This window comes from Ylistrum balloti, unplaced genomic scaffold (assembly GCF_031769215.1).
Source record: "Ylistrum balloti isolate Yb309-2 unplaced genomic scaffold, AGI_CSIRO_Ybal_v1 Utg370590, whole genome shotgun sequence".
In the NCBI taxonomy this organism is placed as follows: domain Eukaryota; kingdom Metazoa; phylum Mollusca; class Bivalvia; order Pectinida; family Pectinidae; genus Ylistrum; species Ylistrum balloti.
The window spans coordinates 1270337-1342425 of record NW_026782366.1 but is presented as its reverse complement, the minus strand read 5'-3'; the positions used below and the strand labels follow the sequence as shown (position 1 = coordinate 1342425).

Sequence of the window (72089 nt, the reverse complement as noted above, 5' to 3'; positions counted from 1 at the left end):
GATTACTAATATATAAGCTGTGATATAAGAAGAAATATTAATTTTACTGACAATTTCTATATAAAAATGTACTGTTTAATTAATTGTGATGTATTGGATATTCCTTGAAGAATTATTGTTGATTTTAGGTGTTCATTAATGAATACAGAGAGATCATATTAGAATACGAGAATTTTGTTTAATGTATTAGAGTCTTCTAAGAATGTAGTGTAAGAAGTTTAATGCTTGTGCAGTGTTAATTTGGATGTTTTCGAGCTACTGATGTTTGCATTACCAGTATGTTGATTTATGAATAGATATATACTTCCAAGATATGGTAAAGAGTTGAAAAAGATTTATCAATATTTCTTTGAATTAAATTATTCTGAATGGATACAGATTGGAGGTACTTCATAAACAAAACCATCACATGTATTTTTGTTTCCTGTAGGTGATCCCTTGGCGGATGCATTTGCCATTTGTGCGCGCAAGAACAGCTGTGTTATGTTGATTGCTGATGGTGTTAACTGGGGGGAAAAACCAAGGTTAGCTGCGAGATGTGCTCTCTATGGCAGCATGAACTACATCAACAAAAAGATTTTCCAGGATGGTGAACAGCCCTGTAATACTCAGGTAATGATTGTTTGTTTAGTTTATCACCGTGTGAACAGGCAGGGACATTTTCAGGTAGTCAGCTGGTAATACCTGGTGACTACCTCACTGAACAACATGTTGGAGACCCATCATATGACGTCCAGAGCAATCACAGTAAAGTGTCTACTAGAGGAAATGAAATGAATTTAAGGCTAAGTGCTATATTATGTTAATCTTGTCTCTATCATGTACTTAGTTTTGCATCCATGTACACCCATTCTAGTGCTGCCCATGATATCATTACAACATTTTCTGAAAATTTTCAAGAAAAGAAGAGTTAAAGTTTAATCATATTAAAACTTTTACTGTTAAGTGTTCAGTGTATTTGTTAAATGTGGAATGTTTAGTTGTCAATTTGAATTCAGTCTACGTTAATATTATACATCAGTTTATGTCTTGTTGAATTCAATTTCTAGTTCATGGAGGATACATTTAGACTGCACATATGGTTAAGGGCACGCTATTTCCATGGAGTGTTATTTTTGCAATTTTATGGGGCAGTAACATGATCAGATAAATTAGATCTGTAAAATAATAAAACACGTTGCCTTAAGGCTGTTGTCTTCTTGGTAACATCACCAGCCAAATTACTAATATTCCAATATTATTTCCACAATTACAGTTGATTGAAAAGATGAAATGATTCATAATTCAAGTTATTTGTTACACAGAACAGAATACCTGCATTCAAATAATAGATCATTTCATTATTATGAATAATGCTGGTGTTTGCTTGATGAATCTGCATTTATGTATTTTGAACTTGACATCACAATCAATATTTGTAGAATTAGATTTCATCTCATATGCAGGTCACAAAATTTCAATGATTTTAATTTAATTTTCTCATTTGAAATGAAGAGTGCAGACATTTTGACCTGCCTAAATAACCAGCTATATGGTAATTTGTATGAAGGGAATGGGTTGAATGTTTTCCATTCTACTAATTAACAATATCATGTTTTCATTTTTTTCCATTCTTTTGTCTTTGTAATTACAGGACGTCATAGAACTGCTGAGGCACTCATTCGATGAAGCCCATCGCTGTATTTTAGCCAAAGATGGAGGACTCACTACAATGTGTGCTTGTATGGTTGTACCGGTGAAAAATTCTGAACATTTTGCTGTATGTTGTGTCAATGTTGGTGACAGCTATGCATATGTTATAAGTCATAATCAAGGCATACGAGAGGTCACAGTGGGGTCCCATGACATCAGCTCAGAGAGAGACATACGGGATGCTGGAGGTGCACTTGGTCCTGTTAATGGAAGAAATCCAGAACTCAGAAATTTGACTTGTTCTATTACCTTTGCTAATCAGGGTGATGTTGTGTTCTTGGCAACAGATGGCATATCTGATAACTTTGATCCAGTGGTGACGAAACTTGCTTTGCCCAGAAGGGAGAGTGATTCAAACTTTAACAATCTATCACCCACATCTCCTACATCAAGTCCAATCATCAGACCAGAGATGGATCCGAAGGAAAGACACATATACGCAATGAAGGAGATGGAGCGTATTATACATGAGTATGAGTTGGTGACAGAGGAACCTTGTTCTGCCCAAGAACTCTGTGGTGCATTAGTACAACATGTTCTTTCTCTTACAGACTCTAAAAGAAAAATATTAGAAAATCCAGCTTTATATGTCAGACGAAAGATGACATTGAAGGACAAGGAACGCAGGGATTCAGAAATTGTTGATAAGATGGGGAAGGCCCCAGGGAAGTTAGACCATGCCTCTGTGGTCGCATACGAGGTTGGAATAATGAAACCAGACGAGGAGGAGATGGAGAACATACCTCTAGGGACATGGAATGGAGATGATACTTTATCACTACCAAGCTCCACTGACACATCTCCATCTCCAACTTCCCCCATATCACCAGTCTCAAAAAAATCACGCCCTAAAAAACTGTTTGCTCGAATACGTAGTCTTAGTGTTAACACAACTAATAACTCATCACCAAGTCATCATCATCATCATGCCTCACCAGGCTTGTTCCCTATTTCACCAAAGAGGTTCTCCTTCAAAAGGTCAAGATCAAAGTCGGAATCTGAACCAGTCACACCTATAAGTCCCACCAACCACAGCCACAAGGCAGTTATATCACCTTCCCCCATGACCCCACCAGCTCTCACACCAGAGGACTTTCCGATGCCCCTTCCTGCTCAACATCCCTCACGCAGGAGTATTTCATATGAATCATCAGTATAACAAAAAGATCAGTTTAGGAACATGTTTTAGAAGTTGGAAAGGGCTTTTGACAAAATATCAAATGATAATTTTTTTGTTTTAAGAAGTTATACCAATTTTGTCGAAGCGTTCAATCTTGGATTGTTTCTCTGACAGTTTTTGTATTGTTTTACTTTTTGGATACAATTGTATATTGTTTTTGCATATAATTGCTGAAATTTAAAGTGTTCAGTTCTTTATTGAGATGATTTTTTATTCAAGCAATCATAAGATGAATGTTACCAGCTTGAAATAATGTCTCCTATTTTCCCAGACATGCAAGGGGTTTAATGCTGTAATCAACAAGAGTAATTGAAAAACAAAAAAAAAACCATTAAGGTTGGTCAATTAATATGTAACCTTAACATGTCTGATCAGACAATTCATAGTAGTATGATCGCATAGAAAAGAGATGGTAGTAACCTTCCTGTTGCTGAACTTAGATTAACTTTAAGCAAAATACTAATACTGTAATAAAAAAGATAGGCTTAACTTTCATGTTCCTTCTCATGGCCTTGATATTGGTGTAATTAATATTCAGTGAAGTTTAAAAGTTAAACAATGTCTCTAGTAATTCTACAATCTTAAGATATAAACAGTAAAATATGGAAAGAAAAATGATACACTGGACAACCAGAAATGTTCTCCCTTTCTTCAACCTTAAATTGATAGGAGAAATTCAGTATTATGTGATATATGAATTTTTACCAGTTGTATGTAACAAACGTTCAAGATTTAGTGGGTTCAATACCCCAAAGGGTAAATTCTGTTTTCAAATGAGATAACTTGAAATCATAAGGTTTTTTAGTTTGAAAACAGATAAAAATATTCTGAAAGTGGTTTCAATATTTAGAATTCAAGACTGTATTTCTAATACTAGGTCATCATAGAGCTATACCTATTGCATTTTTAAACTGATGATATATTAGGATTTATAAGGCTTAATATGCAGATTAGCCATCATATGTCAAAGGAGGTTCAGTTTTATGTGAAATGGTTTCCTGATAACCTTGGAAAGAATATGTCATTGGTAGTTGTGAAGAAATCATGATTTCTATATAACCCGATAGAAATTCTGTGGTTTAGATTAGTAACTGTGCCTCATTTTAATTTTCGAAGACAGTTTTTTATGGAAGGATAATTGAGTAACACATATATGGGTACCAAGGTACTGTTGGAAATGGGCTCCAGTTTTTAATTTCTGCTATTAAAAATATATGTTCTTTAATGTGTGTCTGACTCCTTTCTGTGTCCAGGCTACATTTTCTAATAATTATCAAATTTCTTAGAAATACTATCCAGAAGTGACTGAATTTTGATTATTTTGCAATTCATGTTGTTTGTTTTTCACAAATATATGTATTGATTTTATTTCAAACCATTATATGTATTGCTTGAATATTTTGTATCAAATATATGTTAACTTTGATTTACTTTTGATGTACAGTTTAATTGAATTTAAAAATCTTAATGTATTAGTTATATATCTAATTTATTATGAAAATAAATACGCATGACATAAATAGAGCACTGCCATGTCGACAGAAATCCATCCTATATTGATATATGTTATTATGGCTTTCATGATCATTAGACTAAGTTCATTACTCATTTTAGTTAACTGTCTGCTATCACTTTGTATAGTCACTACATGTTGTAAAGCAGTCTTGGAATATCTGAAATAGATGATTTCAAAGTGTGGGAAGTCTTAAAGAAAAGCTTTTTTGCCATTTTATTATACATTATACCATGAAATTTTTCAATAGATTGTTAGAGATACCATTAAGGCCAAGTAAAATGTTTTTGGTATTTATGCTATGGTTGGACATGCAGTTCAACCACAAAAATTCTCATGAAGTCCATATGAGGTGTTATCATGAACAGGGATTAATTATATATGAAAGACATAACTTATTTTTTTTACTTTGTTTCCAGGCGGGATATGTTATGGTAAATTTTGTGTTTTAACTTACCTAAGGTAGTCTGTGTTAGATTAGTGACAAACATAATTCTTTGTGTTGCTCTAATCTGTTGGTATCCATAGGTTTTGTTCTTTATATGAATATATAGTCACTTTACTTTTGAATATTTCATGGCAAAACATAAGACTTTGAATTTGCTGGCTTGCAAATAATTTTGGAATCCTGGCTACATGTCACTGTGTTATCTTTGATACAAGGTGAAATGAATCTCACAGCAATACAGAAGTGAAATTGGCTGAATTTTATTGGCTGTTGTTCTTTTCTTATTTTCAATGGTCAGATATATGTACGACAGCTTTGCCAGGTTTGTATCTTAAAGCAGGTGTATGAATAACTATGTCATATACTTTAACAAGACATATATCGTAGGATGCCAGCAAGAAATGTTGATCATTAACTACTCAATTTCAAATATACTTTTTCTTGGCCTTTGTCTACATTTTGGTTTTTTGGTTTGTTCTCATTATAAAAACAGCTGTTATTATTTAATAAGAGAAGTTAATTCAGAAAAATATTTTTTTTATTTTTTATTTTTTTTTTATGATTTTTCTGAGAGTTATGTCCCTTATATATTTTTTCCTGTCTCACATCCCATTTATTCTTAATTATGTAGGTTATGCCTCTTTAAGAAAACTCTTGCTTAAATATTTTTGGATTAAATTGAATAGTATCAGATAACTCTGTGGTTGAAGATTCCGGTTGATTTTGATATTTTCTTCACATTTTAAAAATAATTTAAGTGCTAGCTATTAATTGTTTGTAAGAAAGGGCAATACCATGAAAAATGTTGTGAGTAAATTAAAAGTACTCTTATTACTTGCTTCTTTTAAAGAGATATGTTCTGAATAGTACTGTAATTACATTAAAAGTTCCAGGTAAAGAGAAGCAGGAAAGGCTGTATATGGTGACTGATAATAACTTTTACTTTTGTTGGGATTTATTGTTGTTAAGAAAAATATGAGATACCTGTATATCTGCATTAAGATCATCAACCACCTGTCAGTATTCTGTAGATCTTCAGTAGCTTAGCGGCAAAATTCTAATCAAATGAAACTTTGTAAAATTATTATCATTTTGCAAACCATAAAATCTTAGTCTACAAGTAATTGTTATGCTCATGCACTGCCATATCTATTATTTTAGATGAAGAAAAAAAAAGAGATAATATTTTTATTTGTTTTCTAGCGTTAAGACTCATGAAAAGTGAATGACAGAGGAAAAAAAGAATAAAATTATTTTCATAATTTAAAAAAAAAAATATTGTGATAATTTCAAAACTATCGATCATACAACAGCCATGGTAACAATATCCTGATGCAATACATGTGTACATTGTATATATATATTTATTTAGGAGATATTGGCTAAGCCAAAGATTATGAATTGTAAGTTAGATCAGTTAAGCTGAAATAAAGGTTTACCCTGTAATACTTTACTGTTGTTTGAAGGGATGACAATAAGCTCTCTAGTCAATGATAGATGATCTCTGTTTTGTTTACCTATCTGTAACATGATTTGTTTTCATCATCATCTGATATGTTTTTTTTTTCAATTTGTGAATAATAGGGAAAAATAATGAATAAATGAAAAAACAAACATTTTGTCAAAGTTTATTATTTCAATCTTTTAATGGGAGTTCTTTTTTTATAATATTGTAATGTTGAGGTTGTTTTGATAGGAAGAATAATTTTTTGAAAAAAGGTTTTTGTGATTTGTTGAAACAAAGTAAAAGAAATTCTGACAGTTAAACAATTCATAGTGAAGGTTATGTTATACTTTTACTGCATATATTTATTTTTTATTTTAGATATTAACAAAGTAACACAATACTATGAGTAATTTGTGTTTGTTATATTTAATCACAAGTGAATTTTTCTCATTTGAAGACATAAATTTCCAAGAGCATTGCTCTTTCAATTTGAAGGTTCATCAATAATAAAGCAAATTAATGATATATTTTGATATGTATGTATTATTGTAAACATACAGGCATATTCAATTGGTTGGTCAGATGACATATAATAACTTGTGATAGTTAAATAGGTTCTAATTGATAATCTTATTACTTCTCAATCCAGTCAATGATTTTCCTAGTCTTGAGTAGGAATATTTTTATAACGACTTCATTTGAAGCATATTTGCCATATCTGCCATTATTCTAGCTCCAGAAGTTTGAATAAAAAATGAAATATACTTTTGATTAAATTGGTTATGCAAGTTTTGCCAAGTAACAAATTTATTTTTCTGTTAATCACGGGTAAATGACTGATGTATTCTAGATACCAACTGGAAATGGAAGATAGGATGATTGAAGATATATGGATAGTAGATATAAAGATGAAAGGATTTTGCTAGAGCTTTTCAGTGGGCCCAGAGTGTAGAGTCAGACAAAGAATGCAGATGTTCCATATGTTTGCTTCTTGAATAGCTTTGATCATTAATGAACATGTCTTCACTAGTCTTTTGTTTAATTCATAAATGTATGTTCTTTCTCTTGCTGTAATGATGAATCAGTCTAATTAATGACATAAACTCTACATAATTATGTGATTTAAAAGAATCGCAGGAAGCAGATTCATTAAAATGTTCTATATATTTTCGCCAAATTTCTTACTTTACAATGTGATGTTTATACATACCTCACCTGCTTGCTTAATATATCAATTATTTCATTATTTGAATTTCTGACCTGGTGCTTCTTTAAGGTGACACATAATTACTGATATATAATATACAACCCAGAATAGATTGGATACATGCTATCCCTATATTATATCAGGATACGGTTTCCCAAACTTCTGTTTGAGGAAATCATTAGGGCAATTTTGTCATCAGTGATCGCTTTTTAACTAGATTTATCTGGTAATATTTTCTGTATGCTGATCTCCTTTTAAGGAGAAAAGAATGCTATTTTAAAAAATCAGATGTTAGAAGTATATTTCTTTAACCTGCAACATACCTTTGATGCTTTTGATATTTTTAACACATGTGTTAAAACTTAAGGCCATATATATACATACATATATATATAGCTGGTTGTACGATACAGTAAATTGTTTTATTTCATTATTTGCATTTTTTTGATAATCAATTTTGTATACTGATAAAACCTTGTAATAACGTTTTACTTAATGCATGGTTTTCATTTTAGACATTTATTCCTGCAGCAACTATATAAACATATAAATCAAAATATATTGAAACAAATTAAGCTGTCCATCTATCTTAGTATGCCTATTTCAGATGATGTTAAATCGTAGATACAGACAATTAAGGACATGGTAATGAATTGCTCGATTCTGTATTAATACCACAGATGAATGTGGACTGAATGTACATCTAGTACAATAATGTTTGATAAGTATTGTAGTTGGAACAAAAAAAGCACATCAGTGTGGTGTTTCTTGATCCTAATCTCTACCAAGATATTGATGTCTCCAATATCTTGATCGTCATGACCAGTATTTTCACAGTCCCATTTTTTGTATATTTGTGAGTAAAATTCACAAAGAGTGGGTTAAACAATATGATATAAATCAAGATGTACTTGTGTTGTTATAAATTTCTTTTTTTGTTCTTGAACTCCAAACTTGTTTCTTTAAGTTATATATTATCATGAGGACCAACAAAACGAGTTATATAAAATAATATTTTTCACTTAAAATACCACAGCGTTAATATAGTTAAATTGGTAGCTTTGTTGTTTTTATTTTTGTAATTCACGTTTAGATGATAAATTTGTTACTTTTAATAGTTTAACATCTGATGCACCATAGTTATAATACATGTATAAAGCATTGTACTAGATTGTTAATCTTTTGAAATTAATTGTAAATGACAACTGATTAAAATCAACCCTTACTTGTATTGTTCCGGCATTTGTTTACAACATAAAAACATGTGCTTGACATCCGTTACGAGTCTTATATGTATTTGAGGACTTTGTTATTTCAAAATAATAATCTACTGTTTTTATTGAGATGGTAGTTAAAGAATGCATTTTCATAGTTATCATTGTTAGGTATCATACAATGTGCAGGTTGTGACAAATAGTCTAACATGTAAATAAGATATATTGTTGACTTTACGATTTCAAAAACAATTTAGTTTTTATTTTATGTAGATCGCAAAAATAAATGGTTGGTTACGATACTCTTTATTTGAAATACTCTTCTTAAAGTGTACAATTAGAAAAAAGAGCCGTTGTTAAAATGTCACTAAATCATTACACAAAACAGAAGACTTTTGGACTGTGAAATGAGTGTATCTATGATGCCAGTTTTAATAAAACGTTTGCTTTTATCAATTTATAAGGTATGTTATTAAAACAAGTATATTCTAAATTTCGGTTTTAATCATATAGATGCACAAATTATAAAGTCAAAACGTTGTATGATGATATATGTATATACCATTTACATATGATTATGCATATTTGTTTAGTATAAAAGTGTATGTATGTTATTTGAAAACTGAAAGTGCTATCTATATATCTAGTTTTCCCAAAATATTTTGTTTTAACATTGTTTGAGTTGTTTCAACCAAATTTACATTGCAAACTTTCTAAGTAAAAACACTCGTGTTTCAAAATACTGCTTTTAGTAGATAAAGTCAGACAATATTTATGAAATATAATGATTATGAAATATTTTTTATTATTATTTTTTGTTTTTTTTAATATGTGATGTTTGGTATTTAAGTCAAATCCATATATCTCCTTGAACCTATAAGAAGTATCACTCCTTCAGTTTGTGAGATTCATTTATCTGAGATTATATTTTTATCTCAAATGGAAACAATTTTTTCTGAATTCTTTGTAATGTAACAAAGAATATAGAAAATATTGATAACGGTTTTCATTATAAGGATGATATGCTTACATATTATTTCAGTTTTTGTGATTGTACGAAAAGGTCGTATTTATTAATCATTTGATGCCAATAAATAAAGTCAGTATATAAACGTCTCTTAGATTTATTTAGAAATAAGAGGAAGATTATGAAGAGTCTACTTGAAAGCCTCGTGTACATGCAGTCACTCTAACTACATGGTATTGACAGCTTTTCTTCCATTGGTCTAAGAAAAGTGATTTCTTTATTCTTCCCTTGCTTCTAGAGTACTGACTCCTTCCTATGGATTTCATTGCCTATAAAAATGGATGGGAATTAGTCAACAGTTCAACAAAAACAAGAAAAAAACCCGACAAGTCAAAAACATCACAGTAATTATGCAAATTTGCAAATAAGTTATAGAGGAAAAATTATGGTTTGTATGTCATTTCTGTACGTAGCAAATCGGAGAGGCATATTTCTGAATTTCTCAACACCAAATTAGAAACTTCGTGTCATTTGAAAATAATCCAGGCCTTAAGCAATCGAAATATGGTAACTGGAAAAGGTTTTGCAACAACCCCGGGAAAGTATTAATATTCAGGTTACTTGAGACAAAGTATGAAGTAATCCGAGTATCGCTTTGTTTGTCGTCGCTCGTGGTGCGTCCGTGAACAATACAAGTTTTTGATTCTCCAAAAACCCTGATCCAATTTTTATTGAAGTTTGCAGAAACCTTCACTGGCCCATCTTGATTTATAACTGCAAATTATATGTCCCCAACCATGGGCCGGAGCAGGGGCAAAAGTGAGTTAAATTGGCACAAATTTCATAAATCGACAGATCAAGATATACAGGAATCAAATACTCTTGATGAATGGAAGGGATTTAAGGAAATTTTATTTACGTATTTCATGATATCAAGGTCTTACATTTTCCAAAGGGGAGAGAGTAAACTTTACTATTGTTTATACACGTTAAAGCCTAAGTTATTTTCCCTGGGAAAGAGTACAAATTTTTTAACTATACATGTAAGTGTAGCGTGAAGTTAAATGATTTGCATCAAAAGAAGCTGATGAATGGAACCAAACGGGTCAAACTGACGCGAACTTAACAGAATCTTCTCAAGGCTCAAATATGATAGCATCAAATATGTATGGAAGGGTCTCGCATTTCCCCAAGGGGATGAGGTAAAGTTTGATATAGTTTACATCGGTGGGCATAATTTAATTTCAGTTGGAATCCATTTAAACGTGTTATATTTTACTGCATGCACATGTTAACCTCGACTGACCACCAGCAATTAATGAACGGTCAAATGGGATCAAATTGACTCAAATTTAAAAAGCAATATTTTAAACACCCACATTGTTTGGCATGTATATCGTTAGGCGTTGTACGCCATTAAGAATGTTTCTAATGTATCACGATGTAATTTTTGTAAAGTCAATTTCATCTGGTTAGTTTATTTGTCAATCCGATAGAACACTGCCGTTCGAAATAGGTTGATATCTACTGTTTTATTAGCGATATTGAACTAAAGGAGGGGTTTGATATGTCTGGGCACATTCCTGGTAAGTTGTCTATACTGTAACTGTTTCGATTACTGTTATTTCTGATATGATCGTATCAGGATATAAGCGTTCTGGTCTGACTCATGCTACATTTTTCCTTTTAGACACGATAGAGGACATATGCGAATGGATTTAATACCAGGAGGGAATGTGTTTTAGGAAACATCATAAGAGGAATTGCTAATACAATACAATACAATACAATACAATTTATTTTATTCACATATCAATATTACACAAAGTAAAAACAAAATCCTATGTTAATGACCCACAGACACCGATATCTAGCTAAAACTAACTTATTTTATGACCAGTATAAGATCTGTTCAAGCATGTGCTTTATGAATGATAGATATAGTGCTTTCTTAATGGTGGGGACCACATGCTTGTTTCATTTTCATTAAATCTATTCTACATCTTGTAATTCGCTGATCATACATGTACTAATAGACCGCAAGGCCTACATTTAATGTCAATAGAAATGAATTGAATTGATAAAGTACCAAAGTTCATACACATTGTTCTAATATTCCTCGATTATTACTCACACTCTATAAACAGGATGCCATCCTTCCTGAAGATCTACGTTATGTTGATATAGAACACGCATCTTCGGAGTGCTACAGTTCCAATATCCTATCCACATATCAGCAATGTATTTAAATGTGTTCTGGTATTTACACCTGTAAGAGGTGGTGAAGTACGAATTGTCAGATAACTGACGTCGGAATATGGAAATGATGCACTTACCCAAACTATTGGTAAACATCATACATCTGGGATATCTTTTCTACTTAGTCGGTAAGTTATTTTTCATGAATACTCGAATCATATGTTATACGTGTCTTCTTCCTTCCGTATTGGTACAAAGGTAATCAGTACATGGAAAGAATATATCCTTCAAAAATGAATGTATATTATTCTACCTTTTTAAATGTATAAGAATTGTACCGATATTGAAGAAATTTTTGAAGTTGCTTATAAGTTTCTTTGAATAATTAGTATATTTGTTTGTATCTCAATATACACCTGAAGAGAAACAAATTGTCTTAGTTGTTTACTATGTAAGTGTTTAGTTATCTATATGTTCACACGAGGGATAATATTGAGTCGAGCGGATGTGTTTACTTAAAACGTCATCATTCGATAAATCACGAGGAGATTTATAAATGTATTAAGCCGATATCTATCTAATGACCAACGATTGCCTTACTTATTTGGATTGATCATAGTTACATGACGAATGTGGTCGATGAAGCAGAAGACGCTACCCATTCCAGAACACATGACCTTAATTCTTGTACCTTTTCAAGTTTCCCTGTAAAAATCTTTCTTTTGTTCATATTTTTCTCATTCGAGTTTAAACTAAGATTCTGTTGACATGTCGGTATAGTCTTTGTTGTTTTGATACAGTCCATATCTTTTGTTTCTGTTTTACAACAATTTTCATTTATATGAAACTGAAATATCCTGCAAGTCATATCAAAGTATTGAAACCTGTATTCAATATAATTATCACCGTGACCTGTTTGATGTATCCACTGGGTACTAGGTAAAACGGAAGTTGCATAGACTGCTAACAGTCTCTACAACTATCATGTGATTTTTTGCATTTGCGTTGAAGAATTAAAGGCGATTTTCCGTTTTATTTATCAATGTCGAGCTTTTTTCTGAAACAAAAGTTTTCGAAGAGATGTCCTATCTATTTTATGGGAAAGTTTATGGTTGTCAACAGGATCTTATTTACTCCCTATTGTGATTTGTCCATTTCTGGATAACAATATGAACACCACAGGTTTGAGATGCAGGGATCCGATGTAGATATTTTGGACATATGTTGCCCTAGTTTTATTGAATTTGAGTTTGGATTATGGTTATCTTTACATGTCGGTTGTTTAAAAAATATTAAACTTTATATGTACAATCTGCTTTCCACCCTCGCTGGTATGGCTTGTAGTGTTGTGTTTGATACTCTTGTTCTCATTTGAGAAATCTATTTACTTCTTTGATCGACTTAATACTGTGAGTGTCAGAGATGATGTAGGATAAGTGATATTATTCTCAGTTCTTCAAAACTATTAGTGTAAATCTTTATGTTATTCATATTTAGTCCTCCTGTCATCGACATCTAATTTGAATCGCGATTTGGTTAACATGTTGTTATTGTCTTGCTTGATGTATCGATCTATTTACCTATTGTCAGTAAAACGATATCAAGTTGAACATATTAGTATATGAATCTGATATCGTTTTATAACGTTTGACACGCTGTGTACTTTTGCGAATTCAATGTGTCCAAGAACCACGATAGGATATGAAATGTGTTATCATTTCCTGTTAACTCCTCCACGTCTTGTTCGGACAGTCTTGTATAGACAACGCTTCCTGTAACATTTATCAATGGACTATAAACGGGACATCATTCCAAGACACATATTAAAATTCATAAAAATACATAAAATGATCTGACAGTCAAATAAAAATCATGAACGTGTCACTCAGATAAACATTAAACAAATCAATTTTTCTCCGTTATTGGTACATTTCGCCAATGTGTATATCTACAGCCAAACTATACTTATAACAACAATACTAGTACATAACAATCTTTGTAACCAAGTCATATACATAAAATGGTCAATAGGACTTGAATTGAACAAAGACTTTCATTCCATGATGTTAAAAAAAACATTAGCTAAAAGAAAGCAGACAGGTTTAGCGTGAAGATCGATAGTAAACATGCTAGTAGCAGGACGTATTTTCAGCGTATAAATAATTCAGATATAATACAGAGTGGGTAACACATACTACCACTCAAAAGATGAACGGCCATGATAGGTTTAAAGAAGTAAAACATTAAAACGTTGTGGTGTCCAACATTAAAACGTTGTGGTGTCCAACATCAAAATGTTGTGATGCCCAATATCAAAACATTGTTGTTTCCATCGTAGGAGTGTTGTGGTGTCCAGCATTAGGACGTTGTATGTGCCCAACATTAAAACGTTGTGGTGTAAAAGGTTAAAACGTTGTGGTGTCCAACATTAAAACGTTGTGGTGTAAAAGGTTAAAACGTTGTGGTGTAAAAGGTTAAAACGTTGTGGTGTCCAACATTAAAACGTTGTGGTGTCCAACATTAGAACGTTGTGGTGTAAAAGGTTAAAACGTTGTGGTGTTGTGGTGTAAATGGTTGAAACGTTGTGGTGTAAAAGGTTAAAACGTTGTGGTGTAAAAGGTTAAAACGTTGTGATGTAAAAGGTTAAACGTTGTGGTGTCCAACATTAAAACGTTGTGGTGTAAAAGGATAAAACGTTGTGGTGTCCAACATTAAAACGTTGTGGTGTAAAAGGTTAAAACGTTGTTGTGTAAAAGGTTAAAACGTTGTGGTGTAAAAGGTTAAAACGTTGTGGTGTAAAGGTTAAAACGTTGTGGTGTAAAAGGTTAAAACGTTGTGGTGTAAAAGGTTAAAACGTTGTTGTGTAAAAGGTTAAAACGTTGTGGTGTAAAAGGTCAAAACGTTGTTGTGTAAAAATTAAAACGTTGTGGTGTAAAAGGTTAAAACGTTGTGGTGTCCAACATTAAAACGTTGTTTTGTAAAAGGTTAAAACGTTGTGGTGTCCAACATTAAAACGTTGTGATGTAAAAGGTTAAAACGTTGTGGTGTAAAAGGTTAAAACGTTGTGGTCTCCAACATTAACACGTTGTGGTGTAAATGGTTGAAACGTTGTGGTGTAAAAGGTTAAAACGTTGTGGTGTAAAAGGTTAAAACGTTGTGATGTAAAAGGTTAAAACGTTGTGGTGTCCAACATTAAAACGTTGTTTTGTAAAAGGTTAAAACGTTGTGGTGTCCAACATTAAAACGTTGTGATGTAAAAGGTTAAAATGTTGTGGTGTAAAAGGTTAAAACGTTGTGGTCTCCAACATTAACACGTTGTGGTGTAAATGGTTGAAACGTTGTGGTGTAAAAGGTTAAAACGTTGTGGTGTAAAAGGTTAAAACGTTGTGATGTAAAAGGTTAAAACGTTGTGGTGTCCAACATTAAAACGTTGTGGTGTAAAAGGATAAAACGTTGTGGTGTCCAACATTAAAACGTTGTGGTGTAAAAGGTTAAAACGTTGTTGTGTAAAAGGTTAAAACGTTGTGGTGTAAAAGGTTAAAACGTTGTGGTGTAAAGGTTAAAACGTTGTGGTGTAAAAGGTTAAAACGTTGTGGTGTAAAAGGTTAAAACGTTGTTGTGTAAAAGGTTAAAACGTTGTGGTGTAAAAGGTCAAAACGTTGTTGTGTAAAAGGTTAAAACGTTGTGGTGTAAAAGGTTAAAACGTTGTGGTGTCCAACATTAAAACGTTGTGGTGTAAAAGGTTAAAACGTTGTGGTGTCCAACTTTAAAACGTTGTGGTGTAAAAGGTTAAAACGTTGTGGTGTAAAAGGTTAAAACGTTGTTGTGTAAAAGGTTAAAACGTTGTGGTGTAAAAGGTCAAAACGTTGTTGTGTAAAAGGTTAAAACGTTGTGGTGTAAAAGGTTAAAACGTTGTGGTGTCCAACATTAAAACGTTGTGGTGTAAAAGGTTAAAACGTTGTGGTGTAAAAGGTTAAAATATTGTGGTGTAAAAGGTTAAATCGTTGTGGTGTAAAAAAGGTTAAAACGTTGTGGTGTCCAACATTAAAACGTTGTGGTGTAAAAGGTTAAAACGTTGTTGTGTAAAAGGTTAAAACGTTGTGGTGTAAAAGGTTAAAACGTTGTGGTGTAAAGGTTAAAACGTTGTGGTGTAAAAGGTTAAAACGTTGTGGTGTAAAAGGTTAAAACGTTGTTGTGTAAAAGGTTAAAACGTTGTGGTGTAAAAGGTCAAAACGTTGTTGTGTAAAAGGTTAAAACGTTGTGGTGTAAAAGGTTAAAACGTTGTGGTGTCCAACATTAAAACGTTGTTTTGTAAAAGGTTAAAACGTTGTGGTGTCCAACATTAAAACGTTGTGATGTAAAAGGTTAAAACGTTGTGGTGTAAAAGGTTAAAACGTTGTGGTGTAAAAGGTTAAAACGTTGTTGTGTAAAAGGTTAAAACGTTGTGGTGTAAAAGGTCAAAACGTTGTTGTGTAAAAGGTTAAAACGTTGTGGTGTAAAAGGTTAAAACGTTGTGGTGTCCAACATTAAAACGTTGTGGTGTAAAAGGTTAAAACGTTGTGGTGTAAAAGGTTAAAATATTGTGGTGTAAAAGGTTAAATCGTTGTGGTGTAAAAAAGGTTAAAACGTTGTGGTGTCCAACATTAAAACGTTGTTGTGTAAAAGGTTAAAACGTTGTTGTGTAAAAGGTTAAAACGTTGTGATGTAAAAGATTAAAACGTTGTGGTGTCCAACATTAAAACGTTGTGGTGTAAAAGGTTAAAACGTTGTGGTGTAAAAGGTTAAAACGTTGTGGTGTAAAAGGTTAAAACGTTGTGGTGTAAAAGTTTAAAACATGACGAACATAATGCCCAATTTTAAAATGTTAGTGTTTCTTAAGTTCCCCATCATTTCGGGTTATTCTGTCATATTGTGATATTTTGCCATAATATTCTAGTATATCAGAATTATATTCCTATAAACACTGGTTTTTAGTACATATCTGGTAACATTTCCCAACTTTTTTAACATTTATACGCAAACATCATACTTACTTAAGTGGGTATCTAAACTTAATGATAAATTTTATCCTTAAACCAGCAATTAGTGGAACGCTATTTCATCCATGATGTTTATATAATATGTTATATTTTGTCCTTCCAGTCACGTGATGCTTGTGTTAATAAATGTAACTTTAATGTTACCGTATCATATCGTGTTGACGTTACAGATTACCTTCGTGTTTGTGCTATGACAGTTTTATAGTTCTTTGTGTTAGCGACATAACATATTTGTTAATGTGAGACAAAGATAATGTATTTGTAGGTATCATGAGACATAACATATTTGTTAATGTGATACAAAGATCATGTATTTGTAGGTATCATGAGACTGTGATTGATATATTTTGTTCAGTTGGAGAAGACTTGCGACTAGTTGGTAACCTTGAACCATATGAAGGTCGATTAGAAGTGTACCGTGCCGGAGAATGGGGATCGATCTGTATCGACGGTTGGAATAGTAATACGGAAAACGCAGCTGTAGCCTGCAAACAGCTCGGATTCTCGTAACTATTTTATAGTATTATGTTCATGCCACCAAACAATTTCTGAAATAATTCCTATGCTATAATTATAAAGCAAATCTGTGTTAATCATATCTTTTAAAAAATGCGAAGATAGTGGAACTGTTTTACTTTTCTGGTCAACAACTTTTGGCTTTTTCACTGGCCGCGGGTTTTCTTATTAACAATTTTGATAAAGCATCATACGGAAATTTAGATGAAACCAACTACACTCTTTGTTCAATCTTCTGTTAAAATTCTATAGCATATGTTCTAAATGAAAGGGCATTTCATAGAGAGTTAAGTACTATCTGTGTTTTACTTGAGAAATGCATGCATATTCTCGATTCAGATTACCAAATACATGTAACAGATAACGGTGTCTGGTTATAACTTACAAGAAATTACTTCGTAAGTACACGTGTGAACCTGGAAATTGATTAAAACAGTAAGTTCAGTACATATAATAAAATATTACTGCTTAGAGGGGGTTCTGCACGGCCTGTCACTGATGGCGAGGTGGGCCCTGGGAGGTTCTGGATGGATGACGTTATTTGTCAAGGACTTGAGGATCAACTATCAGATTGTGCATTTAATGGATGGGACATACATGATTGTGACCATGCCTTATATCAGGATATTTACCTGGTATGCGAACCAGGTACGTTATATACAACGAAAATTTATATTGTATCTAGCATTTAACCGTGTCGATTTCTCGCTGTTTACGAAAATGCAACGCTTTATTTGTACCGTTAGTGTTTTTGGCAATATACACATATGTATTGAAAATCAAAAGGTAACTTATGCTGCTATAGATTTTAATGGAAATAACGCGCAACATCTATTCAAGCCAAATCAATACTATAAAAATTGAGTACATGTTGTATTAGGAACTCGTAATTATATTTTTTACGAAGCGGTACTTCGATAATTATAGCTATTGAGTGAAAGACATTAACTGTATTATTTGGAGCAGAAAGCCAACCGTGAAAATATGGTCATGTATTGTATCTGTAATAATATGAACGCTGTTCTTATCGTTAATATGTTTATGGAATAAATGTTGTGTGTAATATTTTTTTCGAAAATTGTTAATGGTACTGTAACTCACATTTGTAAAAAAAAGTTATTCTTGATTAGTGTAAATGCACAGTAAATAAATCTGTACGTTTCGTTTTTTGTGTTACATATATCTATTGGGACTAGTTCTATTTTATTAGCACCTGTTCTACGATTGATTGGCGGAGATAACCTTTATGAAGGGCGTCTGGAGATTTCTATCGATAACTCTGTGTGGCTATCTGTTTGTAATGATGGCTGGACAAAACGTAACTCGGAGGTTGCATGCAGACAGATTGGCCTCAGGTACGATGCTGTCCTGGTGGACTTAACATATATAAATAGCACGGTTCAGGTATACTTTATCGTTCTTTGCAATTATGAACAATGTAGAATTATTGGGTTGGTGTACCTCCCAATCTTCACTAACAATTTGTCACAATTAATTTCTATTTTTATCAGATAACTTATTGATTTCAACCACTAGGTGATTATCATCACTGAACAGACTACAAGCTTTATACATATATCAGCATATAATAGAATTTAATTCATTTTAAGCTTTATTTTTTATTGTAAGCTATTCCCCTTAACTGTCTCTAGGAATCCGAAGATGTCTGCTGGTCGTTCAAAATTCGATTTTAATAACAGATTAGATTTGTTTGCTCTGTGGGTTTATTTGCACTGTAATTCTCCCTTCAAGAGCGTAACATTAGTTAACTTAATCTAGATTAAATGACGAAAAACCTCGATGATGACGTTTGACTTCCGAATGTCATTTCTTCTGAGTTCTTTTTCAAAGATATTCGTGTAATGTGATTTGTATTCCTTGCGATTTTCCCCCAAATTTTCTACATTTTTCATGTAGATATATCATACTCCTGTTGTTGATTAATTTGGTGGTATATCGAAGCTTCGTTTACATGAAAAACATGAATACCAAAATTTTAAGTGAATGGCGTAAAATGGGAAATTTTGATGATTTTATAACCTTGAAACTTCAAATAGATCACACAACTGTCCCAATTCGGTCCTTATTCTGGACAACTCACGTGGTAGTTAAAACAAATTAAAAAGTACTAATTTTTAATTAATTACATGTAATCGGTTTTTTTTCTTATTCGTAAGGTAGTGATACCGTATTCCAGTCCACTAGTTACCGCCCATAATGACATCTTTTCTTTTATAACTGCAGTGGTGGCTCGGCTAAAAGAGCAACAGAAAGGCAAAGTGGAACTGGTGAATTCTGGGATATTGGTGCGGAATGTGTTGGGAATGAGAGTCGGATAGACGATTGTGTTTTCAATCGCTGGGACGATTCCATCTGTTCCCATACATCTCCTAAGGGCGATGTTTACCTGACATGTCTTCCGGAAATAGGTATGTGGAAACGGGATGTATATCTGTTAAGGTCGATACTTTTGTTTATCTTGCTACTTTTCCAGTTGATTCATACGAATTATACGAATAAATTCACATATTCATTTGTTAAGTTTTCAAATCTATTCCACGTGTAATGGAGTAGACTCTGTTCCATCGAGATGATATCACATAGGGTTAAAGCCAACCTCATAACTTCTGATTAATATGTCATATTTTCTCTTCGTATATATTGAGTGAAATATCAATCAAAAGTGCCCGGCTAATAGCTTATCACAGTAATGTTACAGTAACATTGTCAGTAAAATGGATACTAGGAACTATAAGTGTATTATATATATCACAGATTTTTCAATAAAAACATGAATAGCACATGTATAATAAAAACTAGATCGTATTCATTTATTGTATCAGAAAAAACGTGTTCATGTTTTACTGATGTTATGTCTTTTTTAAGATGGCGTTCTGAGACTTGAAAGAGGAAGGAGTCAGTTTTCAGGGAGACTTGAGGTGTGGTATGAAGAGGAATGGGGAACGGTGTGTAGGAACTTTTGGAAGAATTTTCCGCAAAATGCCGAAGTAGCTTGCAAGCAGCTTGGGTATAGGTATATTTTTCTTGCTTGTAAATGGAAACAAAACTGTTATTTTCGATAAATAGTTTTAATGTAGATAGACATGTAAGAAATGTTTCAAGTATCATATATTGAAAAGACATTATTCAACACCTAATGAAATATTGTTATTCAACACAGTGGCGGTAATCACAGACGCGTTGCGCGGATGGTCAACCTCATGGTCAAGTTCTGGATAGATGGACTGCGATGTCGATACAACGAACCTCGAATATCCGACTGTATGTTTAACGGCTGGGGAAATGAGAATTGCTACCATTCATTATTTGACGACGTGTTTCTCATTTGTGAACCAAAGCGAGGTTTGTTTTTGATAGTTACTAAAACCTTACTTTAAGGTGAAATGTAAATATAGTGCTGACTAGGTAAAATGTATTAATTGAACTAAAATTAGCGTAAAAAATTGTCTCATGCACTGGAAAACCAAGATATCAAGACATCCGTGATACATGAGACGGAGTGCTATAAATTGTTCCCACGTGACTGACCTTGACATCTGTTCATTGTCACAAAGATGAAAAACTATTGATATTTAAAAAAATGAAGAGCGTCAATTGTTTGTAATATCATCTAGAAAAACCGTAATTTCTTAAATAAACATCGGTAAGTTGGAAATAAAAAAAATACACATATGATGATATCAAAACTCCATTTTCACTAACTGTATTCCACCTTTGTTACTTTAATATCCGTGTGACAAAAGCATGTACGCTAGACCTCTTGTTATAATGATATGTTAACTTCGTCGGAGAACAGACATGTTAATTGTCATATTTATTATTCAGTTTATTATTTGAGAAACATAAAGTACAAATGTGCCTAAGGAATGCTTATTTCATACACGGACCAGAATTTCCTTTTTTGATATAATGTGTTTTGATAGATGTCAAATAATTAGTAATTTTTGCTAGCCCCTGTCAACATCGTATGCGTCTTTGTACACAATTATTTAGTAATGGAATTTAAGTCGTTGTGGATATCCTTTCCTCAACGACATATTCATATAATCCTCTATCTTAATAAATGCATGTTCGTCTTTTTCCTTTTGAGGCAAACATATACCAAATTAAAATGGTATTTATTTATTAGATGGTGCTATCCGACTAATTGGAGGTTCGAACCAATATGAGGGCAAACTAGAGGTTTATGTCGCTGGAGAATGGGGAGGAGTCTGCATCAACAGATGGGACGAGCATATACTGAATGCACATGTGGCTTGTAGACAACTTGGCTTGACGTGAGTGTAATGTACCTTACTTATTACTCCTATTATCAGGTAAATTTTAAAGGAAGTAAAGAATCGGTAATTGTTTGTAGAGACTAAGGTTAAAACTCTCTGTTTAATAAAAGATATCCGTGATATATTTTTACCTATCGTGATTATATTTTTGATTGACAGTGGTGGTGTATTTAGACATTTAAACATTTCCGAGAGAGGGAAAGAGATATTCTGGATGGACAATGTTGAATGCAGAGGTGATGAAATTAACCTCGGAGAGTGCTCTTTCACTGGGTGGGGCGTACAAAGTTGCGCTCATTACTCAAATGGGGTATATCTTACCTGTAATCCGAACAAAGGTAATTCCATTAATTATTAACTAAAACATATATCATACAAGACAAACTTTTTGTCTGTCGTTGTGCAAAGTTTTAACTTGTTTATATATTAAAAATATATGATTAGCAAATCTCTCTCCAATGTTTTTGACAACTTTAAAAATGCATCCGCGTTGAACGAAGAGGTTGATTTTAAATGTAAAAATGGAACTAGATTGACGTGGAAAATGGAACCTAATGGAAAATTATTTTCACAAACCGTTGAATGTGGAGCCTGCTGAGAAGTGAACCAAATGTATGTCTGCTTGTCTTCAATAATATTACTAGTCGAATTACATAAATTGCTTTTCATTGCTGGCGTCACAGACTGATCCAGGTTTCCTACCTGACCGCTATGGTTTTAACCCGGAGAAAAGTCTTAGCCCTTGGAGTCTTAGCCTGAGGGACAAAGCGTGAAATCCCTATTATACATTTGTTGGGAATGGAATAAGTTTCTTGACCTGAGATCATAGCCCGTGGGTGAAATAATTGTGATCCGCACTCTATAACTAGATAGAGACATAGCTATACATATATGCTGGAAATGGAAAGAAGAATACTAACATGCTTGAAGGACAGATCTGAAAAATATCCATAACCAAATTTTTGTCTTGGAAACATATTCCCACAATATAATTACATTTGTTTGAACTGGAAAAACGGATATACACATAACTCCAGGTTTGGCTAGTGGACATTATCGGCCTGAGTAGTCTTACCCCGGTTGTTATTAGAAGTAACCTCGCTTTATAATTACATTGTAACCATGGAGTAAATTTTGTCTTGCTTTTTAAAGCGTGGTAATAGTCGAGGTACTAATAACCGGTAAGTTATGATTGAAATACATCATGATTTTTTTGTACAATGTGGAGAAAAGATTCCAGAATATCAAATGCATATTCCTTGCTATTTTATACAAAATTGACCCCGGTTCCATATTCAACGCTGAAAAGAGATCCCAGAATACAAGGAAACATAATACTTGCTGCGCTATTGTAACTGGCACCGATATTGTATTCAAGTGGAAGGACGAGGTATACGTCACCAAAAGTTACATGTCATATAAGTTATCAATATCAATCAATATTGTATAATTTAAATTTACACGTTATTGCAATGCAAAGTTATATCAAAGGTCAATCTGCAGATCACCAGAGGTCAAATAAGCCAACAATATCAATCAATATGGTATTTACAAGGCACAGTTATGACAAAGGTCAATGACTAGGTCACCAAGGTCACAGGTCAAATATGTCATCAACATTTGTCACATTGTATCCTTTTCATTTGCACATTTTACTTCAATGTAAAATGATCTCAAAGATCAATATCTAAATTAAGAATGGTCTTGGGTTAGACTGTAACCTTTCAGAAAGAATCTCCAGACGGTGAAGCGATCTTCCTCGATGCAATGTTTGCTTTGCAATGCAGGCGATCTCAACAGAGGTGTCTGAAAGGGGTCATTTTCCACGGTCACTTTCCAATGAGTGAAACGAACGCTTTTTCTAGGGTCTATTTTCGACGGCAATGACAGTTTTCCGGTTGGTTCCATTTCAACACGGGTTCATTTTCAGCGTTACACCGGACGCATTGCAGTTTATACCACTGAGCAGTTAAGAGTACCTAAGTAGAGTTGTGTTACATAACATTACTGTGAGGATGTTCATGATTCGAAATGCTAGATATGTGTTTTCGTGTCTTAATTAGTTATTTGACTATATTTATTTGTACTGAAAAGTGCCATTCATCGGTTTTAATTCATATGAATAGCAGCACGGTTCAGAATACACGTTAGATTTTATATCTTACACACATCCAATATCGAAAATTACCGTAATAATTGAATTATGGGGCGAAGTGCATATCCTGTCTATATTTTATCGTTCATTTGTATTGAAACGTATTACTCACTTTTTTTGTCACAAATGTAGCATATGGCCGATACCAACCAAAAAATCAATGCTGTGACATTGATTATGTTAATGGTATTGTACATATGTAATGTTCTTTTTCTTCAGGTGACATCCAACTGGTAGGAGGCAATTATACGTATGGAGGGAAAGTTAGCTTATTTCTAGGCGGTAGTTGGAAATATATTTGTGGTGATTCTTGGACCGACGCAAATGCTGTAATAACGTGTCGGCAACTTGGACTCAAGTGCGTTAGAATATAATGTTTACTGAGTTTATGATTACATGCGTACATTGGCTTGTATTGTTGTAGTCTTACAGAAATGTTAGAATATAAATGATTCAATGATATAACATTACGTCAGTTGTGTTTTTAATTCAGCGAGTTTCAGTGACAACTGATAAGGCTGACAGTTGTTCAATTTAAAATTATTATGAATATTTTACTTTTGTTTTAAATGAAATGTTATAATTAAACTTTTGCAAAATCATATGTATGCACCAGAAATGAAACAAAACATATACAGGTATCTCAATATTATCTTAAAGTGGCGGAATAGCTTCGACTGTGCGGTTGAATGCAGATGAGTACGTTTGGGACGTGCACTTCAACTGCGGTTCAAGACAGAAACTACTTGTAACATGTCCTAGCACAACCTCAACATGTATGTCATATACAGCTGCATCTGTCGTATGTGATCCTCCAGGTAGAGTATACTCGCTTTCAATCAAACACACACGGCTTACTTTGAGATTGCAGATGGTACATACTGCTTGTAGACTTGAAGTCCCTGAGAAACTTCCAACTGAAATAACAGATATTTGGAAATTAAAACATCATTGAGACTAGTGAATCTCTCTTCTATACTTTTGTATTTCTTTCAGTCACTTTGGAATCTCCCAGGTCACCTCCTAGGTTTCAAAATTAATGTTCCTAGCATATCTGACAAGTCCAAGTAGGACGAAACAGCTGTATGCAGTTCAATTTATTCTGCCTTATTCTACATTTGTATTATCTGGTATATGATTTTATTCACTTGTTCCTCCTTTTGTGCAGTCTTAAACATCGCTGATAATAACAGATATATTCAGTAGTAAATAAAATGTGTGTGTTCTTGTGCAATCTAAACGTTGATGCTATAGAATCTTAAAACGGAGCAACAACTGCGCGCAAACTTTAATTCTCCGAATATTAAATTGTCTGCTTTGAGAATGACGAAGGTGGTCGGTGAATGAAGTAGCAGAATAGACATGATGAGTAGGACTTTATACTATTATATATGTTTAAAGTACCGTGACGAGTATGTAATTATTTTTCTCTAACGTTTATGCATTATAGTTACATATGGTACACAATGCCAGAAAAATGAACGATGTGAAGGAAATGCTATTTGTGTGTTGTCGAATGGTGTTCAGAAATGCCTTTGCGAGGACAACGGAAGAACATATTGGGACAAGAACTTACATTTTTGTATACAAAGTACGTAACTACTAAAACCTAGTATGTTCCAAAAGGCGCCGAGGTTTATCAGACCATCAATTAAAGACATATTTTTACAATTAAAATTATTCATCAATATTTAATCTAAAATATATTGAATATGCTTTGAAAATAACATTTCAAGCCGCGATAACTGCGAAAATATTTTACTGAAATGATGTAATAACAAAATGAAATACTATAACTAACACGATATTCATAAATATTCACTAGAATATATACAATAACTATATAAATCTATATACCGGCATTTTCTCATTCCCCGCTGTCAATTGGTTGGCATTGCCAATTACTATGTTTTATTTCAGAATCTGTATACGGGCAAGTCTGTGCACTAAATATGTCCAGTTGTGAAAGCAATCTGAGATGCATGGAAACCACAGACATAAGTCGTTGTGCATGTGAAATGGATAGTGTCTGGATCTTTTCTTTAAATATCTGCGTCAATAGTAAGTAATCGGACAACATCACAATGAGAGTTTACATATTAACAACCCTTCATTGGGCGGAATTTAAATGTAAAGGAAAGAATTGTCCATTTAAATATATCATCAACTGGACACTGTTTCTGTTTAGATGCTTTAGAATGATGTCTTTGATTTCTTTTAATTTGAAAACTGAATTAGTCATATCCTGTAGAGTCTCATAATAACCCCGTTATCTCTATTTAACATCGGAATTTATGGAACGAAACTTGCTGGGGTGATTAGCAAATATTTTTCATTTATTCAGAGGTTGGTTATAACGAGAATTGTGTGACCGGGGGTTGCAATGATAACCTTATTTGTCTCCAATTTAACAACACAAGACGATGTGCCTGTAATGAAGACCAGTTCTGGAACAGAGCAAATGCCACTTGTGACACAAGTATGTTGTGAAGACTAATTGATTAAGTGTTTCAACTAAAGACATAACAACCTTCTTCCTATCAAATTCGATGTTGAATTGAAATGATAAACACATGTTAAGTTGGATAAAAAGGATGATACACCAAATTTAGTACTTTAATAACATGTCTGTTTTAACACTTTTAAAACTGTATATCTATAGCATTATATGTAACCATGTAATAATTTTTTTCAGGGGTGGGTTATAATGAGACTTGCCTTTCTGGAGGTTGCAAAAGTAATCTGATGTGTCTGGAATCCGGCAATGCAACACAATTACAATGTGCTTGTAATGGGGACGAAGATCAGTTCTGGAACAGCATTGCTAATGCTTGTAACATAAGTACGTTGCTTTATCTATTCGAGAAATAAACTCAGATATTCAGTGAGCATACAAATATATACATCCTCCGTTTTTCTTTAAAAGATTCTTGTAGGTATTGAAGAAATTAAATGTAGAAATGTTCACCACTGTGGAATGGAGGCAGATGTATCCATCAAGTACTACAGAAACTGTGGGGTGATAAACTTCGAAGGTCCAATTTGGCGAACTGAATCCAAATTATATGATTTTTTTTCTCTCTCTCATATCTATCATTGATTAGATACACGAAAAAGCACAAAATTATCGTGAGCAACAAGGGCATAAAACTGTAAAAATGACATTAATCATGATGCACAGCTGCAATGCCAAATAATTTTACCAATCTCATTTGATGGTCTTTTGAATTCAGGAATAGGTTTACATGCTGTTTGTAATACTGCTTTACTGGACCAGTGTACAGGCAACCTGGAGTGTCGGCGTAACACAACAGATATGACATACAGGTGTCAGTGTGCTTTGGACAATTCATTCTGGGACGTCAGCACACTTGCGTGTCAAAGTAGTAAGTATCTTATGAGACATTACCGACATCATTCAAAAACATTAATTCATACTACGCCAACAATGAAACAATCACTTGATCGTAGATTACGGTCTATTTCAATTGCATTTACCTAATCCATTTTACCTTTGTTGCTAGCAATATTTAATTAAACACTTCCAATAGTATTACCAGGTTCCATTGCCATCTGCATTGCAGCATATACAATGGTCTATTGCTACCAAACAAAATGTATGCTTCAGCTTGTGATTGTTAGCAATATCTTATTTGATCTGATATCGACGTCCTACCCACTACAAGACTATCTTTATTATGTTTCAGAACGTTTCTTCAATGAATCATGTTCGACTCCTGGCACAAGTATGTGTGACAGTAATTTGGTCTGTCTGGAATCTGTTAATTCTTCTCGTTGTCTTTGTGAGAATGGCTCGTTTTGGGACAAAGGGAATAATTCCTGTAATACCAGTAAGTATACCGTATTCTGGGCGTCACGTAACCAAAATGCTTTTATTCCTATAATGTTGTGATCTGTAATATTTGGTTACTCCCGAACTGGTCTGTACGTCCCTGTGCAAGACACATAATGGCAAGCGAAGGAAGTTGTCACGATCTCAAATAGGAACAGAATTGAAAACAAGGAAATAGAATTATGGTTAATCCCAATATGAGTATCCAACACGTCATCTCATTGTCTCGAAACCCTGTATTGTGGCTTAATCAGTCAGTTGCCGATATTTTGAATGGAAATCGTAAAAAAATGGCAACACACTGTTGGATATAGAATTAAGTGCTAGATGTAAATACCACAGGTCTGGGAAGTTGGTATGTTACTATAAATGAAAATTCAGATAGAGAACCCCAAAACGTCATGCTTATCACACAGCCTGTAATATTCTCGATTTTTAAAGCATATCTAAAGCGTATCCCTTCGACTGACTGAAACACGAAGACTCCCTAAAATTAATGATAAGTCTGATTCAATTGATTCGTCATAACAATCATCCTAATAAGGACGGTTTAGTTTTGTAATTATCCATAATTTGTATTCACCGATCGCTAAACTGCAGAAGTGCCCGATTATTTGTTGGACACTGCTACGATTTTGTGTCCACTGGAGTGTTTTTAATTTTGTAGTGATCCTTCACATTTCATATTCGTTAAAAGGATCTTCAATACTTCAATTTTCAATATATATTTTTCTGGATAATTATTATTTCAGCAGTATACCCACCACATCTGGTATTCGTGAAACAGAGTTTTAAGAAAATGTTTGCAATATGGATACTCTGCATTAAAGATAAAGCTCCACAATTTAATGCCAAAACCCCATCATTGTCAAGCTATGTGCATATCTAACTGTATACTTCCGTGGAATGAAATAAAAAAAATACGTTATCTCACACAGGATTGGGCTATAATACCACATGCTACCCCAATATATCGGATCAATGTGTACCTGGACTAGTGTGTCGAGGACAGGCACTGATGTACTCCTGTCTGTGTTCAAATAACACACTCTGGGACGCCAAACTGCAAACGTGCACACAACGTAGGTGATCAAGTATCAAACTATTAAATATGGCAACTATATATATAACAAGTGGAAAGGCAGAAACAAATGAAATCATTTCATCACAATATACATATATTTTCTATATTCTGAATTTAACGTCGACATACTGCTGCAGTCAGTATCAACATTATTCTACGACATGATAACAAGAATACATTGTATAATAAATTGAACTTCAAACAAATCGAGAAGGCAACACAATAAACTTGGGAGAATATTTCCCATCGTACAATATTTCATATGTCTGTGCAATGCAGGAAAATAACGTGGTGTTCATATTATGTCAAATATTTTGTCTAATTATGTTGCTTAATTGTAATATTTTTAATGTGTTATGTTGTAATCTTAAGCTCATTATGTTCATTATAATGTAAACTTATATCTTATTCAATGTACATGCGTGTATTTTGTTTTCATTTAACTGTTTCACATAATATCTGGATAAATCTAATTTGTACATTCCAGGCCCTGGCTATAACGAAACATGTGATTCGAATGACCCGGATATTTGTCACAGTAATCTACTTTGCCAGAATACTACAGAGTCCAGCCGATGTCTTTGCAGTCCCCATTCCGACTTATTCTGGGAACCTAGAAACAGTTACTGTACGATGAGTATGTAATGATATACATTACACATTATGTAATATAAGTGTTGCTTATAATATTAACAATTATGGTGGATAGGTACATCATATCTAAGCTATAATTAAATGTTGCCAAGAACTTTATAAGGATCACTAACTCTATGTGATGTGAATACATTTTGTGTCATGAAACCTAGTATGGAAGAAAATCCATGTTATGTCAAAGTAAACAATCTAAATTTATCCTTGTCTACTATTCGTTATTATCTTTAGGTACATGTAATAGTAATTCTTACCAATCAATCAAAATTATGCATGACCTCTTCCCGTCATCACATAGTGAAATATAAATCCTGTTGGTGAGGACAGCTAACAGGAATTCTTGTCATAGTATCTTGGTGGTATTTATTGGCAACCATCTATCTGAATGGTGTTAAATTCAAGTGTTCTATCACCGACATTTCATTCCACTTTTTTCATCTTTATGACAAAACTATAGAGGAGATATCAATACTCTCTTAGATAGAAGATATTTAACAGTGTCTTGAGTAACAACAAATATATTTGACAAGTATGTCTAATATTTCAGTATATTTCAAGAGTGAGCGGCACCGGCCTTTATGATTGGTCAATTTTATCTTTATGATTTGTGTTCTCTTTCTTCATTGGCGTAAATCTGCAATAGTGTTGAATAATAACAAAAAAGTTGTTATTTTCACTAGTGCAAATAACACTTTTATCAATGAGATAGCTCTATTTACTTCACTGGCAAAAATGTATTGTTGTATTTAGGACTGCCTTACGATGCATTTTGTGTGCCGCTCCTGACTGAATGTATGGGTGAGCTTACATGTCTACGTAAGGATGGAGAATTCGTTTACAGGTGTGCTTGTGCCGATTACATTAACCAGTTCTGGAACACAACCACTAACCAGTGTCAAAGAAGTTAGTATCTTTTAATAAAGAGTCGATTTATCATGTAAATTTAAAACATTCCTTTAATGTCGATCTTTTGTTAGTCGGAAAGGCAATTGGATATAATTCAGACCTCGTTTAGTTTCCGTATGAACTTCGTTTTATTCATTTTACTATCATTCGTCTTATTGATATTTCTTTTTTGAAAAATTCTCCAAATCATTTGACACGAAAGTTTAACAGATACAGCAACCATGAGAATAAATCTGTATATTTTGCCATATATATATTACTAATATAAATTGTATTATTTCATTAAATAATGCCAATATCTGTTATATATCCATTATTTTCTTTGATCATAAACTAATATTTTAATCTGTCATATTCACAGATGATACATTGCTTGCAATATACGTCCCAGATGATCTTAGAATCACGGATGCTATTGAGTTTTGTGACGTAGAATATTCAGGAAGGCTGGCTTCCCAAGATGACTTCAAAATTTTGTTTTTTGATTGCGTTGAGTTTCTGGATGACATTTGGCTAGGATACAATACTTCATCAGGTATTACGTTTGTTAATGAATAGAAAAATACCATTAATTGTTTATTTTTCAGTGAATGGGAGTAAAAATGTTTCTTTATGATTTCTATACTTTTTATCAACACTTCATAACACCACATGTATCATATTTAGTGACATATACATGTATATATCAGTGTTCTCTTGTATTATCAAAGGGAATGCCTATGGAGTATTTGCGCCAGTGTAGACATTAAGCCCTGAAATCGTGCACCTGCGTTCATTTTTCTTTCTTTTTTTATCCGTCAATTTTTATTTTGTTATGCGTTGTTTACTACGATCGTACCTTATATTTTGATCAGGCAACTTGAAGATGTGCACCTGTGCTTCGGGATCGAAAGAGTTTCTTTATGGGAGTTATTTCTAGCTATACTGTGTCTTTTCTGGACAACTCTTGCGGCAAATTTTATAACTTGTGATAGCGGATGGGTTTTAGTTTACACGACATGTCAAACCGATAGAATTAGTAATACAAACATAACAGTAACAGGTCAGACAACTGTATACAGTAATGCAAAGCATTAGAATGTATGTAGATTCATAGAAAATTTAGGGGTCAAATTGGTGGAGATAAAATTTAATATTTTCTGTGTATTCTTTATATTGGGGTGAAAGTTAACATGGTTTTCTGGTAAGTAATTCTGGGGCCTTACGAATGGATTCAAGGACGTGTCAAAACTTTTAAGTCAAATAATTCGTAACTGATCAATCTCTACAACAAACAATTTTTCTTAATTTTACTGACCTCAAACTTCCATTAATCAATCTTGAAATAACTTGACAGAAACTAATTATAATCTGCTTTTGGCAGTTGCTGACGTTAAATGACTGATAATCTGATAACGGCAACTGAGACACATCGTAGAATTTCAAAAGCAAAACCTATCCCAGTTAGGTGGTGATAATAGATACTGTGCAATCTTCTGCTGACCGAGCTACCTGGGGAGGGGAGAGGAGAGGAGGAAGGGACATAAAGGAATCCAGTGGGCCAGCCAGCATTTTTTACAAATTTTAGGATTATTTTACAAATATAAAAATTTTGATTGAAACAAAGCAAGAAAAAAAATGTTTATTAAATTGCTACTTTGCTATGTAACTTGTTCGGGATGCCTGATCAGTCCTCCATGGTATTGCAGGGTCAGAGAGTATTAATGTGGAGTCCTTTATAGTATATATTATATAGTATAGTGAGATAGAAAAACTAACTGTAAAGCATCCAAAGATTTAATCACAAGTGTTTTACAATTTTATCATTTTTCTGTATATGTATATATATATAATATTTGTGTTTCAGAGGAAGAACATTCGGACAATGATAGGTGTCTATTATTTTATTCCGATCTTGGTATAAGGAGTGTGGATTGCTCACAGACACATAATTTCGTTTGTGTTACACACGGTAGGTTTTAACGTTACAGTAAGAAAAACGCGTCGAAACTTTGCATACTCGTTTCCTTTTACGACAATATGTTAAGCGGATAACTTTTCGACTGAACTATTGTATGAAAGTTATTAATGCTACAAATCAATTCAAATATCACATACAGAGCACGTGTAGAGGTGTATGGTGTCACCAGTAACGACTAAGATTATCGTAAAATGTGGAATAATACTTAGATTGATCAATACAACAAACAATCATATTTTAAAACAAAAATAACACTGCAGACGATTCTCTCGTCAGTCAGCATTAGCCTTCGAAATTTGAATTTCTAAGAACCATTATGAAGAATAACATTTAAAAATACTTGTTGTTTTCTAAACAAAGTATCTTTAATGAAGAGCGAAACAAACTTTCGCCAAATGTTGGTGAAATTAGCAATAAGTGAATATAGCTGTCTATACAGCACAACATTTGTTCTTTGGTTCTTTGATAGTATTCATGTATACTGATTTATATCACTTGCTAGTATCCGGGTTTACAAAGTCCAATACAATTACAGAATAGATAATAGATATATCTAACATGTATCCTCTGACTAGTCGACATGTTTTACTGCCTCGTGAGAAATACGTGGCTGAAAGCAGCATGCAAAATCAGATTTATTCTGGTGCACACTTTTAACAGCAAAAAGGGGTCAATAAACACCATCATCGTTCACATTTGATAAAAAAAATACCTACATATGGCAAAACTTTGACAGTTTCTAGTCAGTCAGCTATCAAAACAACATTATGGTATCCCCCCCTTCGTTTTGTTAATGTGTTTACTCCCGAGGCATTTTATCACATGACTTTGTCCGAACACCTCATGGATATTCATGACTTTTGAGCGCGAAGAATTATACACCACGTGGTTCCCAGCTGCATAGTATCGATCAACACGCATGTGATTAGATTATCGAGTAATGAGAAATTGTATATTACATTACAGGTGACAAAGTTACAGAAACATGTAAAGATTTCCCTCTAATGCATGCTGAGCGGATAACAACTATTATTATCCCATCTCGTTTAATCTCAGCTGGACGCACTGGTAGGTATTTCGGGATATGTATTGATCCAGTTAGAATCCACGACATGTTATAACCAATTACTATCTGAACATACGATTCCATTTAGTGTGTACACGATGTATTTTGATGAAAATCCTAGCCATAAATTTTAATTGGAATTATATTGATAAACGGTTTCAGTGCTTTGTTGCAATAACAAAAAGATGATATTCTGAAATGCAGGTTTAATGAATTAACAAAAAATAGCTATATTGAGAATCCTGCAAGTGTACAAGGAGTATAGGACCAGGTCTTCGAAATAGAGAATATTTTCTAACTCATAGACAACATCAGCAATATAAGAAAAATGATAATATGATGTTCCCACACTATGAAATTACAAACCAGATAAATAAACACAGTTTAGGGAACGATATAATCAATATCGTACAAGGAAATGAAAATCAAAAGTTAAATAAATTCAGGTCTATATACTTAAACAATTATTTTCTCGTGATAATGAATCAATTAAGTGAAATCGTGACTGTCTTTAAAAACTCAGTTTTCTTATTAATCTTCAATATCATTCCTTTACAAAAGACTTATTGTGGTGGATCCTGGCCGCTGCTCTAACACTACTTGTCATCGGGGTAGTAATCATGGCTATAATATTTCGAAGGTAAGCTTGATAACATTTCATTCTTGTTTCATTCATTGATATGAAATTAAGCTCTCTCTTTCCTGTGAATGCAATTGTGTGTCCAGAATGTAGACAGATAAGTTGTATTACAGGTTGCAAATACTAAGTGACATTATAACCAACGGTGATGTTAAAACAACAAATGTATCCTAAAAAGGCAATTAATTAGTGTAAGTGAAGGCAGAGATGATTTCCTTTTCGTGGTTTTTGAAACAATTCTTTAAGTAGCCCCTTTCTTTCAGCTTTTTCCCTTTCTGGTGTACATTTCGCACTATTAAGTAGACAGAAATCATTCAATGATATGGGTAATCTTTTATTCCAATGGCGTCACTCTTTACACCATTACTCCAATACACCATTACTCTCTGCTCCATTACTCTATACACTACTAATCTGTATATCATTACTAGATGAAAACCTGATTTTCCAATATTTCTCGAAATATTCACAGTACGTGTTAAAATGATTTCTTGATTCTATCATTTCAGACGGGAGTATGATTACAATCAATGGAGACGTAGAAAATCTTTGCTTGGAACTTCAAAGGTGGTACATAATGAACTTTACAATCCCCGTGCGCTTGACAATGACAATGACCGCGGTCCGACATCTCCTATAACTAAAATACGAAGAAGCTTATTCAACACTAGTAAGAGAATAAAGCACGACCCTAACATACAGTCCAAGTCATCAAAGACGCAGAATGTCAAGGAAAGTGAAAATCCAAACGCTATTTATGCGGTGGTCAACAAAAAGAAAACCAACAAGGGGAAGCTGAATTCAAGAAGTCCGTCTGTCAGTGATAGTGCAGTGTCTCAAACTGAACATATCGCCAATAATACCATTGACAAATCTGGAGATAACACACCGGGTACCAAGGAAGATAACTCAAATAACACACAATTCAACGATCTTTATGATTCATTCGTTAAGTCTGTGTCATATTCTAAAACTGATAACACATATGGCCATCTCCATACAGTGAATGATAAGTAAGAGGGGCGGAAATAAGCAATATATTTCAACGTTCATTTTCAACGCGATGTTTCCTAGTGAGGACATTGACTGAATATGTGCATTTTAATTGAGACCAAACAACGTTATAAAATTGTTGGTAGATATTTTGTCACTTTTGAGACTGGCCTGTACAGATATATGAATGGTCATAATCTCACTCTACCTATTATTTGCACGGGGCCATCATTAATGAACTGTTTTATCGATGTGAAATGGTTAATTAGTGTAACTTATCAAAGCCTCAAATTTTGCCATGAAAACTCTGTGGAGGCTTCCTTGCGATATAGCAGGCTTCGCCTGAAATTCAATATATAGGGTTGAAGATGGTATATGTAATGGTTTCAGGATGAATGATCAGAAGTACTTGTAAATGTGCGTTTTAATTGAGAGGGTGAATGGAGTTGGTAAGTCATACAGGGAAACATTCTAGTCGTGTGATAGTATTTAACTAAAACATGTCCTTTCGTTAAAATGACCAAAGTTAATTGCTGTGAATCATCATTGAGTATTGAAATGATGTAATACAACATAGATCGTGCTGTTTAAACTGTAGTCAGATAGCTCAAATACAACATAGATCGTGTTGTTTAAACTGTAGTCAGATAGCTCAAATACAACATAGATCGTGTTGTTTAAACTGTAGTCAGATAGCTCAAATACAACATAGATTGTGTTGTTTACACTGCAGTCTGAAATATAACATTGTGCTGTTAATGCGTTAGTCATAATACAATATACAATGTGCAGTTTCAATGAAAAAAATATATATCCATTTTCCTACAGGCTAGAGGATTCAATACAAAAATAACCTAGGCGTAATTGATTTAGGTAGATTACGTCTTTTTCGGGCATAATATATATCGTTTGTATAATTTTGTTGATATCAATCAGCCAGTTAAAGTCAAGTTATACAAAAGAAAATTGGACATGCGCATGATTAGACTGATACCAAACGGAACCAACATCGGGTGTTCTCTCTCATTTATCACACACAATACCTACGTAAAACCATCAACTGGTGTCGGTCACTCTCCAAATTGGGATAGAAAAATGTTTTATCATGTTTAATTAATTTTTGAAGATTAATTAATAATATATACGGAATACATAGTTAATCGACATGATTATTAGAATATCGATAATCACGACAGACTCTAAATGTGCTACTACTGAGAAAGGTTGCAACTAAGGAATCCAAAATGTCGAAGTGTAACACTAAATTACATTAAAAGACCTTACATAATTTCAAACTGTGTAATTTCAATATCAGATTAATGTAATAACCTGTCATTTGCATTGTTGGGTAGACCGACACGTTCGCATGCGATAAATGTATAGCGACTACACATATATGCTATTATAAAATTAAATATATTTAATATTCATAAATATAAGCATAATTTCACTTTTGAATTACTAGCTTCTTGCAAAGAGAATTCACTTAGTTATTATCGATGTATTAGACGATGTAAAATATCCGTTGTGATGTAATAAGGACAAAGCAGGAAATGATGGCGATGTGAAGAGAATGCAGACATTGTGTCGGATTTTTTTGTAATTATTTGATCAATAAGTATGTTTTTATTTCATGTGGTTCCTTGTCGTATATGTTCAATTGAATTTTAATATCATTATAAATTTCATAATAATTTAAAATTCTTAATATTTTCTTGTTCTTTGTCAAAGATTGTCAACAACAGAATAAAAACAAAATGAAAATATATTAAAGAGACAACTCGTCTTTTATCACTTTTTATTCCAATCTCAACAAGTTTTAAGATCGGTCAGTTTAATTACTGATTTAAATGTGTAAATAATGAGTGTATTCATAAAAAGCTTTGCATGGATGAGTACCTGTACACCTTAGACTTCCAATAGTGTATAGACTGTGTTTTCATGATCAAAAAATGTTACACAGAGTGTGATTTTCAGGAGGGCTCGAAAATTCGGCAAGATTTTGGAGACATTAATTAATCCTTATCCTTAATTCGATCGTGTATTAGTCAACTAGGCAATTTCATGAAAGGCACCAATTAAATTTTCACCTGCACACGAGATGCTTTCTCCATTATTACTTTACATTTTGTGTTTTATGATTTTGAGGCGTGTTTTGAAAAGGATGCCTGTGGTTTTAAATTTCAATAAAAAAAATCATATTTTTTTCTTTCCTCGAATCTTATGACTTCGTTTTGTATGTTATGTTACTGAGAAAACTAACTTTTAATGTTAATTATGGAACATGTGTACATTAATGATCACTCTCACGTTATAAAATATCGTACATATTGTACCACACTCTAGGACCTCATGTTTTATCATCTGTAATCGCACATGTATTTTCGTTATTAATGAAAATAATAAAAAGAAATAAAAAAAAAAAAAAGATAGATAAAACAATGCGTCAGTTTTAGCTTGATTGCTACATGGTATATCTAAATAGATATACTGGATATATTGAAAAAATTCTTTATTTTTAGCATATCAAGACTGGTAGTGTTTATCAAAATGTTGAATTGTTGAATAAAAACAAATGTTCCGCCGTGATGATTTCTAGCATTCATACACATGTTGCTATTTTATGATTAAATAAATTTCCAACCAAATCCCATATTACTTTATCAAACTCAGGTCATAAACAACTGTATAAAAGGCAACACTTTCTATTTATTCTTTGTATCCACAGAAAATCACATGGTTTACCCACTTAGCAGTGCGGAAATGAAATCATTCTAGCATGATATAGAGAGAGTACGGTCAAGTTGGCTGTAATTTAATTTAATTGATTTCTCGGAATGTTCACTTCTAATACTTAACATTCAAGTGTTGTCTATGTTAGCCGATTTATACAAATTTAATGTATGAAAACAAAAACAAAAAACATGACATCTCGTGACTACATATCGTCAAATATGTATATAGTTACCCTTAGCAAGCTTTCCATAGAAAACTGCTGCATTTTGATATTAAATGGTTTCATTAGTTTGAAAACTAGCACCAGACTGACGGAAGAAGACGTCTACCAATCACGTCGGCACAGAATTAATAACGAAAGAAGTTTATTGACTCAATCCATGATGTATGGCATCGAGTGCGGTACACGTTGTTTCGGTACCTGGAGAAGTTCTGACGAACGAAGGGCGGTAACTCTGTGATATCAGAATGCATTCAATGTCATATTTTCAGTTAGATAGATTGGTAGATCTCGAACATTCATTTATGAATACTGTGAAAGCATGGAAAATCCGTTCCAGATAGTAAAAGCACAAGCGTATGAAGAGATGAGGAAAGCAGCACCATGAAAGATGACTGAAATTATATTACATGTTATCTCATACACCATACATTGCACAAAAAGTAGGTACACTATACCATCCATTTATTTTGAAAAAATAACACGTACTTGTATAGTAAAAACACAAACGAAAGTAATTTTGCGACTCCAATCTTGATATATTTCGTATTCCATATTTCATTAATCCAAATAATGCTCAAAGAGTACTGGAGGCGAAGAAAAGTAAACACTAAAATAACAAAAATCATCTCGGCGGAATTCAATTGTATGCTTAAGCATACAAATATACATTATTGCTACGCCACTTTATGTACTGACCGGCTTGATTTGTTTTAAAACTATCTAATGTTGTTGTAAAGCACCACAGGTAGATCTTAAATTCAATTTTACATGTTCGAAAGTCACTAAAACGGTATCAAAACATGGTAAAACAAGACAATGTAAACTGGAAACGATAACCAAATAATGGATGTTAACATACAAACCGACACGTGTTAATTGATCCCGCTGGTATATGGCTAGGGGTTGCGTCGAATCTCCTGAAAGTAAGTGATTAAACGACAAAAAGAGGTCGAGATACTACGTTAAACAGGAAAATTAAGGTTATGACCTTTCGAAAACGTGTCATATGAAAGATGTATTTATGCGGAGAGTTCATGAAAGTTATTTATTTTCTCGAAAAATTAATATTTTCACAATTGTATGATTTGCAGTTTTGGTTTACGTAAAACGACAAGTGTTAAATATGAATATAAGAAATAAAATCGACTGATGAAATAATGGAAGATGAATGTTGTTGAAACGACAGTGTTCATTTTCCGGAACTATTGTCTCGTACTTTTTTATTTTTACTCATATACGCTAGCTTCCGGTATTGAAAACGAATCGAAAGCAGAGTCATCACTTGACGTAAAAACATCTGATAGGACACTGACACGATAGTGACTACACCATGGAGTGGTTCCCTGGCTCCATACCACAGGCTATACAGACAGCTAAACAAAACAATGCACTGTTTGTTGTTTACGTGCGAGGTCAGTAAATTATTAATGTGGTACCCAAATTTAAATGTAATTATCTACTGGTGTTTACACTCTGGTGTTAGAATTGTATGGGGGCTAACGTTATACAGCTCACAATCCAGACCTTCCCTGAACTCCCTCCGTACTGAAGAAAATGGCCATGTTATTAGATCATATCAGAGCACCTAAAGAACTAGCCTCGTCTGACAATACCCATGATAATGTACACGTATTGTTTTATTGTGGCTATATGACAAACGAGACGACCACGTGTACATTCACAACGCAAAACTAGTGCGTATATGCAATGTACATATACAGTGAGGACTAAGAAGTTTCGCGTTAGTTCTCAGATTTATATTCCTTTGGCAACATGTGCCCGTCTCAAGACAAAAAACATACAAAATCAATGTTACATGTTAAAAATGAATTAAGCAACTGAATTACACTATTTTGTAACAATAACGTTTATCTCCTAAATTGAAGTACACTGATGTTGAAGTACATGAGTCATATCAAGTGCAAGATTACATATGTAGGTGAATGTTGCAACAAAGCTACACGTATGATAGCTTTCCATACTGAAGTACTTGTTGTTCCCCGATATTTAACAACAACAAAAATCACACAAAATATAGATAATTACAATTGTACAGTATTCAGGATAAAGGACACATGAAATATGAAGCCAAAGTCATTAGGCCAAAATAGTTTACATGTGTATTTCTGGGGGGAGTTGGTGTACATGTAAACATTTAGATTTTGTTATTTCATTTAGGAATAATCTTAAATGCTGTATTAGGTCTTTGTTTTCTTTTCTTCTTATTACATGTTCACTATACATCTCATTTATCACTATATTTGGACACAGAAAGTCAAACACAGTTGACAAAATATAGGGAATGACAACTTTTGACCTTTGCCCTGTCTTTGCATCAAATTTGAATCTATGCACTCAGTAACTTTCACTCTACATGTATGTGTATATATGAATAACTCTGTGTGTATGATTGGTACTAGCTTTGTGACATTAAGTACAATTTTCAGGTAAAAATGAAGATACCGAAAAGATGGATGATGTCTGGAAAGAGGAAAATGTGATATCTACCTGTAAATCCAACAAATGTACTGTTATTAAGATACAAGGAGACAGGTAAATTATTCCCTAAGATATATAATCTTATCAAAGAATAACATGTCTGTAGTTGAAGCAATTTATTGGGCTTTGTTTTTGTGCCCAGGTAACAAGATGACTGGTGTATTAATAGGATGTCACTAAGGTTAAAAGATGCAATATGTACACAAAATGTATGTGTTATTTTATGATAAATGTAATAAAAAGTTTATGAATAAACGTTGTAAATATAGACATATGCAGGATACAGAGAAACAAATTAATTAGGAATACAAGCTGCTTCTCCTAATGATAGGCATACATAATTGATAATTGTATATGTATCTTTCAATTAATTCTATAATGTTGAAGTCTTTTTATTAGTGGTTTTTGTTTGAATAGTTCAGGTAATACCAAAACACAATTTTCATTTTTTTTTTTTGCCAACATACATTGCTCAGGTTTATATGTTTAATTTTCACATAACTTATAATTTTCATGGGTCAAAAGTTCTAAGGTTTTCTTGTAAAAATATTTCACTTTTTTTATTCAATTAAAAGTTCACGACCTTGATGTAAAGGGTATATAATACAAAAGTGTCTCATTATTTCACACATCAAATTTTCATGATCATGTTAATGCACCAAGGAAGTAAGTGGCTAGATGATAATTGGTCAAGTTTTTGGTAGTGTTTTAACAGAAAAATGTCTGGGAGAAGGGTAAAAATAGTAGAAATATCTCCTATACTGTGTCTGTTTGAGAAGACAATAATGGATCTCTTAACAAATTGAATGTACTCAGATAAAAAATCTTCCTATGATTATGTGAGAATAAAACAAGACAAAAAGTTTCAAAATGCCACTGATATGAAATAGTGTTACCAAATTATTTCTATGTCATAAACGTAACACATAATGCTTTTATCCTGTTATTTCTTTCAGTCAAGAAGGAAAATTCTTTGGAGAAATTTGTATCCTTTATGATGTATGTAGCAAATATTTATATTTACAGTTAGATACTGATGTACATTGTAAATTTTGTACATGTATGAACAGGGATAGATATTAAGGTAAACTTTTAGATGTAGATAATTTACATACCTGGTACTGTAACATTATGAACGATGCAGACATTTTGTAAATTATAAAAATCAGGAGTTTAATTAGGTTTGTGTTTTATCATTACATCATGTACATTTACCACAGTGCTCTCCCTTTTCACACACCAATACTTTAATAGGTCTACATGACAATTTATAGTGAACATCTAAGTGAAGGTTTTGCAACTTTGATCATTTGAAATTCCATTAATATAAGTATATCTATCTGTATAATTAGGAAAATAATACTTTGACAAACACTCCATATCTCACTTGCTGCTGGCTGGTGCAGACCCGATGTACTTTGTCATGAAAGTAAGATCCAGTTTAACTGTTGTTATCCAAAACCTTTATCCTAGTCAGAATCTGATCCCTGGTCACAAGGAAAAGGACGGCACAACATTTCTTACCTCGTCAATATTAAGGTATATGTTATAAGATGAGGGAGTGATCAATCTGTCCTTGTGGTTATGAGAACTACATAATTTGATATATATTTCCTTTGAATTAACACGTTATATCTTAGGTGTGACATTTGTCTGAAATGATGGTGAATGAATTGGCTGTGCTTTTTTTTTCATTTACAAAATCTTAACTATACCTCAGACCCCATACTGTTTTTACCCTCTGCCTACTTCATTGGGCCAAATGGAATACCTTTAGAAATCACTGGAGGACATGTTGAATCTGATGTATTTATACAGAATATCAACACAGCACAACAGGTAAATAGACATACCAATAAAAGTAAAATAAACTAAAATAATTCATAAATGGTAACAATTAAGAAACAAGCTATATCAATTTTGTGTTATCACTCTTGTTTACTGGTTGTAAGGGTATAAGAAGTGTTCATTTTGGAGGGAATAACCAGATAACCCAGGTCATACACAGTCCATAAATCAAACCCAGATCACTTTGATGAGAGACAAGTCTGCTGTTGTACTTGACTCTCCTTACTTCACTCTCTGCTGTATATATTGTAGGATACTAATGAAATCACTCACAGATTTACAGAATGTTTTGGTTTCAAACGGAATCTGTCTGTAAAATTTCAAAATAATTTGATTGAGTTCTGGTCTCATGAATTGTTATGAGTGAATGAAGTAATAGGACAGCAAATGTTCACCCTGTTTCTTCAGTGAACCATATCATATGCTTTGATCCCAGCCAACGGAAATGATTACATGTAGTATACATGTAAGTTGCTATAACTTGTTTTACAAGTGTTGTAAACCAAGATAAAGTCTGACATTTAATATTTATTTCATCATTCAATTTTCAACATATTAGAGAAAAATGTTAAACTGATGCCCTTTTTTTCTCAGTAATCCATCATTTGCATTTTTTCTGTCAGAAACTGCAAGATAATATCAGTAAACAGCGTCCTGCTGCACCAGCTGCTGCTGCACCAGTTGCTGCTGCTTCTGAGCCCGTACCAATGGAGACCACCTCTGCTACAGACAGCCAACCTGTAGAAAAACCACCAATTGAGGAGAGGATAGCAGTGTAATTTGATTTAAATTTTATTTAATTAGTATACAGGTATATGTTTACAGAAAGCATGACTGATTAGCAGATTTTTTATGAATTTTATCATAAATTTTATAGTTCACTTGGCCAGAGGCCTGTGAATTGAATATTTTTATGGCTGGTCTCATAAAATTTATTTAAATGGAAATTCATGGAAAGTCGTTAAGGTATATTTCGTGGGCCTATGTTTTACCTATTTACTATTTAGTAATTTGACCTTTTTTTCTGACAACAATGCACATAAGTACAACATTCTATAGGCTTGAATAGCCCTTTCATAGCATAGGGGTTTGTTTTTTTTTATTTTGAGTAAGGTATGACATTGGTTACTGTAAACCACTTAGATTTTGTTAATACTTTATTTAGCAAACTTACCTGTTCAGACATATTTGCGAATACATGATTTTGCGACTTTAAATGTGTGAATGATGAGCTCTTGGTGACCAGAACTCTTCAAGACTCTGGTATCTTTAACCAAATTAGCACAAGCTATTTTTGTACAAAAAATTGTGAGGGATTTTAATTCGCAAATGACTCTTCTCACATATTAGAAGGAAAATAAATCCCACACGAAATACAAGTGATTTACAGAAATAACCACAGCACTCTAAATCTAGTATTCATATACTCCTTTTTTTAAACATCAATACCCCAAGGTTACAATGTTGCAGAAGGTATACAAATACTGTTGTCATTTCAACTGATGTGATACATCATTTGAGACTCAGAAAACTTAACCCTTATGCTGCACAATCCAAAACTCTCCATTATTGAGAATTTGTGAAATGAAATGGACAGAAATGTCTAGCAAACATTCTAACACTAAACCTGTAGTCATGCAGGCACATGTAGAGAAGCGAGATCAATGGAAATGTTAATATGGAGAGAGAGAGATTAATGAAAAGGTTAATAGACGTGTGGCATTGAATGGGAATGGAAGATGGGTCATACTACATTGTAATTGGTCTTAACAGAGTATTATTGCTTAAGGTCATACAGAAGATATCACACAAACATAAACCTTCAACAAAAATATGTTTCACTATCCAGATAGTAGCAGGGTTAAAGTGGCTGCTTTTATTTCGTATGTAGGGTCAAAGAAAAAATGGAGCAGAAAAGAACAGAAAAACTACAGAAAGAAAAGGAGGTTAGTATATGTCTTGTTTCATACTGTCAATTATATACTGACAATTTTCATAATAATTTCCCTCTCTGTAAATTTTCTAATTTTGTGAAAGGCAATTAAATGCAGTGGATGCAGCATGTACTTAATGCCATTAAGTTACATGAAATTTCCACAGTGCCAGAATTGTTGGTTATTTTCACAGCAGGTTTATTTTCATCAATGGCAGTTGTCCTCACATTTTTGTAAATGTCTTTCAACCATATTCTCAATGAAAATGATAGATACAGGGACAAAGCTGATCAAAATTAGTCATGAAAATTTGTATCTTAAGTTAAATTGAAGATAAGTACTCTGTGATAACCTTATATCTGTTGTTGTTGGAATGTTGTTAGAAATTTCAGTATATGTTAACAGTGTTTTTTACCATCTGTTTTAAAATACATGTACCTTGAACTTTTCTGTAGGATGCTAAGTTGAAAGAAGAAGAGCGACGAAAATTAGGGAAAGATTTACACAAACTGAAACAATACCAAGAAGACAGACAGAGGAAAGAGCTGGAGGATGAAATTAAGAAAGACAGAGAAGAAAACAAGAAAATGAGAGAGAAAATAAAGGAACAAATTGCTAGAGATAGGTACTGTAAAAATGAAGAAAGAAAATGTTGAAAACATGTTTGCTAGAATCTTTTTCATTGAAGTGATAGAGATAGATATTTGAAACTGTGGATATTTTTGAAGTTTCATGCTAACCTTAAAAATCTTGGTTCTGTGGGTTGAGATGTCTTTGTTCATATTGCGTAGAGGTGATTAAACAATGGAATCTTCTATATTTTTGTGATGTCAACAGAGATATTTCAATTAGAGGATTAAGTTTTTAATGTGTCATGCTAAACTTTAAAAAGTATTATTTTGAGGATTGTGATATCATTATAAACAGAGGTGAATGGCTATTTTTTTCTTCCACATTTCCTGTTTTTTAATATATTTCATACATAATGACTATATGACTGATGAAATATTCATCACAACTGATGACATTGATATCCAGCTTTGGCATGTTCAAGCTACATAAGTGATGATGCAACCCATTGTGATTGGAGAAGTTGTAAGAAAAAGTGTTTGCTAGTTGTCTTTTACTTAAGGAAAAACATATCTATATTTCACCTCTGAAAGAAGGAATACACTGAGAAATGTGAGAGAAAATTTACTCCCAATTTAGTTTTGACGGTAATATTTCTTGGCTTGCATGAACACAATAGGATTGGCTGGCTAGACAAAGGAAATCAGTGAAAGGCTGTCATGTATCATTATTTTGATATATTTTTCAAGTTGCTATTTCAGCCTGCAGTGTATCTAGCAATGCCTTTAATGATGTTACCTAGATACTTTGTTGCATGTTTTGGTGATTTAAATTAGATATAAGCCACACTTTATAGCATCAAAAATGAATTGAAGTGTCAGGGTGACAATGATGATTAGGATGTGAGTGAATGTCGTTAAGGTAATAGTGACGAACCAAATGTAATGTAAATACCTTGTGTCATATACTCATGTACTCTGTGTGTTTTTGGAAACATATTTAAGAAAAGAAATAATTAAAGAAAAAAATGGGAAAAAAATGACGATTACTGCATTAAAAAGTGATTTTAATACTGAAACAGGAAGAGTTTGAATTGAAGATTTTTAGAACAAAACATCACTCCGTTACTGATAAGTAGAATGCTCTGACTTGTAGAGAGGAAAAGGCACAGTTGTACAAGAGGAAGAAAGAGGAGCAGGATAAAGAAGCAGAGGAGAAAAAGAAAGCTAAACTACAGGCTAAACAGCAAGCAGCAGCCATGGAAAATGCTAGGCGAAGGTTAGTGGTCACCTTTAAACGAGTGATGGGACTATTATTAGATCTAATGGATCAGCTAAGGGTTTAATCTCAGCTGATGATAAATTCTAACTTTTCTATCAACAATAAATGGTACTTTAATATTTTCAGTTGTTATAGCTTAAAGAAATGTCATTGTGCTGAATCAAGATGTCAGTTGGCAGTATATTTCATTATTATGCAGATTGTAAGTAAGTGAGGCATTTCAGGTTATAGTTACAAAAAAACTAAAAATATCAACTCATTGGAGAACACATTCTGTGAATACTGAACACAAAATCAGTCAATTATTTATCTGATTAACTACATGAAAAACGATTTTAACCAATTTCCCATCACTTCTTTAAACTCAATTAAACATCCTTCATTGTGGAAAACATATTAGCTGTGAATAAATATCCAGAGTTGACATTGCAGTCGTCCCTCAACCTGTTTCACATAAGGAAGACAACACTGAAATCATCAATGTAGAATCTTATGTAATATTACATTATTATTAGGATAGTAGCTATAACATAAAGGTGTTAATTATGCAATATATAATGTTTCAGGGGCCTTCATTGATTCATCATAGCTGAAATTAGTTATCTTATTAATCTTAAATATAGTAAATTGTAATAAAATCAAAAGTGAAAAAGTAGTGATCAGAAGTCCTTCATGATAAGATATATGTAATGTAATGTGTAAATCAATTGATAACGTTACCATACAATTAAATCCTTGCTTGATTAAAGACAAAAAGACCATTGAGAATTTCAAGTTACAAATTCACACCCATTTCCTTAAGTGTTAAGCCATTTATGTAGCTTTAAAACAAAGCACTGCTATATTGCCAACTTTAGTACAGATTCATTGTGGCATCATATGGCTTGAGAAATATCTTGGAAAAGAATTATGATCACGGAAGAAAATAATGATTACCTGAAGGTTTGGTGTAAGAGTTGCTTTATTAGCTAACTGGTATGTTTTGAGTTTTTTTTTCAAAATATCTATATTGAAAATGGGACACTTATAATACATTTTTGGTAAGTGCCGATTTAAAACATGATAATGGTAAGTGGTTTCAGTGAGATGTGAAATGTTAACCACTGTATATACATTCTCCTTAGCTCTAATTCTAATGAAAGGTGATGTTGGTGTGATTTCAGTGAGAAGGCTCGACTACAAATACGCCTACCAGATGGGTCTTCTATCTCTAACATATTTGACCCCTCCGACACTCTTGACACCGTCCATCAGTTCATCACAGCTGTAAGTATTAAATACATACTGTTTGTTGCTCATGAGTTAAGAGCGGGTAGGTTTATAAAACTTTTTTATAAGGTATGTTGCAGAAATGGTTTTAATATTTCAACATCACAAAACAAAAGTTAGAACCATAACAGAATTGTTATTATTAAATGAAAAAAAATTTATGAATTGAGTAAAACGGTTAATGTCACAGTCATTAAGATTGGTTATTTAGAAAGAATCTTATGAATAGAATAAGGAAAGTTAATCTTGTCCTCAGTTTTGCTCCATCAGAGTAATACAGGATTCTAAGATAAGCACTCCTCAAAATTGCACCAAATCACATTGAACTGACTCAAGAAGAAAAAGTGGAATTTCCCATTCATATTTGGAATCATGTTATCAATGAGTTGAAAATTTGTCTTTTTATGGTGTAAATGAATCCTGCAGATGTGAATTAAATGTACTCTTATTTACTCCTAGTCAACAGGTAACCAGATGTCACTATCCACAATTTACCCTAAGAGATCATTCACAGAGGAGGACCGATCTGAAACCCTTGTGTCCCTTGGCCTGGCGCCTACAGCTGTTCTCATTGCAGTAAATGTGAGTAACATGTATACCTCTTGAATGGATTGATGCTAGTTTTTACATAAATTTATCGAATGTAGGCAAAGTAGTTTAATCTGTTATACCCATTTACCATTTGTCTATTGATTTAGATTGGAGTAGACTTTAGAACTCAAAAGCCAGTTAAAAAAATACATCTGTTCTGTCTCCCGACTCAGATATTTGTTAAACAGTCTTTAGAATATAGTATCTCTCTAGTAACTAATTAATTGATTAATTAGTAGTAATTAATTCTTGCCCACATTAGATGTCTTTATTTCTTTACTAGGACATTATCATATCATCAATGATAAGGTTGAGTTTAACTTTCTTTGGATAATAGCATCTGTTTGAAATTTAAAACTTCTGCATGATTTTACACTAATATTGATGTTTTGGAAATAAGTCCACTTTCTGCTATGTGTTAGTCAGAAACCAAAAACACTTCTGCAGACTAAATCCACACACAGTTCTATAACTACTCTGCAGTTATGGCTAAACACTACTTTGAAGGGAGTTTTGCTGAAGTGATAATTTACTTGATTCTCCAACCCCCACCCCTCCCCCATCCCTCAGTTTGTTTGAATATTACAGGTATAATATCAAAAAACCACTGGTAAATTTTCAGAATTTGGAGTTTGCTTATTGTGTTTTATATAGGTCTGATACTGTTGTTGAAAATGGAATGTCAAACGTAACAAAGTTTCTGATTGCTCTAATTAAAACCAGTTTTCCTTTGTCTCATTTTGTGGAAGTTGTGCAGATCATGGAAGTCTAGGCAGAAATTTCCTTTATTCCTTAAGTCCATACTTTAATTGTTAAACTAAACCTGCACTAACACACAAAAATGTATCAATGAATCCCTGAATTATCAGTCTTTAAATGATAGACACTTATATAACAATATGTATTCAAAAAGAATAAAACATTGAAATGTCTATTTTCTATTTTAGCAACGGTCACAGTCTGCTGCTCCATATCGAGGAAGTGGTGAAGCAGTCAGTGAAGGAGGACTCTTGTCCATGTTAATGGCTCCCTTTATGATGCTCTGGAATGCTATATATTCACTGGTATTTGGAGGATCAGGGGCAACACCACCTGCAGGTCAGGAACCAACACAACAACAGAGAGCCGAACCCCAGCGCTGGAAACAACAACAGGGGGCAAACACGTAAGTCATTTACATCAGAGGATTTACTTCTATTGACCCGTAGATATCTAGCCTATAAGTCAGTTAAAACAGTAGAGGACTAGCATGTAAGTCAGATGTAACGGCAGAGGTCTACCATATTAGTAGAGGACTAGCATGTTAATAAGCTAAATCAATAGAAGTCTAGCTCGAAAATCAGTTAAAACAGCAGAGGTCTAACATGTATATGTAAGTCAGCTACACAAACAGAGGTCTAACATGTATATGTAAGTCAGCTACACAAACAGAGGTCTAACATGTATATGTAAGTCAGATACACAAACAGAGGTCTAACATGTATATGTAAGTCAGCTACACAAACAGAGGTCTAACATGTATATGTAAGTCAGCTACACAAACAGAGGTCTAACATGTATATGTAAGTCAGCTACACAAACAGAGGTCTAACATGTATATGTAAGTCAGCTACACAAACAGAGGTCTAACATGTATATGTAAGTCAGCTACACAAACAGAGGTCTACCATGTAAGTCAGCTACACAAACAGAGGTCTAACATGTAAGTCAGCTACACAAACAGAGGTCTAACATGTAAGTCAGCTACACAAACAGGTCTAACATGTATATGTAAGTCAGCTACACAAACAGAGGTCTACCATGTAAGTCAGCTACACAAACAGAGGTCTAACATGTAAGTCAGCTACATAAACAGAGGTCTAACATGTAAGTCAGCTACACAAACAGAGGTCTAACATGTATATGTAAGTCAGCTACACATACAGAGGTCTACCATGTAAGTCAACTACACAAACAGATGTCTAACATGTATATGTAAGTCAGCTACACAAACAGAGGTCTAACATGTATATGTAAGTCAGCTACACAAACAGAGGTCTAACATGTATATGTAAGTCAGCTACACAAACAGAGGTCTAACATGTATATGTAAGTCAGCTACACAAACAGAGGTCTAACATGTATATGTAAGTCAGCTACACAAACAGAGGTCTAACATGTATATGTAAGTCAGCTACACAAACAGAGGTCTACCATGTAAGTCAGCTACACAAACAGAGGTCTACCATGTAAGTCAGCTACACAAACAGAGGTCTAACATGTAAGTCAGCTACACAAACAGAGGTCTACCATGTAAGTCAGCTACACAAACAGGTCTAACATGTATATGTAAGTCAGCTACACAAACAGAGGTCTACCATGTAAGTCAGCTACACAAACAGAGGTGTAACATGTAAGTCAGCTACATAAACAGAGGTCTAACATGTAAGTCAGCTACACAAACAGAGGTCTAACATGTATATGTAAGTCAGCTACACATACAGAGGTCTACCATGTAAGTCAACTACACAAACAGATGTCTAACATGTAAGTCAGCTACACAAACAGAGGTCTAACATGTAAGTCAGCTACACAAACAGAGGTCTAACATGTAAGTCAGCTACACAAACAGAGGTCTAACATGTATATGTAAGTCAGCTACACAAACAGAGGTCTAACATGTAAGTCAGCTACACAAACAGAGGTCTAACATGTATATGTAAGTCAGCTACACAAACAGAGGTCTACCATGTAAGTCAGCTACACAAACAGATGTCAACATGTAAGTCAGCTACACAAACAGAGGTCTAACATGTAAGTCAGCTGCACAAACAGAGGTCTAACATGTAAGTCAGCTACACAAACAGATGTCTAACATGTATATGTAAGTCAGCTACACAAACAGAGATCAAACATGTTTGTCAGCTACACAAACAGAGGTCTAACAGGTACATGTAAATCAGCTACACAAACAGAGGTCTAACAGGTATATGTAAGTCAGATACACAAACAGAGGTCTAACATGTAAGTGAGCTACACAAACAGAGGTCTAACATGTAAGTCAGCTACACAAACAGAGGTCTAACATGTAAGTCAACTACACAAACAGAGGTCTAACATGTTAGTCAGCTACACAAACAGAGGTCTAACATGTACATGTAAGTCAGCTACACAAACAGACGTCTAACATGTATATGTAAGTCAGCTACACAAATAGAGGTCTAACATGTAAGTCAGCTACACAAACAGAGGTCTAACATGTATATGTAAGTCAGCTACACAAACAGAGGTCTAACATGTAAGTCAGCTACACAAACAGAGGTCTAACATGTAAGTCAGCTACACAAACAGAGGTCTAACATGTAAGTCAGCTACACAAACAGATGTCTAACATGTAAGTCAGCTACACAAACAGAGGTCTAACATGTAAGTCAGCTGCACAAACAGAGGTCTAACATGTAAGTCAGCTACACAAACAGAGGTCTAACATGTATATGTAAGTCAGCTACACAAACAGAGGTCAAACATGTTAGTCAGCTACACAAACAGAGGTCTAACATGTATATGTAAGTCAGTTACACAAACAGAGGTCTAACAGGTATATGTAAGTCAGCTACACAAACAGAGGTCTAACATGTATATGTAAGTCAGCTACACAAACAGAGGTCTAACATGTAAGTCAGCTACACAAACAGAGGTCTAACATGTAAGTCAGCTACACAAACAGAGGTCTAACATGTTAGTCAGCTACACAAACAGAGGTCTAACATGTATATGTAAGTCAGCTACACATACAGAGGTCTACCATGTAAGTCAGCTACACAAACAGAGGTCTAACATGTAAGTCAGCTACACATACAGAGGTCTACCATGTAAGTCAGCTACACAAACAGAGGTCTAACATGTAAGTCAGCTACACAAACAGAGGTCTAACATGTTAGTCAGCTACACAAACAGAGGTCTAACATGTACATGTAAGTCAGCTACACAAACAGAGGTCTAACATGTATATGTAAGTCAGTTACACAAATAGAGGTCTAACATGTAAGTCAGCTACACAAACAGAGGTCTAACATGTATATGTAAGTCAGCTACACAAACAGAGGTCTAACATGTAAGTCAGCTACACAAACAGAGGTCTAACATGTAAGTCAGCTACACAAACAGAGGTCTAACATGTAAGTCAGCTACACAAACAGAGGTCTAACATGTATATGTAAGTCAGCTACACAAACAGAGGTCTAACAAGTACATGTAAGTCAGCTATACAAACAGAGGTCTTACATGTAAGTCAGCTACACAAACAGAGGTCTAACATGTAAGTCAGCTACACAAACAGAGGTCTAACAAGTACATGTAAGTCAGCTACACAAACAGAGGTCTAACAAGTACATGTAAGTCAGCTACACAAACAGAGGTCTAACATGTAAGTCAGCTACACAAACAGAGGTCAAACAGGTACATGTAAGTCAGCTACACATACAGGTCTTGCATGAGAGTCAGCTTCAAATCAGAGATCTGGCCTGTAAGTCAGCTACACAAACAGGTCTAACATATTCAGAGGTCTGTAAGCTTAAAGGTATGTCAAGAACAACAGAAGTCTACTGTAAAGACCAACATAATGTTCTCATGTTTTTTGAGAAAGTAGATGTCCAAAGTGGGGAATGCACACATTAGCAATATGTTCTAGATTTTTCCCCATGATTCCTAAGATTCTGTAAGGCGCCCATCAGTAATTGCTTGCATATGCAGAGTTGGGGCCTAGATTTATGTCAGCTAGTATGCACACAATGTGACATTGTAAGGAAACTTTGACTGGCAGAGATCGTGATTATAGGTAGATAATGACTTGTACCTGTGCAGGCCTAGTGTGAAGATAAGTGTTCATGTATGCAAGATAAATAAATATTGTTTAATTCGATAGGTAACTGAATGATAAAGTGTAAGGTGTCTGATGTTGCAGAAAACAAACAAGAGGTGTACAGACATTAGGCAGTTTTTTCCTTCAGTTGTATTGTACATACGTTTAAACAGAAGGTAATTTTAGTTTCTGGCTGAAAGACACACATATTAAACAGTTGTTCTTGTAAGACAAGAAGATGTATTAATTGCTCATGATTTTACAGGAGTCATCAGAAGAGACAGAACACAAAAGATGGAAATATAACAAGATTTAGAAATATTGAAGATGATGATGATGATGAAAATGCAACTTGGAATGGAAATTCTACACAGCAGATGTGATGACCTTGTGTTGCCATCTGTCCAGATCTAGAGCATCTTTGTTAACTGGGGAAGTGTTATGATACCATTCCGTGAAACGTTTCCATTCATTGCCTTCTGGATGAATTCCATGCTATATTGGTACTTTGGCATGCCTTTTTATGGAAAAAGTCCATGTAAAGAAATCATTAGTGAGATTTGTGTTTCTCCAGAACAGTAAAATGAACTTCGCTAAGTTATTGATATCACAATTTGAAAGTTTTAAGCATACATTCATGCAATAGGGACAGTGCATAAAGTAAACCAGAATTATTTCTTGATCATTATTAGGAAGATTTAAAGGGAGATAACTGTTACTCAAGTGACCAAAATGTTAGGTACAACATTTGTACATGTATAACTTTATTTAAGTTAATTATTATTGGTGTGGAAATGATTTGTAAGAATGAAAGATGGTTTGAGGTAAAGCAGACAGTTTTGAAATACATGTATGTATACAAGATGGCAGTTGATGGTTTATCATTTTGATATTAATAGAAGTTTGTAAATTTCCTAGAGTTTAATTATTGTAGTGTTGTCATAGCTACAATACTGAATTGAATAATTATCATTTATTTGTCTTTCAAATTTTAAATTATGATCACTTAGTGATGATTTCCTTCAATAAAAACATATTTTACGCAAAAATGTCAAAAATTTCAATCCGAGATCATTAATGTTGACCATTTCTCTTTCGGTTTGTGAATTAGAGTAGGTACACCCAGTGGTTCTGATATATATTTCATATCCCAAACATAGACATGGTAACATTAATGAAATAGCAACATAATTTGAACTATTTGCTGATAATAAATGCATTGTGTTTACTTTCAATATAGATCGTTGGAATTAGTGTTCTGTAAAACAATACTGTTTATGAAGAATGACAACTGTTTTTTCCTAAATTTATATCAATGTCTGTGTTATATCTGTTACCCCTGATGTTTACAGTCATGCTTTATAAGAATTCCAGAGTTTTGATGAATATTAGACAAACAGTGTGTGCCATTTTCAGTTTCATCTAATGGAAAACTTGTGAATCCGTCACCATGTAGAATATACAATCAGACTAGAAATGACATCAGCATTATAATTGATTGAAATGTTGGTCTGTGCTCAAGAGCATCAGACTCAATGACATAGTCCTGTAATAATGTCATCCATTATGGTTAACTTAAGATGTCCATTTTACTTGTAAAGCTATATATTGGCAGTATGTTGGTTGTGTATAAAGAGAAAGTAAAATTGGCTGGTAGCTTACATGTACAGTGTGAGATACAAATTGACTTAGATCACCATAGAACCTGTATTTTTCTGAAATGTGATACAGTCAGTTCAGACTTACTAGTATAATATATAATAGTGATATTTGTTGATATGTTGAAGGGACATCACAGTAAAAACATTAATTTTTTTATCGATTATACATGTTTTAAACATTTCCATTTACGTTTCTATGCTATCTCCATAGTCACAGTTGATTTCCAGTGTCCAGCACTGTTGAAACATTAGGAAAGGCAAGACTACAAGTGTAGTGTTCTTATTTATTGGTGCATGTGTTGAGATATGTACCAGAGGGTATGTATCTGGAGGCTGACCCAGTATTAAGATACAGAAAGGGCTTCTATACCATTTCTAACAAGGATGAGTGATCCATAAAATGATGAATGATCAAGGTAGCCAGACTGAACATGTCTAACTTGTCAAACATATATAAGATTAATATAATATTTATATCTTTTATACCTGGTTACTTGACATAATTACATAAAGCAACATGTATTTCTGCAATGTAAGCAAGTAATCTGCCTATAGCCTTTGGGCATAATGACGATAAGGTTTTGGATATAATTTGATATTCATATTTTGCTGAATATTAAATACAAGATTTTACTGATATAAGATCTTTGATATTAATTAAGAAATGATGAAATAGGGTTCAGCTTGACCACTTCATTAATTTGGGAAACCCCTCTCAAATTTACCACTGATAATGGCACACGATAGTTTTGAAAATGAGGCTGTAAACATACCAAGCAGAAACGATTGCGACAGTAGTGACACAGTCAGTAAAATCCTGTTTTTCAGCTACAGATTTTACTATGGGTGTGGTAGATGTTATTTGATAACTCTAGGTCAGTTCAGATTTACGAAATAAGTAATATTAATTGCCAACCATTCAGACGGAAAGCCAATTTTGTTTACAAGCAATCGTGTTTTGTGTGCATGCTAATCATTATGCAAATGTTTACATATTCAGGCAGTTGATCAACAGATAAGGATTTAATTTTCATAATTATTAATTAATCTTTGTATGTGGTGGATATCTCAGTGAAAACCAACTGTCATTGATCATAAAGTGATACATTTTATATATATATATATGCAATGATAAAAAAAATTAGCAAGATAAAAAAAATGAATGAATGTGTTAATATCTTTGGTCACTAAGCATACTTCAAAGAGAGTTAGTAGGCACTAAGCGTACTTCAAAGAGAGTTAGTAGGCACTAAGCGTACTTCAAAGAGAGTTAGTAGGGAATGATTATCATACCTTTGTTTCTACCTGTAACCAGTCGACCAGTTTTTCTTGCTGGTAACTAGCCATGAAGAATTAAAGAACAGGTTTATATTGTTGCTGGTTGTAGGGTCTTACGTTATCAGGTCATAGGGGTCATTTTCTACCCCATAGGTCATATGAAGGTATGGGGGTCAGCAAAATGACTTTGAGTACCAGCACGTGGTGCTGTTTACTTAAGTCATGTTCTCTGCTGTAGGAATGTTTCTTCAGTGGAAATAGGGTTGAAAAATAAATCTATGATATGAAAAATCATGATTATGGAACAATGTGCAACATCTAATTATAGAAATACCATGAATTATTTTGTTATTTTAATTGTATGTGCATTTATTTAAGCCTGATGCAGGTAACAAAATCATGGACTTGCATTTTAGTACCAGTCCTGAGTTCCGTTAGGTAATAATACAGCCAGGGCTTTTGTTTCAATCTGTATGAAAGAGTCTCGATCTGTCAGTATACCGAATGTCACACAAACATTTGGTACTGTATTTGTTTTGGTGTGATGATAAAGGAGTCTTGTATTCTCTAAGTCATTTTTATCATAGCCATACTGAGAAAAATTACTGTTTTACTTCAAGTATGTAGATATGGTATTCCATCATTACTTAAATGCTTTTTAAACTTGAAACAACAACTAAAACGTTTTTTGTTTTTTTAAATAAAATGTAAAGAAAATGACAAAGAAGCCCCACAATTTGTTTTATTGTTACAACAAACTATAACCAACCCAAATTATCCATCACAGTTACTACCATTTTTTACAATTTAGTCTTCATTTTCACAACACATGCATTTACTGTATGGCATCATAACTTGGTAAATAATGGTTTTAATATAAACTTTATAAACTTTATTTATTTTACAACAATTGCGAAACAAGTTATATCAACTTATGCTAATCACTCTTGTTGGCCCGGATGTAAACGCGTGAGGGGTCTTATTGTGGGAGGAAACCGGAGTACCCGGGGAAAACCCACGTGGTCGGGCAGGTAACCCCTTACCTTTTCACTTCCATTCCGGGAATCGAACCCCGGTCGGCTAGGTGAAAGATGAGTGCGTTACCACTGTGCCACCCGACAATCCAAAACTATGGTTTTATCAACACTATTGTAAAGATTACAGTCTGTTCATGTGTTTTCATATTCTATGCTTTAAAAAGTTTCATATTTAAGTAATAGTTTGCTAGCACGCCACATTTAGGTGAAAGATGAGTGCGTTACCACTGTGCCACCCGACAATCCAAAACTATGGTTTTATCAACACTATTGTAAAGATTACAGTCTGTTCATGTGTTTTTATATTCTATGCTTTAAAAAGTTTCATATTTAAGTAATAGTTTGCTAGCACGCCACATTTGTTGTAGGTTTACAGTAGTTTTAGAGAAACATGGTTTCAATCATAGACATGTTTGATAATTTCTTAATAAAACTGGTGTTAATTGATATATATAAGTTCACTTTTTGATGTCCTCTGTTGACATTTTGTTCTGAATAAGATACCGTATAACTCTGTCTTATTGCAATTATCAAGTCATGTAAGTTTTGTTGGTTTTCTGAAAAAAAATCATCACAGGACAATGTAAGTGTTGCCAACTTGCTTATGAAAAGCAAAAACAAAACTTGAATAAAATTTTAATGAAAAATTCCCTTTTTGTGATTTGTATTAAAAAAAAAAATATTTATTTAACAAAAAGAAAAAACAAAAAATTCCGTCACTTGATGATTGACTGCAAATCAATATCAAAACGATGAAAGACCAGCTTTTGTATCGCTATGTATTTCTGTTTGTGTTGTCGGAATGAATATCGGCTGGAATTTTTCAGTGTGTATAAGCGATCAGTGGTCATTTATGTTAGTAATTAGGTCTTTTTTGAGAATAGCAGATTAATCAGAAAGGAGGTAACATTAATTTGTGTTGTCACATAAATTACTGTAACCGTCACACGGTGGCTACGAGATGGATTAAATGAAAACTCCAATATGTTAAGCCCTCCGTAAGCAAAGTTATGAGAAACAGTGTAAATATATCCCACTTATATGAGTCATGCTCGAAAGCACTTGAGGACACATTGAAAAAAGGAAGGATGTCATTGAAAACATAGCATAAACGTTTAAATCGACATTTTTGTAAATCGCGAATAATATTAATTTCCTAGATGATATACAAATAGGGACGTATAATCGGTAATTTGTCCATGATACAAATTAGCAAAGAATATAGTTTGACACGGACAAAATGTTGATACAAACAATCTAGTCTACGGAATATGTAATTGGATTATACGTCCCTGTTCAATTTTATAATTATTTAAATTTATACCAGTTTTGCAAACGCTTGGTCAGAAAAGAATTTTCCGGAAACATAAACCGAGTGTGTTTTGTAAATTGAAAGATCCTTAATTAATTTTGAGATTTACTTCATGTGTTTTATAATCGGATATTATGAAAGGATAAAAACAATACATTTCTTGGGAAATGTTGGCGACATTTTCTTTTACCAAATATCTATTGTCTTTGCTACTGTCACGTTTTCTCTCTGAAGTATGAACACGATCCTATTACGTATAAAATCGCATTTGTTTTAGGAGTCATTAATATTGATCGACGTCTGTCTGTATAAATTCACTGGAAGGTCACCATGCGTGAGACCTTTTGCTTTCAACTTTAAACGAACAACGTTTCCCTCACTACACGTGTCACGTGGGAAGTCATTGGAATTACCAAGGGAGACGAGGTCGTGGATTTTGAGTGGTTTCGGTCACCAGCTTATTAATGACGGCATATAAAAATAAAATAGAAGAGGAAATTATTTTCCTATCTCGCCTTTCCCTACCCGGAAAATTGTTCCGGGAATGATAAATTAAACCAGACATATTCTGCAAAGTATAAAAGGACATGTGTGGTTTCGTTAAAAAAAAAAGACATAACGAACAGAATTTTCCACGGAAAAATAGGTTTGACTGCTCATTGCCATAGGACCCACTTGTCCTTGGAGAAAACAGTTGATCGCACAGAAAATATCAAGGAAATGATTTTGCGATTCTTGCAATGAGCAAAACATCAAGCTACAGAAGTGTTTTTTTTTTTAAAAGAAATCTTACACTGGTAGATTTGTTTTGGGAGACCGCGCGTTGACAGTCCGGATAGAAGCAAGGCAGTGAAAACGTCTGTTCTGACCACCATTATCGTTTAATAGCATCCACTTAAATTTACCAATTACCACCAGACGATGCGCAATTTCAGAACATCTATATCAAATCATGGACACTTGTGGAACAAGGCGATGCTTATTAGTGATTCCGCTTGTGTTAACGAGATTCAACCCCTATGACCCGTTCGTTTTGAAAGACAGACAATATAGCCTGCATACTAAGTATGAGTAACGGACAACAACATAACACATTTTCAATACGCCAGTCAAATGTTTTGACGGGGCGTGTTACATGTCTCGATAACGGTATCTCTATTGTACGACACGAAGGGGACATCTATCTATAGGCCTAGTTCGGTGGGCGTAACTTTTGGTATTTATTTCTTCATTGACAGTTCGACGTAGTAACTGATTATGATAAAATGGGAGATATTCAACTTCGAAAACTCACAAAATTGATTGCTGAAAAGGATGGAAGCGATCAGCGACGTACTAGTGATTGAAAGGAACTGAAACGACAACAACTGCCAACGTACTTCCTGGAAGCAAATGCCTTCCAAACGAAGTAGAGAAAATTTCCATTTAATGGATATAACTTTATGCAAAACGGGATATGGATGAGGCTAGCATAAAAAGACAAAATGGTACTCACTATAGGAAAAAGAACAAAAGAGAGTTAACGTTATTGCAGACAAGAATCGATATATCAGGATTCGAGTTACTATTGACGAGTGAAAATATTCACTCATATGTAAGTATTTCCTGTTACACACGTGACACTATGAATATTTCACAAGATATGCCATTTCGAATATAATGAAGAGGAAATACTCCGAATATATTTAAAAAGGAGTAATTAAGCTGTGCACCAAGATCAGAAATATTTTTGGATTATCTGGCAGTTGTTACGACTGACATAATAACTAAAGAAAATGAATCGAATGCTGATGCAGGTCTATATGTGACCCTTACATTGCGCGAATGGTGTGGTACCAATGACTCTAATAAAGTTGTCTTACGCGATGTCCAATGACAACTTGCACGACCTTGAAAGGATTCCCTTGAATGTCTTCGGTCTTTTCTTCCAAAAACGGCTATGTGCTAATGATGGTTAGCAAACCAACAGGCTTTCGAGAGTACTGGAGAGTACTTGAAAGTAATCAGTTACTCTGTGGAGATACAAGCAACGCATGGACTGTTAAAACAGTTTCTTTAAAGCAATTTGCGAAGCTTACACAAAAGCCCTTCATATAACGTTTAATGAGATTTGAAGATAAACCGAAAATGTACAATATGTGTGAAAGCGAACAGATCGAAGTTCGTTTGAGGCTTATTTCTAACTTAAACCATGGACCTCATTTACATTGATATAGAACCCATTCATTCTTAACGATAACAATAATAATAATATACATTTTTTTTAATTTTAAAAAGTTCACTAACTTTGTCTCGGACAATAAGCTTTAATCCATCATTGTGCATTTTATCATTGAAACTTTTGAAACTTCTACGCCTGCTCAACCTCTTTGCGGTCTACTAAATCAATGTTGTTCACTACATATAACACAGCCAAAGGGAACAACATGGCTGGGAGTGTGTTTAACTTTAGTTGTGTTATATGTGATGAATTACATTGACATGGTAAAGCGCACAGATGATTTTGCCTGCTTAGTTCACTTCTGTAAATGTATATTTAATTTGTCCGACGACAGAGAAGCAGGACATTCCTTCTTTCCCAATCTACTTTTTTTCAACAAATGGATGTGAATGATACAAACGGGGTTTAAGTGACGTTTTATAATTGCAACAAAATATTTTCGAAGAAACAAGAAGGTTGGATGTGGTCAAAATATGGCAAAATGTTTTTTCTTCACTTGAAAGTTGGTCTTAAATTAATTGAAATCTCTTGGCGAAAAGATGGAATTACCAATAGAGCAGGATGTTATGTTCAAAGAAATATGAGCTTCTGCCATTTGAATATTTTAATTAAGTGTGCACTATATATTGACATAATACTCCAAAATGGAAATGTCTCTTTCACCACCCACGCATACAATTCGTGTGCTAAATGTTTCATGAACCAAAGTGTATTTGAATTAAAATCGGGGAGTAGCTCCGTCATCTGCAAAATAGTTAAAGTGTTTTGTCAAAATATGAATAACCTCCCAATACAGACACTAGAGAGCTCCACATGAATACAGACAGCATGTCCCTTTCTTGGAATGTACGGAAATGGCATCATGTGATTAATGTGATAATGCAATGCGATACATGCATATGGTTTTCGTGGCGAATTTTATTTCAGCTGCCACTCTACACACTTTTCTGTTCTCGAAATAAATTGGGTTTAACTTATTCGTTGAATATGTTTTCGTTTTGAACATGTGAAGTAATAATTAAACTTGTTATTTTGAAACAGGACTGTCTGCTAGCAGACTTGTTTTTCATTGTTATCGACATCAGGACAATAATGAAACTAAACAATCTCGAGTTACCTTAAGATGTCTTAAAAGCGACCGTCAAATAATTGAAACACTTACAAGACAGCCACATGTAGCATAGAGTCACAGGTAACATGTCCGCTCGAAGTACAAAAAAGAACAATGGATGACATCACAAATACGTTATACGATTGATTAATACAACCGAACACTAATGCGTCATGTTACGTATTTCATAGAAAAATCAGGAGTATTTGAAAAGACATCGCCTACAATTAGCTTGTAAATTGAAATTTGCAATTAACCACCAGACAGGATGCAAACCCATTTAGCTCAAACTTGGCAAGGTAGTAAACTGAAATAAAAACTGATGTGCAGAGTATAAAGCCTCCTCTGGGAAAAGGCATCAAACAAAAAAAATGAATATGACTCATTGGTTAAGGACTTGGAAGGTGAAAAGAGAGAGAGAGAGAAGTACCAGTAACGTATATGCTCCGTCCGAGTAGGAATCCTACAGACCAAGTGTGATAAACAAAGCCTTGTAGATACCGAGATCTAGACATATGATTGTATGACAAGTAGAGGCTGCTACAACACCTCTAACTGAATTTATCTAGGACTCAAGCTTAAATGCCATTGCTGATTTAAGTCTAGTTTCATGTTTGGCTTTCTCTAGACTGTTGCCTCCAGGCTCCGGCGGTAGGAAAAGTTGAATTTTTATGGGTGTTAATATTAACATTACGTTTCCCCCCAAACGATCTTTTGGTTACAAGTGTTATAATGTCATTTATTCCGGAGGTCTTCTCGTCGTGTTTTATGCTTTTAAAAGCCACGTGCCTACACCAGGGGTTTAAAAGATATTAACCAGTATGACACGTTTTCTTTAAAAAGAAATATTAACAGAAAGTCACTCGGTGTGATATAACTTCTCCATAGTTAGCACATTAACAACATAGCTTCACCATCCGTTAATACAGTGTTAACATGATGTTAGCGTTGACGAGGAAACTCGTGGCAGAGCAATAAGCTGTTGCTCTTATGATCTAACATCAAATGATGGAAAAAGGAGAATCACTCTCTAATTTGACAGTAATCTATAATCCATGAATCGATTCTTGTCCATTCACATTTTCTGTGGCACGTATATTTATATTGCCACCTGTAAGTATTTATAGTTACCTTTACCAATAAGTGTTGATAATCCTAGATCAGTTCTGGTTTTAGATACAATTCTGTGACGAAGCAAAGTATATCAGTATTAACGCGTCATCCACTGTAACCAAACCACCTTTATATCGATCTGACCAAGTGTAACGAAATGTCGACATTTGGAAACAAAATGCAAATTCATTTTATACACTTCGAGAACGACTAATGTGTTAAATTACATTGCAGATGTTTCCATATTTGAATAAATTTTGTAAAGTTGAAGGTCTGTCATACTTCATGGATACTATTACCTTTGATTAATTGTGTTTGAATCATATTGTAAATCATATTTGCTCATATAAATGCTTGATTGGTTCTGGTTATTGTGTGTACAAAACTAAGACGCATTTGAAAATTACAAAAGTACGCATGCCTAACCTATAATACATCACTGTAGTCATCGAAAACTTCATCCTCGATACTACAGGTGTTACGATCGCTTTCACTCTCTGAACCCCTGGAACATGTCACGGCAAAGTCGAAAGCACAAGCGAAGTAAGTTGATTGGTTCCAGGAGAAAAACACTGACCAATCACAGGCTGATATGATCCTTATTGAAGATTACAAACCAGCGAGATCCAGCTTCAATGCCACAAAAATATACAGTTATGCGACTGCGAAATTCGTTTTATATACATCCACGGACCAAACTAGTCGTTTCGTCTTGTCCACAAGGTGTTGCACATAGAACTTCACTTTTACCATGACATATTCTAGGAGCGTAGAGAGCGACAGTGATTGTAACCCCTAGAGTATCGAGGATGCGAAAACTTATAAATTCCGTTATCTTTTTTAGGTACACAACCTAAATCTTGCTGCTAAGTTATTGAGACTCACATCGTCATTCTCATGTAGCCATGCCTGTTACAGTTAACAAATCGGACTGTAGTCATGTTGTTGTAATGTCGGAATTTGAACATCTATATAATGCCATTACAATAAGTACATATACTCACCAGAAAGATATGCGATTTAAAGATACAATCCAAATTCTCTAGAGCATGACCATTATGAAGTCAGTATTGTATATAAAACAACGAGGGTTCGCCGTCAAAATGAATCTTCCAACTTGACAGATAACATTGTCGATAATAGATTATTTATGTTTTGTTAAAAGAAAATATGATCAGCGTAAGACACAATGAGTAATGACATCGCGCAGTGACATAACGAGTAGAGAATACCAATATAAAGGATGAACTGTCTGATGATGTTATCTATGAACATTTCATATTCAAGTGATTTACATTCAAACATATCAAGTTACGTTAGCAACAGGTGTTTGAAAAAAAAAATGAAAAAGTTTTCTCTCGTTTTAACTCCGAAGTGGTTTACAAGGGGATAATAAAGCACAATACAATCAAATGAACTGTTAAAAAATAACGATGTTTTGGGGAAATAAAACTCACTTCTTCAGACAATAGATATAGTTTGATTTAGCAAGAAGAAATTACCTTATATTCTAAAAACATCTGAATATTATTATGTTGTCGAAGTTCGTGCAGTTTTTAAATTTTGTTAATGATTTCCCTGATGGTAACAGCCCTGTTGTAAATACGTTCATGTTTATTTCAATCTAGACATGCTTGTACATCAGGAAATAATTTCCCATATGATTTTCCACTAAGGTATATTAAAAATCTGATGTATTACACTACAACGTATAGCATCTGAAAATCTATTCAGACGTTTATTCTAAAATTGAAATATTAAAGAGTTTTGGCTTTAGAATAACAAAACTTCTACCGGTCGACCCTAACGTACTTATGTTCCTTTGTAGGATAGCGCATACGTTATGTTGATTGCCAGGGCGTTCTTACTTCCAATCACAAAAGTACGGAGCGTCAATATTTTATAACAAATAGAAATAGCATAATGTAAGTCTGGAAACGACAATGCCAATGTTTAAAATAACTTGTAAAGTACACCACATGTTGAAGTAATCGCTGGATAGGCCGGCAATGACGCACGGCAAATCAGACAGGGATGTAACAAAGCGTTTTCTCTTCCCCATCTGCCTCGTATAACAACAATTATACTACCAGGTGTTCTCTGTTTGTTTCAACAATTACTTTGTAGCGGAAGGTGTTTTGTTTACACCTAAACAGTTTTGTATATCTCTCTTTTAACTCTATCTCGAAGTGATTTATTTTTGAACAGAATATTGCAAATGCCACGCACAGAAGTGGAATATGGCAACTGACCGGAAAACAAACAGAGATGTAAACAGGGAATAAGTATAAGCCCTTAGGGAAAACAGAGGTATCATTGTTTATGTGTACCAATGTACAAATTCCTTGCATTAGATATTCAAGACCTTTATAAATCAATGTTTGGTATACGTAAGTATTTTACTCTTCCATCTTTAAGCAATTTGTAAATAAGATACAACAAGATATAACTACACGGCCAACAGAAAACAAAATCAATGTTAAATCGACATCAATGGAAACAAAGAAAATGACATAATTTAGACATTAAACTTTAAGGATCGCGAAAGCTTTGATCAAATCATGGATACATACTAATACTTTATTTGTCGGCAGCTGACTTACAATCTTACCACATGGGTTTGTGAGAGGTTGATGACGACTATTGGAAAGTTCATTATCGCCACCATTGAGAAATACTTACAAGTTGCTCGTGTGATATGCTGTCCGTCTGTTTGGTAGTTCTCACTTGAGTCTTAACATAACGTTACTTACTTACAAAATATACATATACATAAAGCACCTTTTTTCGATTTTGAGTTCGGATTACAATTTCGTAATTTTCTCAGTATTTTCCCGTCATTTTTGCTGAGTTCTCATTAGACATGAACAATCTGGAAGTAATTTGTAGCGCGAAAATGACAAAGAAACCGACGCATATTTACAAATTGATACTTATTTCTTAATGAACTCATCAGCATTACAATGGCTTTGTATATGAGCTCAAAGTACAATGTAACAATTACAAAAATCACTCGTATTCCTTTTCATTTCGAAATGTGAAAATAATCAAACAATGCCGGAAGTCTTATTTTTATATCAATTACAAAATGAATAATGCTTGGGGAAAGTAATGCATCCCCAGCATATGGTGTTTACAATTAATTCGGTACTCAGGAGCCTGTTCCCACTATCATGATTTCCGTGCAAGAAGACGTCAACTGACTATCAATTCGTAATGCAGGGTTTCAAAAGATGCAGGTTGATGAAGATTTTGAGGAAATGTTTCGGTGAAGAAGAACGTGTTTGATTTGCCTTTGGTTCCGTTGTTGTGTACCGTGTTCTCATTTGAGAACGTGACATTTCTCATTTGGATTGATTAAGGTTTACATGACTGGTGTCGTTGATGAAGCAGTAGACGCTTAATCTTCCGGAACACCTCTCCTTGTACTATTTTCATGAGTCTCCGTATTCATCTCTCTTGTGTTGGTATTTTGCATAGTATAACGGAATTTGACTGGTTTGTAATTATTTTGACAAGATGGAATTTTCTTATTGTTTTTTGTTACATGTTGTTTAAAGCACAAAGACATGATTGTAGGTTGTTGGAAGAACGAATAAACGTATACCGTCCGTTAATGTCCTTTATCTTTATGTAGACGCCTTTCTATTTCTAACATTCGCGATATTCGAAGAAGAAGTTCGCAGTGATTAATTTCGTGAAGCAGATTACACTGTGTCAAATGGCATCATCATTGCTGCCATTTCGGGAGGATGAGCCATCGCGAATCAGTTTCAGAGACAAGAAAAAGAAAGTTAGTTCAACATAATATATGTATTCGAACTAGAACTTTATCTTATTTTATTCCTTTTTTGCATTTAAATGTTTGACTTAGAGAACTGCAGTCAAGTATGAAATTAAGTCACAGTTAGCCTGACTCCGTGACAATGTATTTGGTTGTCAGTGATATGGAAAATTTGCTATCGATTGAAAGGTTTGCATTAATGTCGTTCACTTATGTCAGTACAGAAACAGCCTATACATTTGCCACAAATAAATGATTAATTTTTATCGATTCCTTAGTGACACGCTTTATTGTCAGGTTAGTGTTATAAAACACTCCTATAAGAAACTACATCTTAACAAGTAAGTACAATAGACATTTGTATACACTTGTAAGTTCAGTTGTTAAACATACCTCACTTTAAAAACAAGTCAATCGTTCGCAAATTATTAAGACCGAACAACGCATTCAGAAACAATATTATATATCAAATTTAGGTATAGTGACCTGTCATTTGAAATAAGATATAAATTCTAGTAAACCAAAACCAGTTTTCCATAATTAACGCTGATTTACTTTCATTTATGTTGTTTTTTGTTGCGGGAGTGTAGATGTGTAGGTTGCTTTGATCAGATTTGTGTATGTTGGTTATACTGTATTGAGATAATCAAGCAATATCAATTTGATAGGGTTGCTGTGTATGCCATTGTTGATACTACTAAAACACAGAAGTGAATAGCACCTTTCAACGCAGTTTAGAATCAGCCATGGCAGTGCCAAATAATGTTCGTGACATCCACACATATCACTATCTGGTTTGATTTGTTTTCTTTCCAATATGTTAAAACTGTAATAGGTCAACAATGTGATGTGTATGAACATTTAGAGATGGAACGAGTATCTTTAAGGAATGGCTTTTTTTACAAACGAAGGTCATGTATAAAAACAGTACTTACTTCTGATATCAGTATGTGCAAAATGACCATAACGCACATATTCCAAATATACGTAAAATAACGTATTATTATATCCACTTTCTTAGGAATATTAGAATATGTATAGAAACAATGAGATAGATGACGTTACAATAGTTGTCATTGGATCAAATGCTGTTTAACTCTCAGCAAAGGCTGTTATACTGTCAGGAAACAAAGTGAAATATCTCTTACATTCCAATGCGTGGACAGAGAACAGTTATAGATATCTTGCATACAAACAGCACTGTATTTTGATATTTGAAAATAATCGGGTGTTGAAATGAGAATACTGCTGGCGATGTATACCATATCAATCAATACAACAATACAGACCAGAAAAAAATATCCGATGAGTAACGAGGCACAGAAAAATTGTGTTTGGATTGTGAAATAGTGATCTAAAAATGAGAAATTGTCGTATGAAAATCACGTGCAATGTTTTAAATGTCAATACCACTGCCATCAATATCAAATATATCCTTTTTCTCTACGAATAAACCCATTACGTCTTCATTCGGTTATTCTGCAGCCCTTCAGTTACGATGTTATTGAAACTATTGCTATCATTATTCTTGGACTAGATTCAATTATGAAATACGTCTACGGCGTTGGTAACCTAGAATCTGTATCTGTCAGTTCAAAAACATTAACACTGCAGATGTTCCCAGTTCACAACCCTTCTATATATTGATATTACCAGGAACTACTCTAACCTCGTTTTCCCCTTACATTTGAGAGACACATCGATACATCCACTGATTACTAGTCCTAGAGGCTGGGTTGTTAATTTTTACTTTAAAGCTTTTTACCAGAAGGACATTACACCGATCCATTCGGCATTCTCTGGTTGTAGCTAGCTGGTCGCTCCCCAGTGATGACGCGCAGAGGATGAGGCGAGGTAGTCTAGATCGTTATAGTGCCTTTGTCGGCTGCTGGAGCTAATACACTGTATCATTACCTGTCGTTCACTCAATGTGTCAATATCCAGCTACTACTACACACCATGGCGGGATGTAGTAAAACGTAGTGAGTTTATAGTAGAAGACGGGGCGAGAGATTCACACACCACTGTACAGTCTTCGTACGGTGTCCTGTCAGCGCCATTTTCAACACTCAATTTACATCTTTGTTTATGTGTGAAAAAGACACGGCTATAGAAAAAACAGATCATCGAAATCATTCTTCTTGAGATATTGGAGCGGTACAAGGAACAGACACATAATGTCAAAATGGTAATGTAATTTTCTTTTGATGTGTATTTTGTTTGATTCTATTCTAAAGGTAACTAGTTTATGGTATGATAAGTTACCGCTATGGCGATCATTTTGAAGACTTTGTTCAATATATATCATTAACAAATAATTGGTAAGAGAAACGAATAACACACTTATCAGTAGTGATCGATAAAATCGAAGCGGATCAGATTTGTATGACCTACATTTATTTATATTATACTAAGTAATATGGTGTATCCATGCCATCCATACGCTGGCCCAAACTGGATAACTGATATGTGTATATATATATATATATATAAGTTTCGAAATTGAGAAACGAAAACAAGTCCTAGGAAACTGGCAGACGATGCAAAAATATAGACCGATAGAAAGCAGTTTTCGATGTGTTCCATGGCCAACGACGAGTGAAAAACACCCTTACTCTGCAAGGGACATAAGCTGAGGGATTTTGTCGGGTTTGTTATAGTTCGATATCGTTTCGCGAATATATAAACGAGTTAAAGGGAGTTTTTTTAATTGATAAGCATTAGGGCATATCGATTCAGTTAAAAATGGATTGATTGATTACTATAGCAATATCAGAAGCTAGCAACATCTAACAATGAAAGCTTGGTCACGTTAATTCGAGGCCTATCTTCGTGTTTTACGATGTATGATGTAAAATAATATCATTGATAAAAATCCCGATGGATTCAGAGCAGGATGATATGCCATGATTCAAGCCGACAGCTCTCTGAAGTCTATAAGTCTAGAAAGGATTTTTTTATATTGCTGAATACTGTAAACATTCTTTAACTCTTTTATTTATTTTCGCAGCAAGTCGGAAATTATCTAATATAAACATCTCAAACACATGTTATAGAATTGTATGAAACAAGTATTCCTGCGGTCGTCGAGCAAATCGATCCTAGGTATGTGAGTTTGTTTATATAATCCTAATTGCAAAGGAGTAAAATCTCTTTATGCTACATGAAGCGACCCGCGGCTTCTCCGCAAAATTTCAATATAAAAGAGTTTTTAGAAACATGTCTATGTAATCACGTTTACAAGGAGATTAAATGAAATAAGGACCTTAACGTATCATGGAAAAGAATATAATAATGTGTTGTTTATTTATCCGAGCGTTTGTTAAAAAAGACAAGATGCCGACATTTACATTTTTTAATCAAACTAGTTTTAATCCAAACTCAAACTTGACAGCCACGGACAAAATAAACAAGCACATAAAAGATACTCGAAGACTCTTGAAATGTGATTGGAGATTAAGAAACCAGATGTTCTCAAAGGGTAGGCATATTCCGCTTCATCGACGATTCCTTCTGTGTAAATATTGGTCAATCTATAGTAATTTCTTGTAAAACCTCACTATTCATTTTAAAATTAGTGACGTCATGATATGAGAGGTCGCAATGTTACAATTTCAACATTGGTAAATTACGATTAGTTTGATATTTACATGTAATATGACACATAGCATACTATTTATGTTATTTGACCTAAATTCCTGCCCTCGAAAGGCTTTTGATTTGTTACCATGGAACTATTGTCTCTACTCACTAACCTTTGATTTATAAGTATGATCGTTTTAAGTTATCACTCTATGGATAGTGATATAGCTTATGTTTTCGTATTTATAAAAATGGCCATCCTTGAGCAGCACCTGATTGGTCAGATTTCAAATGAAGTCCGATCTCCAAGAAATGCTATGTTGGTTTATTATTTCGCATTGACTGAAATGATAATTTTTATTTCCTCCTTAAACGGCATCATGCCAAATCCTTACTAATATCATATTATTACATTAAAATCACGTCAATTCTTTATGTAACACTAAAATGCTACGGTAATTTCAAATTTCTCATTTACAAATCTAGTTCATGTTGCTTACCGTATTTACCAACGAGACATTACCATACGAAATAACACTACCCAACATTTATCTGACTATAGGTGTCTCACGATTTTCATCTCCTTTGGATGACTGCTAATTTGTCGTTATTCTTACCTGGTGTGTGTTTTCAGATAAATGATATGAATGTCTCCGAGTTAATGAATTGTATAATTAAAAGCTGGGTGTAATTTAGTCATCAATATCAGGGCCATTATTCTCATGAGTGTAAAATATTGATCCATGCAGCAACGTTTTGAAGCTAAAATATGAATTTAGAAATAAAATGTTTCAATAATGAAGACTTTAATAGAACTAACTTTGACTTGTCATCATAACATTATTCTCAATTCTTCCACTGTAAAATAAGTTGCGGGGTTTTAATCATCATTTAAGCTAACTATAAAAGCATTCCCAACCCAGTATTTATTTTGTTCGATTCGATATTCAAGGACTTGTTCCATATCACGATTTTCGTGGCAGATATTGGTAACCGACATACAGACTTACTTTGATTAATCAAGATTTCCGTCAGTGAAACAGACGACGCTTACCCTTCCGGAACACCGATCTTATTTTTGCTCTTTTTCAGATGTCATTAATGTGAAGAATGTATTTGGAATTATATCAATAGTCTGTTCAGAAATAATTAAACTCGGCGTATCATTTCTTGTTAGGAAGTATAATTTCTTATCTGGTAACATAACCACAATTTTTATCAGGTAATGATATTGAACTTATTGAGAAAAATCCATTGATTTCTTGACATGAAATAATGTATCTTCCCAGGAAATATAAAGCTTTTTAGAACACAATTTCCTTGCTACACTCGGTAAGAAATAAATTGATTGAATATGTAACCAACCTGATACCAATATATAAGGTTAAATGGGAGACGATAAACCTTTGATCATATATATAAGGTTAAATGGGAGACGATAAACATTTGATCATATATATAAGGTTAAATGGGAGACGATAAACCTTTGATCGTATGTAAATGATTTTCAAAGTTGTTGAAGTGTTTTCTGATTTACACGATTTTCGTCAGAAATAAAAATAAAAAGATTTCATAAATCAAAATGATAAATGTCACTTGTTGATTTTTATTTCCGTTTCGTGGTCATTTATCGTTAGCATTGCCTATCCCTTTTTTCTGAAATTTGTTTTCTCTTGCATAAAAAGTAAAACATTAGATAGGAACACACGGTTAGCATCTATAAATATTTAATCAATGTATAAACATTAGCGTAATAAAATGTACACTTACTGAATGTTTCATGCTCTTTCAAACATGTGTAAGTTGTGTTAGAGAGTAGAACAATGTTACCTGTGATGTGGGCGTTGAAGGACTCATTGCGTGATGGGAGATGTTATGGAGTATGGAAAGAATAGGGTGATGTCAACATCAGTTGTATTTAATAGGACGCGATAAATCAATAGCCGATCATATCAAAGACCTGTTTACTCTGCATGCTTCAATGGTAATTACATCAGTTATTGTGAACATTTTAGTTGACGCCATCTGATATAACAAAACAAACAGAGTTGTTTTCATTTCTTGGACTCGATATTTTCCATGCTGTTGTCAGATAATAGTTTTTAGAAATTTAGAAATAAACAATCGCAAACAAAGTTGGTTCAGTTCTTCAGTTAAAGACCAGAGCA

General features: G+C 33.6%; 2 protein-coding genes across 2 annotated transcripts in view; both read left to right on the top strand.

The window, feature by feature from the left end:
* The window catches only part of LOC132556800 (PP2C-like domain-containing protein CG9801), a 14393-nt gene extending 11530 nt beyond the window's left edge, over positions 1-2863 (top strand). Inside the window, exons 4-5 of the mRNA XM_060221246.1 lie at positions 431-612; positions 1634-2863. Coding sequence (XP_060077229.1) covers positions 431-612; positions 1634-2851 — 1400 coding nt within the window. The 3' untranslated portion in view covers positions 2852-2863. The remainder of the gene's footprint in view (positions 1-430; positions 613-1633) is intronic.
* Positions 2864-39264: 36401 nt separating this feature from the next.
* Positions 39265-57445, top strand: LOC132556801 (UBX domain-containing protein 4-like). The gene is made up of 12 exons (XM_060221247.1): positions 39265-39402; positions 40438-40543; positions 41446-41474; positions 42210-42328; positions 42961-43112; positions 44229-44283; positions 44727-44896; positions 45997-46119; positions 47286-47388; positions 47851-47973; positions 48930-49147; positions 53088-57445. The coding sequence occupies exons 1-12, from the start codon at positions 39321-39323 to the stop codon at positions 53203-53205; spliced, it is 1398 nt and encodes a 465-aa protein (XP_060077230.1). The 5' UTR covers positions 39265-39320; the 3' UTR covers positions 53206-57445.
* Positions 57446-72089: the final 14644 nt, after the last annotated feature.

Excerpts from the sequence above, each read along its gene's own strand:
- LOC132556801 (XM_060221247.1), top strand. The coding sequence starts at position 39,321 with ATGGAGTGGTTCCCTGGCTCCATACCACAGGCTATACAGACAGCTAAA. Across the intron at positions 39,403-40,437 it reads GTTTGTTGTTTACGTGCGAG|GTAAAAATGAAGATACCGAA; the intron begins GTCAGTAAATTA and ends TACAATTTTCAG. Across the intron at positions 47,974-48,929 it reads CTGTTCTCATTGCAGTAAAT|CAACGGTCACAGTCTGCTGC; the intron begins GTGAGTAACATG and ends TTTCTATTTTAG.